The 72,089-nt window shown below is 39.8% G+C and overlaps 3 protein-coding genes and 1 long non-coding RNA gene across 7 annotated transcripts in view; 2 read left to right on the top strand and 2 right to left on the bottom strand.

Moving 5' to 3' along the window:
* Positions 1–5,909, bottom strand: part of LOC116521043 — a 14,209-nt gene extending 8,300 nt beyond the window's left edge. For 2 of the 4 annotated variants that reach the window (XR_004256889.1, XR_004256891.1), the window contains exons 1-6: positions 5,711–5,777; positions 5,538–5,603; positions 5,358–5,430; positions 5,187–5,249; positions 5,018–5,081; positions 4,889–4,910 (exon numbers count right to left, since the gene is read on the bottom strand). This is a non-coding gene — a long non-coding RNA (uncharacterized LOC116521043). Of the gene's footprint in view, positions 1–2,617; positions 2,635–4,888; positions 4,911–5,017; positions 5,082–5,186; positions 5,250–5,357; positions 5,431–5,537; positions 5,604–5,710; positions 5,778–5,889 lie in introns of those variants that run through there. The other 2 variants (XR_004256890.1, XR_004256892.1) reach the window with 2 other exon arrangements.
* A 3,079-nt stretch (positions 5,910–8,988) lies between these two features.
* Positions 8,989–14,129, top strand: LOC116522799. The gene is made up of 2 exons (XM_032237835.1): positions 8,989–9,827; positions 10,078–14,129. Exon 2 carries the CDS (start codon positions 12,014–12,016, stop codon positions 13,751–13,753), a length of 1,740 nt encoding a protein of 579 aa, XP_032093726.1. The 5' UTR covers positions 8,989–9,827; positions 10,078–12,013; the 3' UTR covers positions 13,754–14,129.
* A 31,004-nt stretch (positions 14,130–45,133) lies between these two features.
* On the top strand, positions 45,134–47,821 carry LOC116520737 (splicing factor YJU2-like). Its single transcript, XM_032235065.1, has one exon. The coding sequence runs from the start codon at positions 45,661–45,663 to the stop codon at positions 46,651–46,653; it is 993 nt and encodes a 330-aa protein (XP_032090956.1). The 5' UTR covers positions 45,134–45,660; the 3' UTR covers positions 46,654–47,821.
* Positions 47,822–48,377: 556 nt separating this feature from the next.
* VAT1 (vesicle amine transport 1) lies at positions 48,378–70,120 on the bottom strand. The gene is made up of 6 exons (XM_032235064.1): positions 69,439–70,120; positions 57,143–57,350; positions 54,155–54,325; positions 51,045–51,134; positions 49,967–50,208; positions 48,378–49,302 (listed from the first exon to the last, which is right to left on the bottom strand). Exons 1-6 carry the CDS (start codon positions 69,883–69,885, stop codon positions 49,198–49,200), a joined length of 1,263 nt encoding a protein of 420 aa, XP_032090955.1. The 5' UTR covers positions 69,886–70,120; the 3' UTR covers positions 48,378–49,197.
* Positions 70,121–72,089: the final 1,969 nt, after the last annotated feature.

Here is a 72,089-nt window from a genome sequence, read left to right as displayed (position 1 = left end):
TAGTCAATGGAAGTTTAACAGACTCTTTTCAAATTGGAAAAGGTACAAGACAGGGCTGTCCTTTGTCCCCACTACTGTTTATTATAACTTTGGAAGTATTGTTGAATAAAATACGGGGCTTGGAGGGTCTAAAAGGGATCAAGATTAGGCAGCAAGAATACAGAGTGCGCGCTTTTGCGGATGATCTGGTCATAATATTGGAACAACCGAAGGAATCCAGTATGGTTTTAATGAATACGATTAATCAATATGGTCAAGTGTCTGGTTTTAAAATAAATTTAGGGAAAAAAAATATTAGCTATAAATATGAATACTAAACAAAAGGAAGAACTAGGAGGGATGCTAGGATGTGAGGTAGTCAAAAAAATCAAATATCTTGGAGTTAATATTTTAACTTCAAATGGGAAACTATATAAACATAATTATGAACCACTTTGGCATAGTATACAGATAGAGATGAAAAAATGGGAGAAATTGCACTTATCTTTGCTGGGTAGGATAGTGGCAATGAAAATGAACATCTTACCAAAATTTTTATTTCTCTTCCAAATGTTACCTATACTTAAAAAAGATGCGAATCTTTTAGAATGGCAGAAGGGTATCAACAAATTTGTATGGGCAGGAAAGAAGCCGAGGGTAAAGATGAAAATAATGCAAGATGTACGCGAGAGAAGAGGCTTGAAATTACCTAACCTAAAACTATATTATGATACAGTGGTGCTATCTGTAATTAGTGATTGGACTCATTTAACTAATGATAGAATACTGAATATTGAGGGACACGATCTGGTATACGGTTGGCATGCTTACCTGTTATTCAACAAAAAATTGGACAAGAATTTTAAAAGTCATATTTTAAGAAATGCTTTACTGCGGGTCTGGGAAAAAATACCAATATAAATTAAATGACAAGATACCCATGTGGGCAATTCCTAGACACACAATTGAAAATATGAATATAGCACAAAAACAGGATAGAATTACCTACAGATAGCTTCTCATTTTGGAAAGGGGGGTACTACAACTAAAATCTTTAGAGGTATTAAAAGAGGAGAAGGTAGTTCAAACATGGTTCCAGTATGGGCAATTACAGGCCAGGTGGAAAATAGATTAAAAAATTGGTTTTATCCAAGTTGAGGATAATCTGTTTAAACAAATAAGAGATCAAAGCTTAATGCAAAGCATATAAAGAGGATATATAATGTATTAATACAGTTAGATTCAGAAACAGAATTAGTTAAAGACTGTATGATAAAGTGGGCTCAAAATATTGAAGAACCAATAATATTGGATACATGGGAAAGAATCTGGGTAAGAAATGTGAAATTTACACAAGCTCAAAACCTGAGAGAAAATTTTTATAAGATGTTCTATAGATGGCATTTAGATCCTAAAAAGCTGGCTTCTATGTATCCGAATTTACAGCCCAAATGTTGGAGATCTGGTTCTCTCGATGCTATATATTTTCATATATGGTGGACCTGCCAAAAGGTTAAGGCATTCTGGATAAAAATATGGTGGATTATGCAAAATATTTTTAAAAGAAGGATAAAGTTTACTCCTCAGTTATTTTTACTAGGTATAAGTACTGACTTTACAGTGGTAGAGACTAACTTGATTTTGCACCTAATAACGGCAGCAAGACTGTTGGTGGCGCAATACTGGAAGAAGGAAGACTTGCCTACAACTCAAGAATGGACCTTGAAAGTTACAAATTTAGCCGAGATGGCTAAAATATCGGCATATCTTAAAGATCATTCAAATGAGAGATATAAACGAGACTGGAAAAAATGGATTGACTATATACAAAACAAATATGGGACTAAGAAATTCCAGATAACCTATGCTTAAGTTCAGGAATGATTTAAACTGTTCAAAGTTAGCGTAGCAAGAAGCTAAGATCAATGTAGAGATGTTATTAACCTTTTTTTATTTCTTTTTTCTCAACATATTTTAGACTGTGTTTGTTAAAAATCTATACCGTGTATGGGCTCTGGGAAGTCCGGGGGGGGGGAGGGAGGTGGGGTGTTGGGGAGGAGGGTGGGGGGAGGGAGGGATATATATTAGGTTAGATACGATGTGTTAGATTTCAATGTAATGGGATTTCACATGTATACTGTTTTTCTTTAATTTCTCTGTAAAAATAGGATAAGTTAAGTACATTGACATATAGTGGAAATACACCAAGGGGAGGAGGAGTGGGATAGAAGAAGGATGGGTAGAGAGGGCGGGAGAGAGGATGGGAGGGAAGGTGAGAAGGAAGGGAGGGAGTGGATCGGGAGAGAGGAGTGGTAGAGGGAGAGGGGAAGTAGGGTAGAGGGGGATGATGGAGGGAAGATAGAAAGTTGGAGGGGGTGGAAGAAAGAGGTGTACAGATAGTGGAAGAGGTATATTGGGTTTCTATTTTTTGGGGTATTGTTGACAAGAGGAATTGCTGCGATTATTGTTTAATGTTGTATGGCTCCGGCTATGCACAGTATATATGTGAGTGTATGAAAATGAAAAAATGAAAATAAAAACCTTTTACAAAAGAAAGCAAGACTTTAATTGCTTGCACTTCACTATCTCAAGGATGAACACAGCACAAACACACCCAGCAATAAGGACAGCTATTTACAGAGGAAGGATCTCACTTGACATTCTTCTGCAAACCACCTTATAGCTTTGCTCAAACAACCTGCACAAAGGACAAAAACAGAAAGTAAGACTTTAATTGCTTGCACTTCAATATCTCAAGGATGAACCCAACACAGAGAACACCCAGCAAAAAAGACTGCTACTTACAGAGGATGGATCACTGGCTTTCCGGTCTTCTGCACGCAACCTTATTACTTTACCTTGCTCAAACAATCTGCACAAAGGAGAGACACTGAAAGCAAGACTTTAATTGCTTGCACTTCACTATCTGAAGGTTGAACACAGCACAGACGACACCACACCCAGCAATATAGACAGCTACTTACAGAGGAAGGATCTCACTGGCTTGATGGTTTTCTGCACACCACCTTATCACTTTGCTCAAACAACCTGCATAGAGGAGAGACACAGAAAGCAAGACTTTTATTGCTTGCCCTTCACTATCTCAAGGATGAACATAGAAGAGACCACACCACACTCAGCAATAAAGACAGCTACTTACCGAGGAAGGATCACTGGTTTGCCAGTCTTCTGAACACAACCTTATTACTCTACCTTGCTCCACAAAGGAGAGACACTGAAAGCCAGACTTTAATTGCTTGCACTTCACTATCTCAAGGATGAACACAGCACAGAACACAGAGCAATAAAGACAGCTACTGACAGAGGAAGGATATCACTGGCTTGACATTCTTCTGCAAACCACTTATCACTTTGCTCAAACAACCTGCACAAAGGACAGACATAGAAAGAAAGACTTTAATTGCTTGCACTTCACTATCTCAAGGATGAACACAGCACAAACCATACCCAGCAATAAAGACAGCTACTTACAGATGAAGGATCACTGGCTTGCACTCTTCTGCAAACCACCTGATTACTTTACTTTGCTTAAACAACCTGCACAAAGGAGGGACACAGAAAGCAAGACTTTAATTGCTTGAACTTCATTATTTGAAGGATGAATACAGAATAGATGACACCCAGCAATAAAGACAGCTACTTACAGAGGAAGGATCACTGGCTTTCCGGTCTTCTGCACACAACCATATTACTCTACCATGGTCAAACAATCTGCACAAAGGAGAGACACCGAAAGGAAGACTGTAATTGCTTGTACTTCACTATTTGAAGGATGAACACAGAACAGACCACACCCAGCAATAAAAAAAGCTACTTACAGATGAAGGATCATTGGCTTTCCGGTCTTATGCACACAACCTTATCACTTCGCTCAAAAAACCTGTACAAAGGACAGAAACAGAAAGCAAGACTTTAATTGCTTGCACTTCACTATCTCAAGGATGAACACAGAACAGACCACTCCATACTCAGCAATAAAGACAGCTACTTACAGAGGAAGGATCTCACTGGATTGATGGTCTACTGCACACCACCTTATCACTTTGCTCAAACATCCTGCACAGAGGAGAGACACCGAAAGCAATACTGTAATTGCTTGCATTTCACTATCTCAAGAATGAACACAGCACAAACCATACCCAGCGATAAAGACAACTACTTACAGAGGAAGGATCACTGGCTTTCCGGTCTTCTGCACACAACCTTATCACCTTGCTCAAACAACCTGCACAGAGGAGAGACACCGAAATCAAGACTTTAATTGCTTGCACTTCACTATGTCAAGGGTGAACACAGCACAAACAACACCCAGCAATGAAGAAAGCTACTTACAGAGGAAGGATCTCAATTGCTTGACTGTCTTCTGCATATCACCTTAACACTTTGCTCAAAAAACCTGCACAAAGGACAAAAACAGAAAGCAAGATTTTAATTGCTTGCACTTCACTATTTGAAGGATGAACACAGCATAGACCACACCACACCCAGCAATAGAGACAGCTACTTACAGACGAAAGATCTCACTGGCTTGGCAGTCTTCTGCAAACCACCTTATCACTTTGCTAAAACAACCTGCACAAAATACAGAAATAGAAAGCAAGACTTTAATTGCTTGCACTTCACTATTTCAAGGATGAACATAGAAGAGACCACACCACACTCAGCAATAAAGACAGCTACTTACCGAGGAAGGATCACTGGTTTGTCGGTCTTCTGAACACAACCTTATTACTCTACCTTGCTCCACAAAGGAGAGACACTGAAAGCCAGACTTTAATTGCTTGCACTTCACTATCTCAAGGGTGAACACAGCACAGAACACAGAGCAATAAAGACAGCTACTTAGAGAGGAAGGATCTCACTGGCTTAATGGTCTTCTGCATACCACCTTATCACTTTGCCCAAACAACCTGCACAAAGGACAGAAATAGAAAGCAAGATTTTAATTGCTTGCACTTCACTATCTCAAGGATGAACACAGCACAAACCACACCCAGCAATAAAGACAGCTACTTACAGACGAAGGATCTCACTGGCTTGACAGTCTTCTGCAAACCACCTTATCACTTTGCTAAAACAACCTGCACAAAGGTCAGACAGAGAAAGTAAATCCATAATTGCTTGCACTTCACTATCTCAAGGATGAACACAGCACAGAACACACAGCAATAAAGACAGCTACTTACAGAGGAAGGATCTCACTGGCTCGACGGTCTTCTGCACACCACCTTATCACTTTCCCCAAACACCTGCACAAAGGACAAAAACAGAAAGCAAGACTTTAATTGTTTGCACTTCACTATTTGATGGATGAACACAGCACAGACCACACCACACCCAGAAGTAGAGACAGCTACCTACAAACGAAGGATCTCACTGGCTTGACATTCTTCTGCAAACCACCTCATTAGTTTACTTTGCTAAAACAACCTGCACAAAGGACAGACATAGAAAGAAAGACTTTAATTGCATGCACTTCACTATCTCAAGGATGAACACAGCACAAACCATACCCAGCAATAAAGACAGCTACTTACAGACGAAGGATCACTGGCTTGGGCTCTTCTTCAAACCACCTCATTACTTTACTTTGTTTAAACAACCTGCACAAAGGAGAGACACAGAATGCAAGACTTTAATTGCTTGCACTTCACTATTTGAAGGATGAACACAGCACAAACCATATCCAGCAATAAAGACAACTACTTACAGGGGAAGGATCATTGACTTGCTGGTCTTCTGCACACCACCTTATGACTTTACTTTGCTCAAAAAACCTGCACAAAGGACAAACACAGAAAGGAAGACTTTAATTCCTTGTACTTCACTATCTCAAGGATGAACACAGCACAGACCACACCACACCCAGCAATAAGGACAGCTACTTACAGAGGAAGGATCCCTGGCTTGCTGGTCTTCTGCACACCACCTTATCACTTTGCTCAAACAAGCATAATATGCTCTTATTTTCTTCATCTTGCTCTTTGTGTTTGATTTTATAATCCAAATGCCAGTTAAAACTATAACCCAAAATGTGAATCCTCCAACCAGCCTAAATAGAACAAATTCAAATTTCACTTCCAATTCCAATTCAGAATCTTCGGGTTCTTGTTACCCTAATCCAAATAGGTATCAATATTCCCCAAAAGGAATCTCCCACTTAAAAACCCAAGAAGACATGATGATGTTGAAAATGCTGTTATTTTCTTCATCTTGCTTCTTGTGTTTGTTTATATCATCCAAATGCGAGTTAAAAGTGTAATCCAAATTGTGAATCCTCCAACCAGCCAAATCGAATAAATTCAACTCAAAATTTCAAATTTCACTTCCAATTCCAATTCTGAATTTTTGGGTTCTTGTTACCCTAATCCAAATAGGTGTCGAAGTTCCAAAAAGGAATCCCCCCACCCTTAAAACCCCACGACATCATGCTGATGATGAATATGCTGTTATTTTCTTCATCTTCCTTTTTTTGTTTGATTTTATAATCCAAATGCCAGTTAAAACTATAACCCAAAATTTGAATCCTCCAACAAGCGAAATTGAACAAGTTCAACCCCCAAATTTTCAAATCTCCCTTCCAATTCCAATTCCAATTCTGAATCTTCGGGTTCTTGTTACCCTAATCCAAATAGGTATCAAAGTTCCCAAAAAGGAATCCCCCCAGAAAACCCTAAGACATCATGATGATGTTGAATATGCTGTTATTTTCTTCATCTTGCTTCCTGTATTTGATTTTATAATCCAAATGGCAGTTAAAACTTTAATCCAAATTGTGAGTCCTCCAACTAGCCCAAATTGCACAAATTCAACCCCCAGATTTTCATATTTCCCTTCCAATTCCAATTCAGAATTTTTGGTTTCCTATTACCCTAATCCAAATAGGTGTCAAAGTTCCCAGAAAGGAATCCCTCCCCCTAAAAAATCCAAGACATCATGCTGATGATGAATATGCTGTTATTTTCTTCATCTTGAAGAATGTGTTTGATTTTATAATCCAAATGCCAGTTAAAACTATAATCCAAATTGTGAGCCCTCCAACTAGCCCATATTGCACAAATTCAACCCCCAAATTTTCAAAGTTCACTTCCGATTCCAAATCCAATTCTGAATTTTCTGGTTCTTGTTACCCTAATCCAAATTGTGAATCTTCCAACCAGCCCAAATCAAACAAATTCAACCCCCAGATATTCAAATTTCACTTCCAATTCTAATTCTGAATCTTCGGGTTCTTGTTACCCTAATCCAAATAGGTGTTAAAGTTCTCAAAAAGGAATCTCCCCCCCACATAAAACCCCAAGACATCATGCTGATGATGAATATGATGTTGTTTTCTTCATCTTGCTTCTTGTGTTTTATTATATAATGCAAATGCCAGTTAAAACTACAGTCCAAATTGTGAATCCTCCAACCAGCCCAAATTGCACAAATTCAACCCCCAAATTTTCAAATTCCAATTCCAATTCTGAATCTTTGGGTTCTTGTTACCCTAATCCAAATAGGTGTCAAAATTCCCAAAAAGGAATCCCCCCCTAAAAAAACCAAGAATCATGATGATGATGAATATGCTGCTACTTTCTTCATCTTGCTTTTTGTTTTTGATTTTATAATCCAAATGCCAATTAAAACTAAGGTGACCAGATTTTCAGATTGGTAAAGAGGGACACCTTTGACCGGGGGGGGGGGGTGATAAATTTTTTTATACGGAGCAACAAAAAATTTCATACAACGCAAAAATAGTATTGTAATATATTTTTTTATTTCAACATAAGTACAATTTACAAATATAAATTGTAACTGTTGCCAAACATCAAAATTTTAATCACATGACCATGAGGATGCTGCAATGGTCGCTAAGTGTGAAAATGGTTGCTAAGTGTGAAAAATGGTCATCAGTCACTTTTTCAATGCCATTGTAACTTTGGTCACTATACATCTTTATTGCCACAGTTCTTAAGTGAATAACTGCAGCTGATAAGTTAGTAACATAAGTGAATCTGGTTTCCCCATTTCACTTTGTCAAAAGGTGATTATATGACCCCAGGACACTGAAACCATCATAAATACGAATCTGTTGCCAAACATCAAAATTTTGATCGTGTGACCATGAGGATGCTGCAACGGTTGCTAAGTGTGAAAATGATCGCTAAGTATGAAAAATGGTCATCAGTCACTTTTTTCAATGCCATTGTAACTTTGGTCACTAAGCCCATTATACCACCTTTCTTGCCCCAGTTCTTAAGTGAATAACTGAAGCTGGTATTTTGTATTTTAGATAGAATCTTTTTTTTAATAGCCTAAGACAATTTAAAAAAAGAATCCACAAAGAATAAATTGAAGTAAAACATTTCAAACTATTCTTTCTATGCACAATATATTTCAAAGTATTGTGCATAGAATTTTTAAACATGGTTTCACTTCAATTTATTTTGGATAGAATATTTCTTTTAAATAGTCTAAGACAATTTTAAAAAAGAATCCACACAGAATTTTAAAATATTCTATGCACAATAAATAAAATATTATTTTAAAATACATTAAAAAAATAAAAGAAAAAAACCCAGTTCACATACCAGCAGGCTTGCACTCCAAGTCAACCCAGAATGATGTAGATGTTAATACAAAGAACTGAGCAAATTGAAATGGTGAAATTAGTCAGGGAAATATTTTTCAAAGCCACCATTTTTTCTACACGAGAAGACCTCCAACCTCCGTGCCCCTCCCCTCCGGAAAATCCAGGAAGTAACACTCGCAACCCCTCTAGCCAAGTGTTTCCTGCAGCTCTAAGGTACGTGGACTTTTTTTCTTATAAAATGAGGTAAAAGGGGCGCGGGGGGAGGGTCCGTTTTGTTGCTTTAACGTTTTAATATCTTCAATGAAAGTACTGAGACAGAGAGAGGGATTAGACAGGGTGTCTTTTGTCTTGCCCCGGTTAGGATTTCTTAAGCAAATCCACTGGGCTTTCAACATGAAGCCAGAAAATCGGGACTTTTTCAAAACGGCCCGGGACACCGGACAAATTGTTATAAAGCGTGATTGTCCCGCTGAAATCGGGACGTCTGGCCACCTTAATTAAAACTATAATCCAAATTGTGAGTCCCTCAACTAGCCCAAATTGCACAAATTCAACCCGCAAATTTTCAAATTTGGAAATTTTGGAATTTTCAATTCCAAATCCAATTCTGAATGTTTTGGTTTTTGTTACCCTAATCCAAATTGTGAAACCTCCAACAAGCCCAAATCGAACAAATTCAATCCCCAATTTTCAAATTTCACTTCCAATTTCAATTCTGAATCTTTGGGTTCTTGTTACCCTAATCCAAATAGGTGTCGAAGTTCCAAAAAGGAATCACCTCAGAAGACCCCAAGACATCATGATGATGTTGAATACGCTGTTATTTCCTTCATCTTGCTTCTTGTGTTTGATTTTATAATCCAAATGTCAGTTAAAACTATAATCCATATTGTGAATCCTCCAACTAGCCCAAATTGAACAAATTCAACCCCCAGATATTCAAATTTCACTTCCAATTCCAATTCTGAATTTTTGGGTTCTTGTTACCCTAATCCAAATAGGTGTTGAAGTTCCAAAAAGGAATCCCCTCCCCATAAAAACCCAACATATCATGCTGATGATGAATATGCTGTTATTTTCTTCATCTTGCTTCTTTTGTTTGATTTTATAATCCAAATGCCAGTTAAAACTATAACCCAAAATTTGAATCCTCCAACAAGCAAAATCGAACAAGTTCAACCCCCCAATTTTCAAATTTCACTTCCAATTCCAATTCTGAATCTTCAGGTTCTTGTTACCCTAATCCAAATAGGTGTCGAAGTTCTGAAAAAGGAATCCCCCCAGAAAGCCCCAAAATATCATGTTGATGATGAATATGCTGCTATTTTCTTCATCTTGCTTTTTGTGTTTGATTTTATAATCCAAATACCAGTTAAAACTATAATCCAAATTGTGAATCTTCCCACCAGGACAAATTGCACAAATTCAACCCCCAAATTTTCAAATTTCACTTCCAATTCCAATTCTGAATCTTCAGGTTCTTGTTACCCTAATCCAAATAGGGAATCCTCCAACCAGCCCAAATTGCACAAATTCAACCCCCAAATTTTCAAATTCCAATTCCAATTATGAATCTTCGGGTTCTTGTTACCCTAATCCAAATAGGTGTCAAAGTTCTGAAAAAGGAATCCCCCCAGAAAGCCCCAAAATATCATGTTGATGATGAATATGCTGCTATTTTCTTCATCTTGCTTTTTGTTTTTGATTTTATAATCCAAATACCAGTTAAAACTATAATCCAAATTGTGAGCTCTACAACTAGCCCAAATTGCACAAATTCAACCCCCAGATTTTCAAATTTCACTTCCAATTCCAATTCTGAATCTTCGGGTTCTTGATACCCTAATCCAAATTGTGAATCCTCCAACCAGCCCAAATCGAACAAATTCAACCTCAAATTTTCAAATTTCACTTCCAGTTCCAATTCAGAATCTTTGGGTTCTTGTTACCCTAATCCAAATAGATGTCAATGTTCCGAAAAAGGAATCCCCCCAGAAAGCCCCAAAATATCATGTTGATGATGAGTATGCTGTTATTCTCTTCATCTTGCTTTTTGTGTTTGATTTTATAATCCAAATACCAGTTAAAACTATAATCCAAATTGTGAGCCCTCCAACTAGCCCAAATTGCACAAATTCAACCCCCAAATTTTCAAATTTCACTTCCAATTCCAAATCCAATTTTGAATCTTCTGGTTTTTGTTACCCTAATCCAAATTGTGAATCCTCCAACTAGCCCAAATTGCACAAATTCAACCCCCAAATTTTCAAATTTCACTTCCAATTCCAATTCCAAATCTTTGGGTTCTTGTTACCCTAATCCAAATAGCTGTCAAAGTTCCAAAAAAGGAATCCCCCAGAAAGCCCCAAAATATCATGATGATGTTGAAAATGCTGTTATTTTCTTCATCTTGCTTTTTGTGTTTGATTTTATAATCCAAATGCCAGTTAAAACTATAATCCAAATTGTGAGCCCTCCAACTAGCCCAAATCAAACAAATTCTACCCCCAGATTTTCAAATTTCACTTCCAGTTCCAATTCAGAAACTTCGGGTTCTTGATACCCTAATCCAAATAGGTGTTAAAGTTCCCAAAAAGGAAGCCCCCCACCCTTAAAAACCTATGACATCATGCTGATGATGAGTATGCTGTTATTCTCTTCATCTTGCTTCTTTTTTTGATTTTATAATCCAAATGCCAGTTAAATCTACAATCCAAAATCTGAATCCTCCAACAAGCAGAATCGAACAGGTTCAACCCCCAAATTTTCAAATTTCACTTCCAATTCCAATTCTGAATCTTCGGGTTCTTGTTACCCTAATCCAAATAGGTGTCGAAGTTCCAAAAAAGGAATCCCCCAGAAAGCCCCAAAATATCCTGATGATGTTGAAAATGCTGCTATTTTCTTCATCTTGCTTTTTGTGTTTGATTTTATAATCCAAATGCCAGTTAAAACTATAATCCAAATTGTGAGCCCTCCAACTAGCCCAAATCAAACAAATTCTACCCCCAGATTTTCAAATTTCACTTCCAGTTCCAATTCAGAAACTTCGGGTTCTTGATACTCTAATCCAAATAGGTGTTAAAGTTCTCAAAAAGGAATCCCCCCTTAAAAACCTATGACATCATGCTGATGATGAGTATGCTGTTATTCTCTTCATCTTGCTTCTTTTTTTGATTTTATAATCCAAATGCCAGTTAAATCTATAATCCAAAATCTGAATCCTCCAACAAGCAGAATCGAACAGGTTCAACCCCCAAATTTTCAAATTTCACTTCCAATTCCAATTCTGAATCTTCGGGTTCTTGTTACCCTAATCCAAATAGGTGTCGAAGTTCCAAAAAAGGAATCCCCCAGAAAGCCCCAAAATATCATGATGATGTTGAAAATGCTGCTATTTTCTTCATCTTGCTTTTTGTGTTTGATTTTATAATCCAAATGCCAGTTAAAACTATAATCCAAATTGTGAGCCCTCCAACTAGCCCAAATCAAACAAATTCTACCCCCAGATTTTCAAATTTCACTTCCAATTCCAATTCTGAATCTTCGGGTTCTTGTTACCCTAATCCAAATAAGTGTCGAAGTTCCAAAAAAGGAATCCCCCAGAAAGCCCCAAAATATCATGATGATGTTGAAAATGCTGCTATTTTCTTCATCTTGCTTTTTGTGTTTGATTTTATAATCCAAATGCCAGTTAAAACTATAATCCAAATTGTGAGCCCTCCAACTAGCCGAAATCAAACAAATTCAACCCCCAAATTTTCAAATTTCACTTCCAATTCCAATTCTGAATCTTCGGGTTCTTGTTACCCTAATCCAAATAGGTGTCGAAGTTCCAAAAAAGGAATCCCCCAGAAAGCCCCAAAATATCATGATGATGTTGAAAATGCTGCTATTTTCTTCATCTTGCTTTTTGTGTTTGATTTTATAATCCAAATGCCAGTTAAAACTATAATCCAAATTGTGAGCCCTCCAACTAGCCCAAATCAAACAAATTCTACCCCCAGATTTTCAAATTTCACTTCCAATTCCAATTCTGAATCTTCGGGTTCTTGTTACCCTAATCCAAATAAGTGTCGAAGTTCCAAAAAAGGAATCCCCCAGAAAGCCCCAAAATATCATGATGATGTTGAAAATGCTGCTATTTTCTTCATCTTGCTTTTTGTGTTTGATTTTATAATCCAAATGCCAGTTAAAACTATAATCCAAATTGTGAGCCCTCCAACTAGCCGAAATCAAACAAATTCAACCCCCAAATTTTCAAATTTCACTTCCAATTCCAATTCTGAATCTTCGGGTTCTTGTTACCCTAATCCAAATAGGTGTCGAAGTTCCAAAAAAGGAATCCCCCAGAAAGCCCCAAAATATCATGATGATGTTGAAAATGCTGCTATTTTCTTCATCTTGCTTTTTGTGTTTGATTTTATAATCCAAATGCCAGTTAAAACTATAATCCAAATTGTGAGCCCTCCAACTAGCCCAAATCAAACAAATTCTACCCCCAGATTTTCAAATTTCACTTCCAATTCCAATTCTGAATCTTCGGGTTCTTGTTACCCTAATCCAAATAAGTGTCGAAGTTCCAAAAAAGGAATCCCCCAGAAAGCCCCAAAATATCATGATGATGTTGAAAATGCTGCTATTTTCTTCATCTTGCTTTTTGTGTTTGATTTTATAATCCAAATGCCAGTTAAAACTATAATCCAAATTGTGAGCCCTCCAACTAGCCGAAATCAAACAAATTCAACCCCCAAATTTTCAAATTTCACTTCCAATTCCAATTCTGAATCTTCGGGTTCTTGTTACCCTAATCCAAATAGCTGTCGAAGTTCCAAAAAAGGAATCCCCCAGAAAGCCCCAAAATATCCTGATGATGTTGAAAATGCTGCTATTTTCTTCATCTTGCTTTTTGTGTTTGATTTTATAATCCAAATGCCAGTTAAAACTATAATCCAAATTGTGAGCCCTCCAACTAGCCAAATCAAACAAATTCTACCCCCAGATTTTCAAATTTCACTTCCAGTTCCAATTCAGAAACTTCGGGTTCTTGATACTCTAATCCAAATAGGTGTTAAAGTTCCCAAAAAGGAATCCCCCCCCTTAAAAACCTATGACATCATGCTGATGATGAGTATGCTGTTATTCTCTTCATCTTGCTTTTTGTGTTTGATTTTATAATCCAAATACCAGTTAAAACTATAATCCAAATTGTGAGCCCTCCAACTAGCCCAAATTGCACAAATTCAACCCCCAAATTTTCAAATTTCACTTCCAATTCCAAATCCAATTTTGAATCTTCTGGTTTTTGTTACCTTAATCCAAATTGTGAATCCTCCAACTAGCCCAAATTGCACAAATTCAACCCCCAAATTTTCAAATTTCACTTCCAATTCCAATTCAGAATCTTCGGGTTCTTGTTACCCTAATCCAAATAGGTGTCAAAATTTCCCAAAAGGAATCCCCCCCTTAAAAACCCAAGACATCATGATGATGTTGAAAATGCTGTTATTTTCTTCATCTTGCTTCTTGTGTTTGATTATATCGTCCAAATGTGAATTAAAAGTGTAATCCAAATTGTTAATCCTCCAACCAGCCCAAATCGAACAAATTCAACCCCCAGATTTTCAAATTTCACTTCCAATTCCAATTCTGAATCTTTGGGTTCTTGATACCCTAATCCAAATTGTGAATCCTCCAACGTGCCCAAATTGAACAAATTCAACCCCCAGATATTCAAATTTCACTTCCGGTTCCAATTCAGAATTTTTGGGTTCTTGTTACCCTAATCCAAATAGGTGTCGAAGTTCCAAAAAGGAATCCCCTCCCCTTAAAAACTTAAAAACATGATGATGTTGAAAATGCTGTTATTTTCTTCATCTTGCTTCTTTTGTTTGATTTTATAATCCAAATGCCAGTTAAATCTATAATCCAAAATCTGAATCCTCCCACAAGTGAAATCAAACAGGTTCAACCCCCAAATTTTCAAATTTCACTTCCAATTCCAATTCTGAATCTTCAGGTTCTTGTTACCCTAATCCAAATGGCTGTCGAAGTTCCCAAAAAGGAATCCCCCAGAAAGCCCCAAGACATCATGTTGATGATGAATATGCTGTTACTTTCTTCATCTTGCTTCTTATTTTTGATTTTTTTAATCCAAATGCCAGTTTAAACTATAATTCAAATTGCAAATCCTCCAAACTGCCCGAACTGCACAAATTCAAACCCCAAATTTTCAAATTTCACTTCCAATTCCAACTCCAATACTGAATCTTTGGGTTGTTCTTACCCTAATCCAAATAGGTGTCGAAGTTCCCAAAAAGGAATCCCTCCCCCTAAAAACCGCAAGACATCATGCTGATGATGAATATGCTATCATTTTCTTCATCTTGCTTCATGTGTTTAATTTTATAATCCAAATCTATAATCCAAATTGTGGTTCCTCCATCCAGCCCAAATCGAACAAATTTAATCCCCAATTTTTCAAATTTCACTTCCAATTCCAATTCCAATTCGAATCTTCATGTTCTTTTTTACCCTAATCCAAATAGATGTCAAAATTCCCAAAAAGAAACCCCCTCTAAAAATCCTAGAAACAAATTGCCAAAATATAAAAAGTTAAAAAAGAATAAAAAAGAAAAGAAAAGAATACTAACATGAAAAAATAAAGGCAATCTACATTGGTTATTCAAACACTCAGCAAAAAAAAAAAAAAGGAAAAAGAAGCTGAGGAAAAAATAGAAAAAATTTAAATAGTTCAAAAAGGGTTAGACTCCCAGTGTTCCAAATAGAGAAAACCCAAAAAGCCAAGGTTTTCCACAAAATAAAAAAATAAAAAATGCACATCTGGTCTTTTTTTTTTTAAGGGACAAATCTTCTCAGCACTCTATTTACCAAGTCTGTAAATATCACTCAAACTCATTTCCTTTCTTGTCCTTTGTTTTTTGGCTGTATTTAATATATCTCCTCTAGTGCCAGTAGATGCCACTGCAGTTTTTTCTCATACACACATATTCCCTTCATTTCTGGGTTTCAGATTTTTTTAGAACCTATTCTGTAGGTGTGGACTATTTTGTGGGCATGGCTTGGCAGTCATGTGACTGGGTGGGAGTGACCAACTTGTAAAATGTGGTGAAACTTGAGAGGGGGAGCTGATGTCGCAATGACACAATGTATGATCTTGGGGATCCAAGATCGCAGTTGATACTTTTGCCGCTGGACGGTCCTTTTGGACCTAAACCATCCCAAAGAGATGGTGACAGGGAAGAGTACGCCCTGCTGATCTCAGGGACACCGCAAAGTCCCTAATTGATCCAGAAGAATCTCTTTTTGCCGGCGACAGAAGCACAGCCATTGAAGCTGCTGAAGTTGGGACAGCTCCAGAATGGGAGAAAAACAGAAAGAGAAAGTGTGTCCATCTGGTGAGGAAATATTATTATTATAAAAGAGACTACCCCCCCCAAAAAAAATTAAAGATAAATTAAATTTGAAAACAGAAGAGAATAAGCAGCAAAATTAAGCTACATTAGACAGTGTGTTATCCTTTTTAAAAATTTTCTCTTACGGATGGAACTTTTGCAAATGTTTCCTATTCTTTAAATTGAACAGATTAGTTTTTCTTCTACTACTTTTTATATTCCTTTTTTTATACTTATGGATTAAAATCTTTTTCCTTATTTTTATAATGCTGAATTGGATGAGGGTTTTTTTTGCTCCATTTAAGAATTTTGTTTTTTTTAAGCCTGGAATATAAAGACGATATAAAAGGAATACAAAGAGGGCTGTAATAACAGAGGGAAAGGAAGTAACACTGCCACTTGGAGGCTGGAGGCTTGGAAGGCTTGGAAATATTGTCTATTTTTTTTCTCTTTGATCATTTGACTTTGCATTTCAAGGTTCCTCAGCTTGTTTACAGAGAGTGATAGTGAGAAGAACATGGGTTGTTTATACAGGTGCTTTTCAGGAGCTTTTTTGGCAGCTGGAATGGAGTGAAAACAAAGCCTTGTCTTGAAAGATTATAAATGAATTTGCTTTAAACTTAATAAAAAAAATTGAATGCCAGATGTTTACAAGTTGGAAGAATGGCAGAACATGAAAAAGAAACCTTAACATTGCAAAAGATTATTTTTGAAATTCAAAAATTATTATAAGTAACAGAGAAAATTGAGAAGAGATTGGAGAACATAGATTGTAGAACAGTAAAATTTGATGGAAAAATTGAGGATATTCATCAAATGAAGAAAGTGGAGGTCAGAGTTCTAAAAACTGAAGGAAAAAATAAACAAAGAGACAAGAAAAGTGTTGATACTGACAGTGAACTGAGTGTGGTTGGAAATGGAAAGAGTGGAATATGGAAAGGGGAGATAGAGCTGGAGCTCTACCCCAGATTTCAAAGTATATAATAAGAAAAGAGAGATGAATTGATGGAACTAAGGAGATAAATTTTGTCAGAAGCACTAGTGATAACCAAAGATAAGCTAATCGAAGAAGCAGATGGAAGGTTTCGAGCTTATACATGATATGCAATAAGCAATAAATTGTGAAGAGAAGTCCATACAAAACTTACTAAGGAAATAACCAGAATACTAATGCCACAAATGGCAAGAGACATGACTGCATTATTATTGGAAAGACACAGGTTGATGTAATGAAAACTTATAATAAAAAAATAAGTCAAATTATATATAGGTTTGATAAGAAGAAATGATATAAATTGCAAATGGTGACTACGAAAGGAGGCTTAGAAATTCTGTTATTAAATGTAACCAACTTTTATTTAGAACATGTTATAAAGATGTCATGTTACTGGATGATATTGGGAAGAGCTAATGCAATGCCATTATGTGGTTTTGCTTTAAATCTGGAATATTTTATATAAAAGGACGTAAAAACATATAGTCAAATGAAAGTTGAGGTATGATGATAGTAATATATATAAATATACTTGATTTAAAATATATGATTTGATATGAATTGTAGGTGATGACTTTGGAAAGGATGCACGGAGGTTTTTGTAACCAATCGACACACTTTCTACAATTTGTAATGAACGATGGTTTTGTGGGGTTTTTGTGTGTGTTTTGTCTGTTTGTGTTTATTCAAAAATAACTAAAAAAATTCTTTAAAATGTGGTCAAACTCATTTAACAATGTTCTTGCTTAGCAACCAAAATTTTGGGATCAATTGTGATCATAAGTTCTCTTTCTTTTTCTTTCTTTCCTTTCTTTCTCCCTTCTTTCTTTCTTTCTTTCTTTCTTTCTTTCTTTCTTTCTTCCTTGGTTCCCTCCCTATCCCTCTTTCTTTCTTTCCTATCTTTTCCTTCCTTTCTTCCTTTCTTTCTTGTGTCTCTCTCTCTCCCGCTTTCTTTTCTTCCTTCCTTCCTTTCTTCCTCCTTTCTTTCTTATGTCTCTCCCCCCACTTTATTTATTTATTTCTTTACCTTCCTTCCTTCCTTCTTTTGTCTCTCCCTCCCTCTTTCTTTATTTCCTTCCTCTTCCTTCCTTCTTTCTTATCTCTCTCTCCCCCTTCTGCTTTGCTATCGCTTCAGCTGCCATGAAACGGGGAGGGAGGGCATGGTATTTGGGAGGGGTTACTCATTGTGCTGGTGGAAGGTTCTGGAGTTCACCGACTGATCAGACTACGCATGCGACGGTGTTTCCCGCCAGGTCTAACGGCACCGACATTCCATCTTCGTGATGCCTTTTGAAGTTATCTTGCACCTGACACTTGGAAGACTTATGATTGGACTGGGAGTGTGATGCCAAGGGGTGGGGAATGGGCTATTCTATATATCAATCGCTTTCACGCCTAATTAATCAGACTTCGCTATGCTTTGCCTTTTAACCGTTCTTAATTAGTAAAAGTACACTTGATTTTCCACACATGGAGTCTTGTGGTCTTTCTTTCCTAATTAATTAATGGAGAGGAGCTGACAGTTAGCCTCATTAACACCCTACCAGGAGGTTACAGCCTTCCGTGGGGGGTGAAAGCTCAAAAAGACGAAACAGAGAAAATGTCTTCGCATGCCAGCGATGGAGAAATGGAAAAAGAAACCACTGATATCTTATTTCCTGAAGAGTTGGCTCGGCTGGAAATAATGAGCCCTGCAAGTCCCCCCCGTTGGTCCTTGTCGGTGGGACAAAGAGAAGAGAGTGTGACCTGGGATGCGGCCGTGACCAGAAGAAAGCACCAGGAAAGGCCGTTTGAAGCGGGGCCGGAACGAAGACCCCAGGAAGGAGGTCAACCTGATTTCTTGGAACAGAGGTACTCTGGGCAAAGATTCGGGGAGGGAGAAGAGGCCGAGAGGGGGTGGGTGCATGAAAACCCATGGGCAGCTTCACCCCCTCCCCCAGCCAGGGGTGCTGCCAGACCAGGGGCCCCACCCCCCAGAAGACGCAGAATGGCTAAAGTCCCCCCCTTAACTGTAAAATATGATGGAAATCCTAAGAAGCTGGGGTCTTTCATCATGCAAGTTTTTAACTACATGGAAATCTATGGGCCCGATTTTGAATCAGACACCTTGAAAGTAGGCATGGTTTTGCTGGCTCTGGACGACGAGGCCTCTGACTGGGGAACAGGCTTACACCAGGCTAATTCCCCCCTCCTGAGGAATTTTAATGCGTTTATGGAAGCGTTCAAGAGACGATTTGATGACCCCCTGACTGAGAAACGGGGCAAACTGAAATTTATGACCCTCACGCAAGGGGACAGGCCGGTAACTCAGTACATTCAAGAGTTTCAACACTTGAGTAATTACATGAGGGGATGGAGTGAAGAAGCCCTTTTGGACAATTTTGCTTTGGGCTTGGATGAAGATATTTATCAACAATGTTAATCGCCACCTTCCCAAACGCTTAATAGTTTGGTTTGAAAACGCAGCTGATATTGAACTGGATTTAATGAGACTCCGATGTGCAAAGGAGGAGAGGGAGAAGCAAAGGGAGAGAGCTGCGAAATCTTCCCCCCCAAGCCGCAAAACCCCCTTCGGAGTGAGAGGCGAAGGGAGGGAAGGCCCCTCTGGAAAACCTGTTTACCTGTTTTTGTTGTGGAAAGAAAGGCCATCACGCGCCAGAATGCCGCGCCAAACTACCCACGACCGCCCAAACCCCTTCCAAACGGGAGGGGAAATCCAGCAAGACCCCAGACAAGAAGAAAAGGGAAGCCGCTTTCGCTGTGGATTCCACCCCCCCCCCTGCAATTCAGCCAGGCCTTGGAGGGAGAAGCTGACGTCTCCACCAGCTCCTCTGATGACTCTGATGACGACGCCTCGCCTCACTGGGTGAGTTCAAACAAAGGCCCTATGCTAATCCCAATAGAATTGCGAGTTCCCCCCAATGGGGGGCCAGAAAGCCTTCCCGCCCTCCTTGACTCAGGCTGTTCCCGCTCAATGATCAATCCTGCTATGGTGGAGAAACTGGGCCTCAAATTAAGGACTTTAAAAACCCCTATTGTCTTTTGCCAGATAGATTGGTCCATCGCAGGGGGGGGGCACCCATTTCTTTACTGAGCCCCTAGAGATGAAAATGGGATCCCACACCGAACTAATCTCTTTTATTGTGGCTCCTGGGATGGACAGGCCACTCATTTTGGGCCTCCCTTGGCTTCGAAAATGGAACCCTCGCATAAATTGGAGGGAGGGTTGGTTACGCATTCGCATGAAAGCACCTCCGGAAGGGGAGGGCGTTCCTTCAGAGCCTGTTAGCTGCAGTCCTGATTTGGCCACCAGAGGGCAGGAGAGGATTGAAGGAGAGGAAAAAATTCCGAAAGTGTATTGGGACCTGAGAGGAGTTTTTAGTGAGACATCTTCCAACAAACTTCCGCCCCACAGGCCTACTGATTGCTCAATCGACATTTTACCCGGGGTGAAGCTACCAAAGCCCCAAATATATTCCATGTCACCTAGGGAAATGGAAGAGATGAGAAAGTTCATCGATAAAAATTTGGAGCGGGGATTCATTGAGCCTGCCCGCCCTAAAGTTGCTGCTCCTGTGCTGTTCCATGAAAAGAAAGATGGCTCTCTGAGGCTGTGTGTTAATTTTAAAAACCTTAATGCCATCTCGGCCCAAAATTTATACCTGCTACCATTGATGAAGGACATGTTGGCCCAATTGGGGAAGGGCCGCATTTTCACTAAACTGGACCTCAGGGAAGCATACTATAGAGTCCGTATAAAGGAAGGAGATGAATGGAAAACTGCTTTCAACTGTCCTCTTGGTTGCTTCCAGTTCCGGGTCATGCCATTTGGCCTGCAGGGGGCGCCTGCAGTTTTCATACAATTAATTAATGAGATCTTGCATGACCACCTTTACAAAGGTGTTATCGTATATTTGGACGATATCCTTATCTATTCTCACACTTATGACGAACACGTCGCTCTGGTGCGCACTGTTTTGAAAAAACTCAGGGCCGCTGAACTTTATGCCAAATTGTCCAAGTGTGAGTTTCACCAGGCTAAAATTGACTACCTCGGTTATCGCATCTCTCCCGCCGGCATTGAGATGGACCCTGGGAAAGTGAAGGCGGTCACTGAGTGGGAAGCGCCCCGAACGCGCAGACAGTTGCAAAAAATTTTGAGTTTTGCTAACTTCTACCGTCAGTTCATTCCTTCTTTTGCCAAGATTGCGCTTCCTATCACCAATTTGCTGAAGTCCAAGGGTGGGCCTAAACCTAAGCCTAGCAAACCACTGGATTGAACCATGGAATGCCAAGCTGCTTTCGAAAAACTAAAACGCCTTTTTGCTGCGGAGCCAGTCCTGAAGCATCCCAACATGGACAAGCCTTTCGTCGTCCAGGCTGATGCCAGTGATGTCGCCGTTGGGGCCATCTTGCTACAAGCCAACAACCAGGGTAACTTACAACCATGCGCTTACACCTCACGGAAGCTCACGGACACTGAGAGACGTTGGGCCGTTTGGGAGAAGGAGGCGTTTGCGGTGCGATGGGCCCTGACCACATGGTGCCATTTTCTGGAAGGCGCTAGGCACCCTTTTGAAGTGTGGACTGACCACAAGAATTTGGAGGCGTTGAGGACCCCGCGCCGTCTGTCCCCTAAACAGATGCGGTGGGCCCAACATTTCAACCGTTTCATTTTCACGCTCAAATACATCCCTGGGGGGGGGGGAAATTTCATGGCGGATGCTTTGTCCAGGCTCCCTCAATACAACTGCTCTAAACTGAGCATTGTTCAACCTGTTGTTCCCACTTCCAGCCTGGCGGCTCTGGTGGTCACTCGCCAGCAAGCACGCTCGAAGGTGGAGGTTCCTCAGGATTTTCTCTCTGACCTCAAACGCGCCCTTCCCCAGGACAATTGGTTCCAGAAGCATCAGGATGAGTGCACAATGAGGGATGATCTACCGTGGATCGGAGCCAAGCTTTATGTCCCCGCCTCTCTTCGTCTCGTCGTCCTCCAACGAGCTCACGATTCCAAATTGGCGGGTCACTTTGGTTTCGTAAAAACTTTATATCTGGTAAAGAGGCAATTCTGGTGGCCCTCTTTGAAAAAGGACATTGAACTATATGTTGCCAGTTGTCCGGTTTGTGCGGCCGCTAAACGGCCACCTGGAAAACCGCAAGGGCTGCTCCAATCTGTGGCATGGCCTGTTGCCCCTTGGAAGGAAATTTCGATGGACTTCATTGTTGAGCTTCCTGAGAGCCAGGGTCACACCGTCATTTGGGTCGTTGCGGACTTATTTTCTAAACAAGTTCATTTTATACCTTGCCACAAGATTCCTTCTGCTAAGGCTCTCGCTAAACTCTTCATTTCCCACGTTTACCGGTTGCATGGAGTTCCTGATCGTATTATTTCTGATAGAGGTGTCCAATTCACCTCAACCTTCTTGAAGGAATTTCTTAAGTGCATTGGCTCCGCCCAGGGCCTTAGCTCCGCCCACCATCCTCAGAGTAACGGGGCCTGTGAAAGGACTAATTCTGTTCTAGAACAGTATTTACGTTGTTTCATCAATTATCAGCAGGATGATTGGGTGGACTTGTTGCCGCACACTGAAGTGGCCTACAACAATTCTGTTCATACCAGCACTGGTTTTACCCCTTTCCGGGTTGTTTTTGGTCAGGACTTTGTTCCTATTCCTGAGTTGCCTCGTGACCAACCGCAAGTTTCTTCCATCGCTGACTGAAGCGAGCGTCTCAGCCGTGTTTGGCCTTTGACTCTTGCTACGTTGGATGCTGCTCATCGCGCTCATAAGAAACAAGCTGATAAGAAGCGTACGCAGCCTTATCAGTACAAGGAGGGTGACCTGGTCTACTTGTCCACAAAGTTCCTTCAGACCACACAAAAATCAAAAAAATTGGGACCTAAGTATGTTGGTCCTTTCCCCATCATCAAAATCATCAATCCTGTTTCCGTTCGCTTGCAGCTGCCTAAGCATCTCAACCGTGTTCATCCCGTGTTCCACGTTAACCTCATTAAGCCTGTTTAGGTTTCAACTTTACGTCCGCCTGATGATCCTCCACCTGCTCCTTTGTTGATTGATGGTGAACAACATTTTGAAGTCCATGAAATTCTGGACTCCCGCAGATGGCATAATCGCATCCAGTACTTAGTGGCTTGGAAACATTTCCCCCCCTCCCATACGGAATGGGTTGACAAGTCCCATGTTCGTGCTCCCCGGCTGCTTCGGAAGTTTTATGCTGCTTATCCTGACATTAATTTTCTCTTTCCCCCCCATTTCTCTTCTGTGTTTTGTTGTTCGTCTGTTTGTTTGTGTTTTTTTCGTTTTCCAGGCCTGATCGCCTTTTTCCGGGGGACGGCCGGATGTCAGCTTCTGCTTTGCTATCGCTTCAGCTGCCATGAAACGGGGAGGGAGGGCATGGTATTTGGGAGGGGTTACTCATTGTGCTGGTGGAAGGTTCTGGGGTTCACCGCCTGATCGGACTATGCATGCGTGGGTGTTTCCCACCAGGTCTAACGGCACCGACATTCCATCTTCGTGATGCCTTTTGAAGTTATCTTGCACCTGACACTTGGAAGACTTATGATTGGACTGGGAGTATGATGCCAAGGGGTGGGGAATGGGCTATTCTATATATCAATTGCTTTCGTGCCTAATTAATCAGACTTCGCTATGCTTTGCCTTTTAACCGTTCTTAATTAGTAAAAGTACACTTGATTTTCCACACATGGAGTCTTGTGGTCTTTCTTTCCTAATTAATTAATGGAGAGGAGCTGACACTCCCCCCACTTTTTTATTTATTTCTTTTCCTTCCTTCCTTCCTTCCTTCCTTCTTTCTTGTGTCTCTCCCTCCCTCTTTCTTTATTTCCTTCCTCTTCCTTCCTTCTTTCTTATCTCTCTCTCCCCCTTCCTTCCTTCCTCCCTTCCTTCTTTCTTGTGTGTCTCTCTCCCTCTTTCTTTCTTTCCTTCCTTCATTTCTCTGTTTCTCTTTCTATCTTTCTCTCTCTCTTTTCTCTCTCTCTCTCCCTTCCTTCCTTCCTTTCCCTCTTCCTTTTTCTCTTTCTTTCTTGCTCTCCTCTCTTTCACACACACATACCTTACAGTTGGTGAAAATGTCCGTTTTGCCAGCTGGAAGCCTCATTTTCCCTGCTGCCTGCAGCTCTCGGAGGAAGGAGACAGAGAAGTGAGCCCCGGGCCTCTCTGCCTCCTTCCTCAAGAGCTGGCTTTGGGAACGGCCAGCCTCTCCCTCACTGCACCCTTCACTTGCCTTCCATCCAGAGGCTCTGCTGGTGGGGCATCTCCCATTTCCCCTCCCACGAGATTAGGTGCAGCGGAACAAACAGTGAAGATGCATCCAGGTCTACTATTACATGACCACCAGCAGCAACAGCGAGGTAGCAGCAGCAGCAGCGGTGGTCTCTATTCCCTGTGCTTTGCAGCCTGGCAAACTGAAGTGGCACTTCACTTGCTGCAGCTCGGACACAGGGGAGGTGGGAGTAGTGCTGTCCAGGTTTGGGGAAAGGCAGTTGGGGCCGGGCTGCCACAACCAATCCTCCGCTGACCCCTAAAGAAGAAGTGGTGGCAGATTGGCAGAGCAGCGTGCAGAATCCATCTCCCCAGGACTTTTTCTTTGGCTGGCAGGAGTGGGAGAGAGAAGTCACTTTGGTCACTCTCTTCCAGAAGCCCTACTGGGACTGAAAAGGCACCCTTTTGGCCAGGAAGAGATCAGCTGCGGACGTGGAACCATAGGGTCTTTTTAAGTGCATAAGCTGAGCAGAAGGAACAGCCCTTTCCCAAAGATGTCTCACCCACTCCAGACCAATTTGTGTAAGACAGGCAGGCAGGTAGACACGTGACTCTGCCTGGGAAAATGTAGAATGTGCCAAATCAGCTCTGCCTGAAGGCAAAAAGGCTTGGAACTCCCCCCCCATGTGCCCGCCAGCCAAAATTTCCCAGGAGACTTCTGCTGAGGGGTAAGTGGGAGCGCATACGAGCCTTCTCACCTTCAGACAGAGCTAATTCTGCACCGTCTACGTTTTCCTGGGCAAAGTCACGCACCCGCCAGCCTGCCTGTCCTGTCTTACACAAGTTGGCCAGCTGAAGCTTCTCGTTTTCCCTGAGCAGCTGACAGCTGCAAGAGGCACAAGCGGGCCATGGCTCAAGGCCCGATTCATGCCACAGAGATGAAATGCCAGTCTTCAGGTTGCAAAAGTGAGAGGCGCTTGCCCACTTTTGCTCGGCTTCACACGGGGGCACCTGATGAGCCAAACAATTAAACATGAATGGCTGGGCTCCTCCTCCCTTTCCCTGCTGCATTCGCTGTGGGAGTGAGAGAGTTGCTGTGGGTGGACTTGAGCCTTGCTCTCGAGGAAGGAGGCAGAGCTGAGGCCCAGGGCAGCCTTGACCCCCACCTCCGCCCCCCACCTCCAGACCCACACAAACTCCCCACCAGCCCATCAACCTGGGGATGCTCCCAGTTCTGCTGGGTGGCCATTCCTTCGTGCCGCATTGCCAGCTGCAGTTGTGCTTTTGGCGGCCCCACTTTCTCCTGGTGCCCCTGCTCCAGGACAGTCCACCACCCTGGCCAGTTGCTGCCACATGACCTTTATAAATGGAAATTAACAAACTTCTTTTAAAACTTCTGAAATTCTCATTGAAATGGAAAGTTTAAAGAAGATGGTTAATTTCTGTTTATAAATTGGCGGCCGGCCAGGAAAGCATCCCTGGGAGTTGAGTGAGCTGAGTGTGGCTTCAGAGGCTGAAATGGAAGCTGTGCCCCCACCAGGCGCCCCTCCCCTCCTTGCCTGACTTTTGGAGCTTTTCACCTGCCCACCTTGGCCATTCAAGGTTCGCAGAATATGCCTGAGGGCGCTCCATCTCACTGTGATCCGAGGGATGTTGTTGCCTTGGTAGGATATCTTCCCCTCAAGGCTGCACCTGCAGTGTGGGAAGGAGAGCAGCAGAGGCAAAGTGGCCTTTTTAGGCTCATCTGAAGAAGTCTGTCCCCCTCCCCCCTTTCTTCTCTTTGAGAAGAGGTTTGCAAAGTCCTGGTTTTGCCAGGCGCTTGTCAAAGAGAAGGAAGCACAGGCTTCTTCCACCAGCTGAGTCCGACAAAGGAAGTGGGTGGGTGGGGCAAGCATGGTGTGAACAGGCAGAATGAGAGAGAGAGAGCAGCAATCAGACAGGCTGGGGAGTGAGTGAGTGGAGAGGGCAGGCCAGAGGAGGGATAGTTCTGGTACGGGGCCTCTGGAGGCCCCGATACGCATAGCCTTGCTGGATTTCTGGAACCAGTATGCATGTACCGGTCCGGACCGTCTGAAACCCACCTCTGATTCCTTTGATAAAAATCAGCAGTTGTGAAATCAAATCTCAGTGTGTCAAAATTCAAAATATAACCATATAAAGATTTTTTTAAAATCGCTCTGTCCAATCTGCTTTCTAATATCTTCCAATCAATTCACAAATTAATTTAATATTTCCTTTAATTTGGGGCCATTACACTTTTGCCGCTACTTTTGGAAGTGGAGAGACAGACAACAAAAGTCTGTCCATCCCTCTCTGCTTTTGTCAGTCTCTTGTTCTTTTATTCTTTTAAAGTTTTCCAGTCAGGGAATCCCAAATAGAAAGGAAATGTTGTACTTCAAGACAAAATTACAAACTCATTCAGACGATTCACCTTGCTTTCTTCCCATTCTCCGTGTGACCGCCTCCAGCTTCTTGACAGCACACAATGGCTGTCTTCCTGGCTGTCAGGTTGGAGGCTATTACTGGTGCTTTGGGGAATTTGTGAAATCCCCATTTGTGCCAGCACGAACCCCTGTTCCTCAGCATCCCTACAGAATGGATCCAATTCACCAGGGGATCCCCTGAATAGTCCAGATATCGATGTTTCTCTGGAGCCCCGAAGAAACCCATCATGACACTAACTACACTGGCCATGCCTCCAACAACTGTTCCTTGAGTGTTTATTGCACTATCCCCTGCTTTATCACTCTCTCAGTTTGTCCATCTATCTCCCTCAGCTCTCTTTCATACCCAGAGATATTCAAAGATCCAATGTCCGAGGGTCTTTTCTAGACCAGCATTTTACATGTGTGCACACATGCAAGCATGTATATATCTTCCACTCCCTGTTTCATTGCATTTTACCCAGGTTTAATAAATAGGCTTGGAAAAAGAATAACTCCTGAAACTTCATGAATAGTTATGATATGCAGAAATACTTCTTTGTATGTTAATTTGATCGCTGGTGAACAATTCAAGAGCGGATAGACAGTCTAAGCACCTGTGGTAGGGCAACAAGGCTTCCAAGGGAAGTAACAAGCTAGGTCCTCATCCACCATAAGCTGCGTAGGACCCTCTTTTGTTGCATTATTCATGTGGGAGCCAGCAAGGCAAACCAGGCAGGCTAGGGGACAAGGAGACCTAATGGGGCTCATTTATTTATAGTCCCTGAGAATGGCTGTGCTAAGGCTGAAAAGTTTTTGTCAAAGGAAACATTTGTGAGCTTGGAGGGAGAGGGAAGGGTGCCTCACAGTTTGTTCTATCAAAATAAAAGCATTCATTTTCAGAAAGAACAATGCACTCTAAAATCTTATAGATGTAAATACATTGATGTTCCAGCTTTGGCTTTTTCCAGATCCTACTGCCTACTAACTAAGGTGATAATGTATGTAGTTAATATATTTTCAATTTGTACAAATATCATGTACAGATGCTGTCCAAGTTAAGCAAGACCAGATTAGGTAAACCAGATCCTTTTTGGGCAGAAAATTATCAACTTTAGATGTGGTTTATGGAAATACTTGCTTCTGCATGTAACATTAAATATAATGGGAAGAAAATGTTGCCTACTTTTTGCAAAGGTCAGGCTTTGTGGGGGTAAGTAAAATTATGTGTATGTGGATATTCCAGTGACTTAACCCCAGAACAGGCAGTTGACAGATTGACAATCCAATTGCTACACAAGTCCCCAATGATAGTGGAGAAACCATCAAGCATGGTATGCTGGCATATATGTCACGGAAAGAATAATTTATAGCGGAAGAAAAACAATGAGGGTTCTTTTATTGCTAGATGTTAGTGACCAGTTCCATCACCGGGGATTGGGGTAAACAGTAATCTTCTCTTTGGTATGCCTTATTTCTGACAGCTAGAGGCCTGTACCAGCACTGTGCAGCATATCAAAAGATACACTTCAGAAGGAAGAAGGGCTGTAGTGTGTTTTGGCAGGAAAAGGTGAGTTCCTAGGAATTTTAAGGAGTTTATGCAATCAAGTCCCCAGATTACTCCTAAATTTCCTCAACCATTCTAAAATTTAAAATAAATAAATAAATAAATAATTGTCCTCCTCAAAGTAAAAGTCTCTGGGGACCGCCAAAGAGATGTTGGCTGATTACATACAACTTCTGATGCAAATATTCCACACCTCAGTACTTTGACATTTGGCTTATTATGTTTTGCATACCTTTGAAATCAGGAAAACAATTATTATTTATGTACTTATTGTACATTTTCAAAATGGAAGCTTATTACTGGTGGATTGCTGGCAGTTTCAGAAAATGCAGACCTTCAAATTGTTGCAAGATTTTGGGGGGGAAATAGAGATCAGAGGATGACATTGATATAGTGAATATTTGGTGCTGAAAAGAGAGAAAATTATATTGATTTGAACATTTGCTATTTGAGGGGATGGGGGGACTAAATGAAATGAAATAAACTGTACAAAATTGCTTGATTTTTAAATCAAGATTCTGAATTTTAAAATGTAGGATATTTTGAGCTGAGGATTTGAAAAACATTCTGAGGACTTAATATCACTTGGAATGATGGGGGAAAGCAGAAAGAAGCAAGCAGGTTTTCTTCTATTGAAGTGATGAGTTTAGGGCTTTCTATTGACTCCCCTTTATCCTTGTTTTTCCCCCATATTCAATAAGTATTGAAAGTCAAATAATTTGTCAGTCAGTGAGAAAATCTATTTTTTAGAAATAACAGCACATTCAACTGAATTGAATTTTTACTGTGGTTAACAGTCTGGGAGATGTCTCAATCCTGAGTTGTGATGGGGAACTGAAATTTTTAAATTTGAAATTATAAGCCATCCAATTTTTTACCGAAATAATACTGAATTTATTTTTAAGAATTTCTGGAACTTGTTCTGCCTATTAGGATCAGCAGTGGAATTGTTGTAAGCAGCTATAGCCACCATGTGGCAACAAAACTTCACTTCAAAAGAATACTATCTTAACTACTGGAGATACAGTCATTGGGAATACATCTAAGAATATCAGAGGAATATCATTTCCAAAGCTACTGAGCAATCTGGTAAAGATATTCAGTAATTAATGTAAAGCAGAAAATATATAATATTTTAAGAAGCAAAAATACTTCAGTAGCTCTAAAAAATATTGTATATTTTTATATCCTGCAAGCTGAAAAAAGTTTTATCCTGAAGATTCTGCATTAAATTTAATGGACAAACCCCTGAAACTGTATGGGAAAAAATGGTGGAAATGCATTCTGAACATGAGCTATATATTCTAGGGAAATTTAAATTATATGGATTCTATTGTTCCTAAACACTTGCCTTGTAGACTATGGAAACAAAGTGACTTATCCAAATCACTTCCATGGCTGAAGGTGAACTTCAGTCTCCCTGGTCCCAATCCAGCGCCATATTCATTGCAGTACCTTGTCAAAAAAACTAGGGATCTTGCAGACCAGTGAATGTGTCAAAATTTCAGAGGCAAGATCTTTGCATTCCAGTGTATTCCCTGTAGTACTGATGCATAAAAAAGGTGCACTCTCTTTATGCAGGGAACTCTCTTTGGACACAATTTCCAGGATCATAGGTTGATGTGGTTTTATTGTTATCTGTTGTAGTGCTTGTTTATTTTCTGGGAGATACTACTTGACATTAAAGCCCTTCCAGTTATCTGTCTAGAAGAGAGAAGCATTATTTTAATACCAATGGAATGCCTTGAATTCTAACTACGGCCATGTGTTCTATCTCTGTTTCCCCTGCCCTCCCTCTTTTTTTATTTATTTATCTAGCAGGTGTTTTCTAGAAATCCCATTCAAAATTTCAAAAGACTTTGAATATATTCCTTATATCTGAGGAAGTCCTGGCCTGGATTGTAGTTTGTCAAAGAAAACTTGGTTTATGTAGTTATGTATTGTAAGTCACATTCTATAAACTTGGCAGAAATGGAGCTAGCTTTACAAAGCTTCTATCCTTAGCTTTGCTGTTAGTACCTGGATTTACTTCATTGAACTTATAGATGATGAAACTGTGTTTGGTGGACTGTGAGCTTAGATCTTTGTGCATGTCTAGATGAAGAGTGAATGTGGATCATTCCCCAGTGGAAAGGATGCCCTATGCCATCTCTATAAATAATATAGGAACTTACTTTAAAGTTTAACTCCCAAGACCTGTTCAGTCAAAGAATTTCCCTGTATAGAAGTACAAACCTTCAATTCTGAGTTACTGAGGTGTCCCAGGAGCAAGAAAGTGGAAAGCATTTCTGAGGTAATCAGAAGATCTGCAGACAAGGCTGGGGAGACAGAGCTGGAAAAGGAGAAGAGAACTTCTGGAGACCCATTACTAGTTAGAAATTCTATGGAGAGCCACTGCTGACAGACTCTGACATTTACCTTGATAGGTCATGAAACCTCCTGCATTTATGAAATTCTGCAGTGAGAATTGAATAAGATTCTGCAGCAGCACTGGATAAATGTAGTGGACTTCAGCAATGATGGGATCACACTTTTTACCTAAAGGTAGCACCTGATTAGATAAGAACAGGAGTGTCCGCTCACTTGGCAATCTCTAGCTTTCTCAGCAATTGGGGGACACTTTAAAGAACATCAGCAAGAGATATCTCAGAGCTCACGGTGCCCACCCCCACATTGAATAGAGATTCTCTAATTCCCCTTTGCTTAGTAAAAGGACAGCAAAAAGCCTTCAACTGCACAAGTAACTAAGACCTTCACTGTGCATCCATACAGGTACATCTTCGAAATCATCAGTTATTCTGAATTGGCCAATGAGAGACCTGAATATGGCTACCTTGGAGTTAAATAAGCACTTATTTTAGAATATCCACTCCATCTGTATATGACTTGTCCATGAATTCTTTTAGTTGATGTTTCTTAATTTAGTAATCTAGTAGTTCTTGATTTACAACTACAATTGGGATCAGAATTTTGATAGATAAGTGAAGCAACTTGTTAAGCAACTTTTCACATGACCGGACCCGATTTTACAATAATTTTTATAATCATTTAAATAAATCACATGGTTATTAAGTGAATTACATAGCCATTAGGGGAATCCAGCTTTCCCAATTGACATTGCTTGTTGGAAGCCAATTGGAAGGTCACAAATTGTGATTCCACAAATCCTGCAACCATTGTAATTGCAAGCCAGTCGCCAAGGACCCAAATTGCAATCACGTGACTATGGGCGTGGTGCAATGCTTGTAACTTCAAAGATGGACCATAAGTCACTTTTGCTGAGGTCATTGAAACTCCAAACCATCATTAAACCAGCGTTTGTGAATCAAGGATTGCTTGTAAATTACCACCATTCTTCTTCCCAAAGGTTTGTAATCCTCACTCAGGACATTAATATCAAGAAGGCTGTTTGAGGCTTTCCCTCTTGACTTTTTTTAAAAAGCTAATGATGCTTCCATATGAAGTATTTAAGCATTAAATCTGATATTCCATATCAAATGCTATAGATCAGAGGAGAGAGAGGCTTGGGGCTGCATTTCCCACAAAACCTCCATGGAGGGAGGCAAAAGCAGGTAGATATCTCAAGACTCAGTGTTCAGCTTTATTACTATGGAAGTATCTACAACAGATCCTGCTGTCTCAGGTATATCCAGGGATACTAATAATGCCCTGGTTTCCACTCATTCTTAAAACTCTCCCTTTTAGTTTGGTGGGAAGAGACTGAGCTTCAGCAGTCTTGCTTTCTTTGATTTCTCCAGGACGCCTTTGCACGCACGTGGACCCAGAGGCAATCATACAAAGGAAGAATAACCAATGGGGTTAAAATGAAAATGATACTTTGCTCTCCAGCTATCTAACCTGATTGCCTGCAGAAACAACAACAACCACCACTAGACCAGCAGCAACCAGTTTTCTGTTGCTGCTAAACTAGAGGTGGGTTGCTACCAATTTGCACCAGTTTGGGCGAACTGGTAGTGGAAATTGCAACTCGGTCAGTGAACTGGTAGGGATGGCAGGTTTGCCACACACCTGAGCCAGTTCCCTGGTCACCATGGCATGTTTTTTTGACATTTTTAATGTTCTGCGTATGCACAGACCTATTTAAAGGCAACCATGTGCACATGGTTGCCTATAAATAGGGGGCAAATTGTGCATGCACTAAACTGGCAGTAACACCGGCAGAAACCCACCCCTAAACTGTTAAGAAAGGTAGGATAGTTGCTGTTCAATGGTATATGTTGACTGGAAGTTTTTGTGTGTTTGGTAAGATGTGTTTTGTTGCCTGGAAATATTGTTGTGTAATATGCATAGCCTCTTCCACACTGCACTGCTCCAGTATCAGTCCAGAACTGTGTGCTAGTGTCTTACCTGGTTTCATCAGCTGAGCCAATTAATTTCTAAGTCCGTTACATTGTATTTTTGAAGAATGAAATTGCAACAAAAATAAACTTTTTTTTTTTGCAATAATGCAAAAATCATTTGCAACAATCAAGCATCCTTCACAAAGATTCTTAAATGGGAAGCTTGGCTTCGTAGCTTCCCATGCAACTTCTCAGATTTATCTATATCTTGGCAAATGTAAATCAATCTAATTCCCCTAATCTATTTCCCTTTTCAAGTGCAATTCATATTTGCCTCTTTTCAGATCCTTACAATTGTTAGTTATATATAGTAGTTGCCTTACTTGTTATACAGATACCTGTTACAAGTTAAACTTTGAATTAGAGGAGCAGGTCAGGCTAGGTTTTGATCTTGCAATACAAGGCTCAACAGACTTTCAGGTGTCTGCATAGGAGGCTTAGCAGTCATGAGACCTGTTGAAGGATGAGCTTGCAGATCTGGTGCAGTCAGATAATAAGCCACCTGTCACAGGAACCATAATAGTAGGCTGAGTTGGGTGTCTCAGGGATTGGACAGGAAAGATCCTCACCCTTTGCATACACAGAAAGATCAAGTGGGTAGAACAGAGAAGTTAACTGAGGTTGCTTGAAAGAGAAAAGTATGCTTGGGTCAGGACTCTTTAAAAAGGGATCAAAGTTCTCTTAGTTGAACATCTTTCCATCTTCGGATCTAACTTTTTTAAACTACTGGCTGACCTCTGGACTGGTACAAGATTCTCCTCAACCCTGATTCCTTGCTCTTGAGTTCGTTTGTGCAGAACTTCAGCTTCTGAATTAAGATTGTTCCTAGGCTCTCATATTCTTTCACTCAATAAGATTTACAGCCGCTATAAGTACCTTTATTGAGGTTTGATCTTTTGTACTTGTAATTGCATAGGAAACTGAAGAGAAAGTAAAAACAATAATGTCCAGAATCATCATTAGTTAGCCAAGATGACACCAACATGAGAAATAAAGATTGTGACATATTGATATGACCTCCCTTTTGTATTTGCATTATAATATTGCACACAGGTCTATAAAGAGTGGCCTTTGCCTTGTGATACGATCAGTGTGGGTTCCTACCGGTTCATACCAGTTCAGCCAAACCAGTAGTGGTTTGGCAGCCTGGGTCACTGGAACCAGCAGCGACCCAGGCCTGCCACACCCCAAAACAGGTTCTCCCGGCAGGGCTGTAGGCGCTGCCATCTTGTTTTTGGCTTCTGCGCATGTGCTGAAGAATTTTTATAGTATTGTGCATGCACGTGCAGCTGCCAGAACCCATCCCTGGATATGATAATGCACATTTCTCCACATGAACACTCTTTGGCAGAGATGTTCAGGGACATTGACAAAGCTTACCTCTTTGTATACTAGCATACTACATTGCAACCTCATAACATAACCACAAGAGGGAAAACTTGCATTAGATCATGAGATACATAGTCATTAGGATTAACAATGAATATTTATGGCTACTTATGATGGTTGGAGGAGGAGGATGCTAGAACATTAAGTTGGTGCTGAGACTTATATTTCTCCAGAATGGCCTATCTTCAAAATTGTCCTTCAAATTTTCCAATTCCTGCTATATTTGAGACCTTCTGTCTGCTGATCATCCTCTTCTTCTCTCTCTTTTTCCCCACTTCTCCTTGTCCCAGCATTATAGACTTTGTCAGAAAGCTAGGTCTTCATATCATCCCTCTCTTTGTGAGGGAGATGGACAGTTTCTAAATTTATTTGATAAATAAATAAATTCCAAAATATGATCATTTGAGCTGATAACTTGTGCCTAGTGAATAATCTGATTTGCTTTATGAACTTTTTGTTTGTTTTCTTGACTGTCCATGATATTCTCATAAAGTTTCAAAAATGTAAATACGCTTTAATCTATTCTGCTCTTTCAAAGTCTATTTTTTCCTTCCATGAAGCTACCGTGCAGGGGAAACATTTCCCTGCCTGATTCTGATCTTTGTACAGATACTTCTCAGAATCAGAATATCTATTCCAATGCCTTGGAAAATTACCAGACCGTACCAACTCTGCAGGATGCTTCTGGATTGCTAGTTCCTTTACTGTTGATAGTTGATCCTAAAAAGCAGAAGCCATCCATCAGTTCAGTATCTTCATTGTTAATTGTATGGCTTGTTACTATAACTTTGGCAGTTATTTTTATCCTCCTTATATTTTTGTTTAGTCCCATTTTGTTCACTGTGTCTCTTGACCCTAATTACTAGAAGTTGCAAATCATTTGCATTTTTGTCTATCAGAATTGTGTCATCAATGTAGCACAAGTTAATGTTTTTTTCTCCAGTGTTTGACTTGGAACGTGTCAGCAAGTATTAACAAAAGACCAACAAAGATGCATTCATTGAATCTTAAAGATCACTGTTTTGGCCATATTACTAGATGTGCCCCAAAAGAGTTTCTTCTGCAAACATAACATTGTCACATGCAAAAGACTCCAACTTGCAGATCATATTCTTCGCATGGAGAACAATCAAATCTCCAAGATGGCAATGAAATAGAATCACCACCACCCACTCCAAATGACCAATAGAACACCCTTGAAATACATAGTGAAGAAGATTCGCGGAGCACTTACAGACTCTAAATATCACATGAAAAGATACTGAAGTCCTTGCCCAAGACCAAAAATGCTAGAGATTTCTTGCTACTTGATATGCTACATGGAAGCGGCCCCCAACCTTTTAGGCACCAGAGAGGTTTTTCCAGAGGCTGGAGGGGGCATGCTCTTGTGTACTACCTGTATCCTGCAGGTCGGGCTTCACTTGTTTGTGTGGCCCAGTTACTGGCATGCCACAGACCAGTGCCAGTCCTCAGAGTGGGGGTTGAGGACTCCTGCTATATAGCATGGGAGAATCTAATGCTAATGTTGTTTTAATGAATAAATGGAGAATGTGTAGGTTTGTCTTACTCCTTTGCTGTCATGGTCCCTGTCTGTTTCACTACCATCCATCCAAACTGGGTTTCCTGACTTGTGAATTGATTTTGTTTGAGAACAATGAATTTCCCATTTTCCTCGGGATTTTCTCAGTGTGGCACGGTTAATACAATCAAATATTTTTCTATAATCCAGTGATGCCCATATTGACTTTTGTTTGATATTTTGTGGCTTTCTCAATTATTCAATGTGCATCACTGAATAAAATCTATTGCTCATTAGTCTTTTCAAAAGCCAACTTGAACATTTTCCTGGGCTCTAATCAGCATTAAATTATATTATTATTCTCCTAGCAAATTAAATTAAGGATGAAATGCAATAGTTTGCACATTCTATTAAGCTTTCATTCCTTATACTGACACGTAGATCAACTTCTTTCAGTCCATTAGCCACTATTTCATTCTCTATTTTTGCTGAAATTTTTTTTTATTGATTCTTTTGTTGCTTGTCATATTTCCATAGAGAGTCCATTAATCCCCATAGTTTTCTCACTTGGTAATGATAGGAATGCTGTACCACTTTTTAAAGTTTTGGTATTGACATCTCTGCTAGACATAATTTGAATACATTCCTTTGATCTTTTCTGAATCAGTTGCTATCTGTCCATTGAATTTTTACCAAAGCAGTTTGAGGTTGAAACCTTATGAATTCAGGTATTTTTCAAAAAACTTTCCTAGTTTTATATCTGTTTTCATCTTGGAAGTCTTTATAGATTTCATAATTATGCTTCTTTTCTCTCCTAAGGAGCAGAAAACTAAAAGGGAGATTTTATATGATTTCTTCTCTCTTGTGAACAGTGGAACCACTTTTCATCCAATACAGCTGCCAAGGAGAAATTGATTTTGTTCCAATTCTGCCTGAACTATTTCCAGTTAAAGACAGCTACTTCTAACCCCAGGACAGATTAAATTGAGCTGTTTCCATAACATACCAAACTCATTCATCTACATCCCCAGCCCACTTAAGCTTGTTATATAACCCAACAAAGCTTGTTGAACAAACAGGGCCTACTGTAACCTCAGCGACTTTTCAAAAGAAGCAACTATAATAGAATTAGAATAATCAGAATTGGAAGGGACCTTGGAGGTCTTCTAGTCCAAGGATCCCCAACCTTTCAGACCTCAGGGATAATTAAATTCATAATTTTAAATCCCGTGGACCACTAAAATGATCCGCCTTATGACCGGCTGAGTGAGAGTGGCTAGGTGGTCATGTGAATGGGTGGGCGTGGCCAACTCAATGTCACTCACATTGAGGGACATCTTGCTGGCCTTTACTCACCCCTCACCTGCCAGCCACTCCTCACCTGCCTGCCCGGGCTCCCTAAGGCCCCAACAGGAAGCAGCCAGAAAGAGCTGGCAAAACAGCTGGCTCAGTTCAAATTGGATCTGACCGAGCAGGAGACTCAGGACTATGAGCATAGGTTTTCCAAGCAGAGGGAAGACCTGCAGGAGTGCAAGGCCAGGTACCGGTGCTAGATCAGTGAGCTGAGATAGTCAACTAGTTCCAAGCCATGATGCAGTCCTACTGGAACAAGGCACTCTGGCTGTTTGCCACCAGCTGCACTTCCCTCCAGCATTTGTCCAAAGCCCCACACCAGGAGGCTGAAGCAGACCCCAAGTCAGAATTTCTACCCCACTCTGACCCACACAAATACCCCAAAGGGGGAGACACTCTGCAGCAACACAAGTATTCATTGCATGTATCTGGCCCTGGAGCTGTAGTTTGAGAACTCCTGATTTAGTGCAATATTAAAAAATGCAAATTTTTCTGCGGGCCACCAAACTTTTTTCACAGACCACCAGTGATCCATGGACCACCAGTTGGTGACCAATGTTCTAATCCTCTGGGCAATCATTTCAAACAAGTAGCTGTCCATTCTCTTTTTTAAAGCCTCCAGTGATAGGGTACCCACAACTTCTGAAGGCAAGCCATTCTCCTGGTTGATTGTTCGCACTGTCAGAATGTTTTCCTTAGTTCTACGTTGGATCTCTCTTTGATTAGTTTCCATCTTATTTTTCTTGTCTTGCCTTTGGTTGCTTTGGAAAAAATAGATTGACCCTCTTTTCTTTGTGGTAGCCCCATAAATATTGGAACACTGCTGTCATGTTTTCCCTGGTCCTTCTTTTTACTGGACGAGCCATACCCAATTCCTGTAGCAGTTCATCATATTTTAGACTCAAATCCATAATTATATGTTGCTCTTCTCTGCACTATTTCCAAAGTCTCAACATCTTTTTTATAAAGTAGTGAACAAAACTGGATGCAGTATTCCAGGTGTGGTCTTACTAAGACTTTGTAAAGTGATACTAATACTTACGTGATTTTGATTCTATGCCTGTGTTAATGCATATAGGATTGCATTGGCATTTTTGGCTGCTACCACATACTGCTGGCTCATATTTAAATGATTGTCCACTAGATCTCTCTCACAGTTATTGGTATTGAGCCTATTTCACACAATATGCAGCTGTACTTTTGGTTTTTCTTTCTTAAATGTAAGACCTTACTTTTCTCTACACCTAATTTCATTTTGTTAAAGAGGGTCCAGTATTCAGCTCTATCAAGATCCAGCCGGATTTTATTACCCTTAAGGACTAGTCATTGAGTATGGTTTGTCAGCCAGTTACAAATCCATCCAGTGATACTGTTTATCCCACATTTTTCTACCTTACTAAAGAGGTTGTGGTCTAGTTTGTCAAATGCTTTACTGAAATCCAAGTATACTATGTCCATTGCTTTATGTTGGTCCACTAATTTTATATTTTAAAATAAATATTTTTTGCATAAAAGAAAGGAGAAATTATTGGAATCCTAGTTGCTAGCCACCAGTAGATTCTGGAAAAATAGATGTTATGTGTTTCATCAAAGGAAGGACAAAATATTTCACAGTAGTATTATTTTTCACAATTGATTTGAGAGAAACCATCATATTTGCCCATTGTCAAATACATATACACCTCAGTTCCATGAAAATGTTAGGGGGGACGACGACACAAAAAGGGTTATGTGAGAATTAAGCTGTCATTGAGGATAATTTTTTTTAGCTTTCACGATTTTGTTGTAATCTCCTTGACTTTGAATTTGTTCCAAGAATTTTGTTATTGAATAGAAATAAAGAAATGCATTGAGTAAAAATGATGAATATATATTATACTTTAGACTTAAACTGGGGAAACTGGTTCTTCAGTTGATGAACCTGCTGTCAGCAGTGGCTTGCCAAAATGATGACAGGCCACTAGGAGTTATAATTTGCAATATTTGAGATAGGAAAAACCTGCCAAAATCTTATATGCTAGGGAAGACAATGAACAGAGCTTTAATAGTCACTAGCAACAGACTTGATTTGTATAATGCCAATGGGTCTAAAAGTTTGAGACTGCCCATGTGAAAGGGGTTTTTTATTTCTATTTTGCAATATGTGGCTTTAATATGCATATCTTGTTCTGTAAATGTATCTTAGATTTCTGAAATCTTCTAGATGTGATGATTTTTGCTTACATAATTTCACTGTATCTGGAGAAAAATATTTTTTATTCATCGCATAAACAGAGAGGGAGGGAGATACCCTAATACAGTATTCCTTACGCAACATTTTATGGGAAGAATGAAGTGAGATATTATCATTTCTTCAGTTTCTAAAAATGCTGCCCTTCATGGATCTCAGTGCCTCATTTTCAACCCCTGTCCTTATCCAGAAACAAATGGAAAGTTGCACTATTGCTATCTCTGGGTATAAAATATTTTGACCTTTAATCCTTTATTGATATCCAGCAAGGCTTTGATATAACACTGAGCGTTACTTGGCCAACTAATAAAGTTGCATCAGAATGAAGTAAATGCCACCCACCTTTTTTGTTTTGCAGCAATGGCTTTGGCAATTAAAAGTATAACTCATCCAACATTGACTTTTTCTTTAAACTGGTCTATCTACTCCAGCCTTAATTTTAACAATTAGTGCTTTCTACACATGGGAACAGGATTTTTAATTTCCCAACTTTCAGAGCTATATTTCTTTCTGTAGGTCTAGTATTTTCCCTGCTTTCTACCATCTAAGCAGCACCTACAGGTACTTGCATGCCTCTCTTTTAAAATACATATCTATCTACCTATCTATCTATCTGCAAATGTTTCAGAAAAAAACATTTTTGACGTGACTGCTGCTCCAGAGAAGTACTGTAGCCAAGTACATATAGACATCACATGGGTTTAAAAAAATCACATGAGAGGATTATAACATATGGTTAAATTTGCCTTGCTAACATCATGTAATGTTTTAGTTATTTATATTTATATCATTACATTCCTCATAATATTTGTCAAAGTCTAAGGGAGTTTCCTCCACTTTTTTTCCAGTTAAAATCTACAATTGCCTTTGGATATGGTGCAGAAAATTGTAGACATAAGCAAATATGCAAAAGGGAAAATAGCAGCTTTTCTTCTAAATCAAAATATCATGCCCCAGTGCAGATATTACTTTAAAGGACAAGTAGAAACAGGAAACATTTGTGCATCTTATCTGGTATCATGCTTGAAATCACATTGTGATGTTGGATGCAGTTGACACAAGCAGAATCAGTTTACATTTTGAGACACTAATTCCCAGAGGAGAAGAAAGAAGAAAGTATCATTCATTTCTCTCTCTCGTTATCCTTGCTACTATCTCTGAACTTCCAGGAGTTGCAAACAAACAAGTTTCTGCTTCTGTGCAAAACTTGTCACTTTATTCAGAACCTTTTCCATTTTCTGTTGGCATCGAGTAACAAATGTTGCAGAGATTTTATTTTAATAAAATAAAGGAGGACCTTAACTTCCTACTGCAACATGATTTAGCATTTAGAAAGTTCCAGGTTGGATTGATTTGTTCAGAATGGAAAGGCAAATAAGTTATGTCCTTTTCTCTTCCAAACAGTAGCTGTATTTTTTTTTAAACCTTTTCAGGAAATAGTTATATAAACCAAATCACAAAGTCAGTGGCAGGAAATTTGTAGCCACTCAGATATTGCTAAACTAAATGTCTAGCAGCTACCAACAGCATGATCACTAGGGACGGGTTTAGAAACCAAGTTCCTCAGTTCTTATAGGCCTTTCTTCACATATAGTTGTTCTTATATAGCATTTGTCATTTTAATTTCCTTTTTGTTTAAACTGGGGTGATCAGACAACTTTAAACTATTCCAGGCAGCTATATTAATTTCTTTCTTCATCCTAGGTCTCTCAGAAGCTCTCAGAAAACCCTAATAATGAAATTACTCTCCCATGCGCTGGGAAAGTCACACACTATTGAAAGAATAGGAGAATCACAGGACATTTTTTTTCATTTTTGTTATGCTTTTAATGGAACACCCAAGAAACACATAAGGCATATGGTAACAGTAGGCAGACTAGAAATTTCATGTCTGAATCTGTAAACAGCATCAGCACATTTGCTTTGTTGATACACACGTACACGCAGGCACACACGCAGGCGCAAGCAGAAGAGGACTTCTTTTCAAACACCATAAAGACTTGAAAAAGCATCTTGAACCATAAAGACACAAAAGCTGTTTGTGGACCAACCAAAGCAGAGGGGTTGGACAGGTGCTGTCACCAGGTGTGAAGGGACTGAGCAGCCTGCCCTCACTGCCAACAGCCTTTCATTATCAGTATCTCCCTAGCATGGGGGAATCTATTTGGCAAGAGTGGTGATTCCACAGCTGGCTGTGCAGGGCTAGGATATCCACTGCTGGTCATTCAAGCCTACATCACACTAAACAATCATGCAAATAAAACAGGCCTGCCTTGACAAAAGGAGAGCTTTTTCCTGCCTCTGAAAAACCCACAATTATCTTGGATTTAGCCTTACATTACTAACATCTCTCCCAGTGGTAATTAAATATTCTTTTTGGGATTTGGTGACCCAAGCCTAGCAAAATGCCAAATGCCACTTTGAAAACAAAGGGAAAAGCTAATTGATGATAATGGAGAGAAAATATTTTAAATGTTTTTATTTCAGAGACTTAAAACTAAAAAAGGGGAAACAAATTTTAAAGCATTTGTTTACTTCTGAACTCAATATTCTGAAATGCTTAAATCTGAAGCACAGTTGAACTCAGTCACCCTGATAATCAAAGACAAAGAATGGGTCTACAAAAGGAGTGTAAAGCTTTTTATTTTACATTCTGGGTATTTTACTCTCTGTGACCCAAAGGTGCTTTTCCCCAAAAAGTAACTGATTTTCTGGGTTTCTAGGATGAGAAGTGAAACATTTTCAAAGAAAAAACCCCAAGAAAGTCCAGTTGTGTTTTGGGAAAAAACCACCTTTGGGATAACCATGACCTGGATGACTGAAAATCTCCATAGACATCTCCATAGACTTTCCATCCTCCACCACCACCACATACTATGCTATCTATAATTGATAACATTTTAAAAATTAGAGAGAGATTTCATTCATTCAAGAAATATTTTTAAATCTCTCTAAAGACAGCTCTGATGTTAACTTTGGCACATTGCAAATCATTTCCCTGAGGGAGCTTTGCCTCTTTCATTTTTTTTATTTGAGAAGGTCCCTAAATAATATGAGCTGGTATTAATTGCTAGATCAAGTTGTGGGAGCTGTTGTGTAAAAGGGCTGCTGTTAGTTCCTACCCACTTCAGCCCTAAGAAACAGGCTTTTCAAAATATACTCTTGAGGCCTTTAATAATGTTCAGGCTACGTGTTGCTCACTGAGCAGGAAATATGGCACTTTTTTTTTCAATTAAACTGCTCTATCAGCCCTATACCCATGCAATCTAGGCAGCATCATTTTGGAGTTTTATGCTAAAATCTTGAACAATCTTGAACTCTGCAAGAACATGTATCAATAAAGGTTTCTTGTGATAAATGTTATATTTTGTTTTATGGACAACATTTATCACAATAGAAAATATCCTATTTCTCCTCTCACCCCACCCCACACATTTTTAACTTTGAAGTAAGCACATTGTTTTAACTAGTTAAGAGGAGTGATTTTAATTTTAAAGTGGGGGAGAGTTGATCAAAAGGCTTTATTTTTACAAATGGCCCATAAAATCATTGTCTGAAATACATACATGCGTGCACTTCACACAGACACACAAAATCAAGCTGTAAAATAAGAAAGATGATAAAAAGTTCAAGATTACAGTATTAATTAGCAAGGCAACAAAGAGTACAGTTATAGTGCTTTAAAATTTGATGTTTTCTGTATAAAAGAACTACAACTGAGTAGTAGTAAGACAAATCCACTTTAGCACAAAGATAAAGATCGCTTCTGTTCAGGAAGAACATTTAAAAACTGTCAGATTCCAGCATGAGAGAGCAAGGTTGCAGGAAGGGAACAGGACATCTCTTGCTGCTGCTTTAGGTTAAAAACAGTTTTCCCTTTGTGGTGTCTTTGGAAATACATGAAAAGCTATACTTGGCCCATGTTTTCCCAAAGGCCTACAGGAAAGAGTTGGTTCTCTCTCAATCAATGGGAAGTTCCACAAATTATACTATTAACAGAATTCAGATTCTCCATATTTATCATGTGACAGAGGTTTATTAAGCCATACATCTACTCAATTTAAAAATAGCTTCCAGCCAATAAGGTTCAGAAGTAGTGGTCAGGAGACTTAAACCACACTTTCACAGTATTATGCAAAAATTGTCTGATGGCTCTCATAAGGAAGAATGAACGTATCTAGGAGAATTCATTGTATCTGTTAATAGCATCAAAATTTATGCATTTCTATAACAATTCATCCTATTATGTAAGTGTCCTCATTGATTAAGGAACAGAAGCCATAGGTACATTTCAAACTGTTTCCTTGGGATGGGGCTTTCTTTTTTAACAAGTCAACATTGGCAAAGGCTTCTTGAATTAGACCTTACTCACTGTTTGGAACAAGGCACAATAAATTGGGAATAACAATGCAGCATATAAGTTCTTTTAAAGGCAAGGCTATTCCTTGCAGTTTTACAACGATGAGGTTAGAAATGTTTTGGAATGCCATCCCAAGTAAGGCACCAGGCAGCAGCAAGAAGGCAGACATGAGGGAAAAAACCCCAACAATTAAACCCATGAAGTTTTACAATAGATTCTCTCCCTATCCCACCCTTTCCCCCATTATTTCGTAAAAGCTTGGGAGACCACAGCTGATCGTGCAATACTTTCCCCCCCTGTTGTGCTTAAAATAACAGAAAATTGGGAACTCATTTTCTCTATTGATCATACAGTTGGGATCTGTAAACTCCTGTTGGCCTATAATCTTAAGACCAGAAGCTAAAAAATTGTACCTTGGTAGGTCCTGGGAAATGGTAAAAATATCAAGAGGTCTGAGGATATATTTATAAAATAGGTGGCAGAAGAAAGGCCACATCAGATAATCAGAGCCACAGCCTCATGCTCTAGGTTAGTCTCCAATATCTATTGAATCTCCTTTGCATATCAGATCTCTCTGCATTTCTCCCTCTTGATGCCCTTTAGATATGGAGCCTGGAAATTCCCTCGGCTGGAAATGCTGAAACTTGAAGTTCAATATCTCTGAAGGCCTTCAAAATGGAAAAGCTGCATTTGATTTAAGTCCTTCCATAAGGTATGATATTCTAAGAATCTGCCTTATACTACATTAAACCATTGGAAGTTTTTGGTCCAACATTTTCGCCAACTGTCCTAACTTTATCTAGCATGGCTTGGATTTGGAATTACCTTCACAAAAATCACATGCTTGAGCATTGGCTCCTTCAAGCAACTGGTCTTTTGGTTCCTCCCAGTTCCAGGATTCCACGAATTAATTGGTATTCTGTACTGTATTATCTTTCAGTAAGAACATGGCAGATTAAATAATGTTTAAAAATGCTTGGTAGCCTTTGTTTGAGCCTCTAGAAATAATGTACTCACCAATCTCAAAACATTAATATATACAAAATAATGAAAGGAACAATGCACAGCAAGAAAAACCACTTCCAGAACTTCCATCTTTTGCTTAGAACTATCTAATGGATGTTTGGCATTTCCAAGCCAAATTTTCCGTCATTGAACTAGATGCCTCCTTTCTTATGTTACTCACCATAATGGTTAACAGGGTTGTATAAGGAAGACAGTTGTCTTAAATAGCCTTCTCAAGTTGAAGTTTTGCAAATATATTGTCTTATAGTTTCCATAATCACAAGAGGGCAATGATTTCAGCAATTGGATGTTTGAGAAAGAAGAGAAAATGTTTACATTACATTGAAGGTGTGAGATTCCATTTCAGTTTTTTTTTTAAAGAAAATGAGTCTCTCTCCCCACTACTCCCAATTAAGTATCAGGAATGAAATGCAGTACTAAAGATTGAAAAGCTGTGGTATTGTGCCAGAATTGGAAAATGTCCTATTCATAAAACAGACATGCTTAATAAACATAGTTCTGCAAAAGATTGTAAGCTGTGGATCCCCCTAAATAACTTGAACAATCAAGGGCTAATGGGCCAAAAGGATGTCAAAGATGGTTTCAATTCTCACAAATATATCAATAAAGGAGAGTATTTGTAGCTCAGGATTGAAATGAGAATTTCTTGGTAACATCATCAGTACTAACTTACCTAGATAGGGTAATGAAACATCTGCAAGAAAACAAGCAAGTTCAGAGAGCACCAAGGACCCCTCACAAATATATATTTTCTGTGAGGATTGAGGGTTGGTCTCAACATTTTCATAGATGGCTTTTGGATGTGTGAAAGAAAAAGAATTGCCAGAAAGAAAAATGCTTAGCTGATACAATCTACTGAAAATATTTTTTCCTAGTACAATAAAAGAACAGAACATTAGATTTAGGATTTTTGTGCCCCGGAACTAGTGATGCCAGCTCTTCGTTTCCCCAACGGAGTATTTTAGGACAGGACAAACGACGCGATATATAAACAGTCGCTGATTAAAAGACGCAAAAATGGAGCGACGGCTAGGGCAGGGACGACTGCTGACTGACCGCCAAGCAGACCAATAGGATGCCCCTTCTGCTCCGTTCCGACGTGTGATGGCCAATAATAGCGAAGGAGGCGGAACGAGTTGGGAATCCGGGAAGTGGCGGTGTTTGGGGAGAGTTTGGCGGAGACAGGGAACAACCGCGAAGGGCCAAAATGTCGGAAAGGAAAGTGTTAAACAAATACTACCCTCCAGATTTCGATCCATCTAAAATCCCTAAGCTTAAACTTCCAAAGGACAGGCAATATGTGGTCCGGCTTATGGCTCCCTTTAACATGCGATGCAAGACGTGCGGCGAGTACATTTACAAGGGCAAAAAATTTAACGCCCGGAAAGAGACGGTGCAGAATGAATCTTACTTGGGACTTCCCATCTTTCGGTTCTACATCAAATGCACACGCTGCCTGGCGGAAATCACCTTCAAGACCGATCCCGAAAACACGGATTATGCCATGGAGCACGGAGCCACCCGAAACTTCCAGGCCGAGAAACTGCTGGAGGAAGAAGAAAAACGCTTGCAGAAGGAAAGAGAAGACGAGGAGCTGAATAATCCCATGAAGGTTTTGGAGAACAGAACCAAGGATTCCAAACTAGAGATGGAAGTTTTGGAAAACCTGCAGGAGCTGAAAGACCTCAACCAACGCCAGGCCAACGTGGACTTTGAATCCATGTTGCATCAGTACAAAGAGTTTGAGGAACAGCAGAAACAGCGGGAGCTGGAGGAAGACGAGCAGGAAATGAAATCCATGCTGGAGCAAGCCCAAAGCCGGAGACTGCTGGAAGATTCCGATTCAGGAGAAGACCTCCCTCCAGCTCGGCCAAAGCCACTGGCAAAAGGGAAGCCCACTGACATCCTGAAACAGGATTCAGAGCCACAAGCTAAAAAGCCAAAGCTGGAAAGCTGGGAACGGAGTGTGGGAAAACTCTCAGTGAAGACACAACTGTCGGGATTGGTGACCGCCAAGAAGAAGCCCATTTCCAGGCCGGCCAATGGACCGGGAGGACAAGAGGCAGCATCAGAACCAGGGAGCGGATATCAGCACAGTCTGGGTGCTTCTACAGCGACCATGCACAGCTCAAACACGGGGGTCTTCTCCCTCGGCCTCCTGGGGGCTTACTCCGACAGCGATGACAGTAAAAGTGATTGAATTATTGAATGGAAAAAAAGATCTGTAAGGTTGCAAGAAGACCTTCTCCACCCCCCACCCCCCACACTTCTGAGGAGAGAAACTTTTTTATTTCGTGGAAATACCAGCTGAAATCTGGGATGTCCCACTGGATAAGACCGCCACCCATCACTTTTCCCGCCAGGCATGAAGAGCAAAGAACATTATTTTGTTTTTTCCCCCAAGGTGAAGTTGGTTGAGAGAGTGGTGTCCTTTCTCAAGTATTTTTTGGTGGCCCGGCTGGGGTGGACAGAGGGAAACGGGGCCAGGTGAGTGGCGGGCCAGCGTGCATGCGCGCACGGGCAGCTCAACTCACTTGAGTGGCGGGTTTATGCACAAACACACTCGCACGCAGTTCAACTGCAAATTGAGCTGTGCGGGCATGCCTGTGCGTCCAACCTGCCACTCCCACGGCCCAGTTCCAAATAGGCCATGGCCCAGTAATGGGCTGCATCCCAGGGTGTTGGGGACCCCTGGCTTAATGACCTCTTGAAGGACTGCAGGACCAAACCATCTGATGTTCTCAGCTGAATAAAAACAACATCAAATCTTCTCACCCCCATCTCTTCCTGGTGTCTAACTCAATATTCCTCAACACCAGCAACTTTTAAGATGTGCTGACTTCAACTCCCAGAATTCGTCTTAAAATTGCCGAGATGGAGAATTGCTACTTTAACGGACCTGAAATGGAAGAGACCATAATTTACCCTGGCATCTTAGTCAGAAGAAGACGATCCTGTCCAGACTAGTGGACACCCAGGGTGAATCCCCACAATGTTACTATTTCCCAAATCCGCCTTTTCCACATGGCAGTCCGTAAAAAGAAATAAATTTCAACTTTGCTAGAAATGTTAAAAAAAAAAAAAAAAAAGATTTAGGATTTTTCTGCCATAACTGTGAGAATCAAAAGAAAAATCCAAGGAAGCAACTTGGGATCTTTGTCTTTTCTTGGATATTTTGTTTACTGGAATATGAAGATGGATAACAGCCTCACCCATAGTAGATTGGCAACACTCCTGGAAATAGGAGGAACTTTAAAACTGGATAATTCAAAGTGCTGAGATATACTCTGAGAATCAAATTCCTAAAATAGCAAAAATATTACTGACATACATACACAAAAACCCTCTGAAGATTTTCAAGGAAGAGCTTTCAGAAATAGTGGTGAATGAAATAGAATTAGACTTAATCTATTCAACAAAAAAGATATTCAGCAAAAATAGTTCCAGATACATTCACAAATGACCAACTGATTTTTTTTCAAGACAGAATCTTACAAATTTAAAATCTGTTACTATTTCTTGCTCAATCTGTTTCTTGTACAGAATTGGTCCTGTTTCCCTTACTCTACAGCATAAAAATATTAAGATAATATTTAATCTGCAGTGAATCTTAAGACACAGATGCACATCTAGATATTTTGGGTCTCGAAGTTAAACAAGAATTGTAAGAGGAAATAAGGTTATTAAAGTATTTCTCCAATCTTTGACTGAGAACATCTCTGCTGTTTTTACAGTTAATTCTTAGAGCAGCCTCATATCAAGCCACAAGTCAGAGATGGCAAACATGATATAACTATTTTGAGATTACAGTTTAGTCAGTTGTTTAGTACTGTTAAACATATGTCTGTCTACATAAACCATTAAATAAAAACCGTCAGTGTTTCTCTCCAAAAGAAGCATACTTGGGAGTCTTGCCTTCATTGGGAATTCCTTGATTTTCCATACTTGCATTCTCTGTAGTAGATTTTGACAAAAAAAATATGATATATGAGCTTTACCTATATAGCACAGAGGATTTTCATATAGCAGGAAGCAGTGGTAGCTTTGTTGCACCAAGGTAAATGAATACCCCAGAGACAAAATTCCCTTCCTCACATCTCCCTCCAGCTGCAAAGATATTTAGTGTTTTTTGTTTGTTAAATGTGCCCTTCCAAAGTAGCAGATTCAAATATTTGTTTCTATGGAAACTGTCAACTGCCAATAGCTTCTAAAACTGGGTGTTTTACACTCTCTAAACTTACTAATCATTAAGTATTTAAAGGTGAGTTAAGATGGCTAAGGAGAGAAGATGTCATAGAGACAAACAATTGCTAGGCATTTTTGAACAGTGTGCTCAAAAATTTAAGATCAAGAAATCAAAGACATTGCCAATTGATAGGTTTGGCCTTGTATGCTTTTTACTTCAGATAATTCTCTATGTGGTCCCATTAAGAGCAAAATATCAAGATTGCAAAAGAAGTGCTGGATTTCTTTTTTAAACTTAACGAACCAATTTCATTGGGATATGGCAATCTTTTAAGTTCCACTCTGTAAAGATTTTATGAAACCTAGAAGCTTGCCTCAACTTTAAAGGGTCAACTAACCACAAGATTTTTTTTTCTTCAATCACTTATTCCATTAACAGCAGTGAGAGACCTGTCCATTCCTACTTCCCTCAAGGGTCAGGTGTGGGGGAGGGGAGGCAGTTAAAAAAAAGTCCCCCAAAATCAACCTGAGGTCAAATAGTTCACCCATGGCCCTTGCTTTAATTCTCTGTTTTCTTGTTTTCATCCTTCGGTGGAGCTTCAGGGACCAAGACAACTTTCCCAACATTCTTCTTCTCTTGCATCTGCTTCATGGCATCAACCACCTGCATCAGAAGAAGGACCAGACTATTTCATTCCTTCTGCCTCAAGAAATATGACCAAGGAGAATGCATCCAAGGACATATGTCAGACTTACATTCTAAACTAGCTATACTCATTATTCTCTTTTTAATACATACTCACTGTTCACTAAAGTCACACATGACATGGAGTTTGTTTTGATAGCATCTGCCTTGAAAGAGAAGCAAGTACATGTGAGAGAGGGAGTGTTGATTAAATGACTCAGCCACTTACTTATTTGGTTACTCACTTTTTAAAATACTTTCTGTCATTAGAAGGCTAAATCTAAAATCAGTCGAAGGCTTTACACAAACTTTAACACAATTTGCCTTTTATACTTTCTTTTCGTGGTCTTTGCCCTTGAAAAGTCTGCCAGATATTTTTTTTTTAATGAATCTGCCTTCCCTCAAGCATTTAAAAAGCCAACCAAATGAATGTGATCTATATTCTGGACATTCCTGACACTATTATAAGAGTATGGCAGATGGCCAACAGACATTTAACATTCTGAAATGTTTTGGGGATAATTGCTAGGGTTGAAGTCTGTAATGATGTCAGTTCTTTGGAGGGGAATAAATTAAGCTAAAGGCAGCATTTTTTTTTATTGTGGAACACAAAATAACTCATTGGGTGACCAAGCATTCTCACCTGTTCAAAGGGCCAAACAGAATCCACCTTTGGTTTGATTTTGCCCTGATTGTAGAGAGCAGTTAGCTTGGTCACCACAGCAGCTAATACCTCCACTTCCTCCTCAAGGTAGCCCAGGTGGTAGCCACAAACTGCTTTGTTGAGATGAATCAGCTGCAAGGCATTGATGCTAAACTGATTCCACCAGGTCTTTGCCATAGCCATTAGGTTCTTCCTCTGCCCTGTTAGCAAGTTGGCTACACCTACAAAATTGAGAAATACCCTGTTTGAGATCCATTAATATAATAACTCTGGCAGCTATGCCTCGAAAACCAAAATGGCTTTTTCTTTAAATGCAAAATACTGTGGCATAGGAGCAATTCTCATTCCAAAACTGCATTCTTCTATCATGAATGTATGGCCCTTATAATTTAGTTAATAAAGTAGTTGTAAGAAGATGAGGACATTCTAGGTTACACCGATATATGTCAGTCCAACTCAATCTACCCCTACCTTCTATATAAGCAGAGGAAAGTCTATTTCTATCTCAACAGCAGAATAATACCTTGCAAGGATGGGATTTGGGGAAAGATTTTCCTTTCCCAAAGTGCACACAAATACACACACACACTTTTTTTAAATGGTTAAGGAACTGGGTTAGAAACAAGGACACTGTGAGGTCTAGCCCCACCTTAGGCACGAAAGCCAGCAGGGTGGCCTTTGGATATTTGCTTTATAGTCCATTTCACCTCACAGGGTTGTTGTTGTGGAGCAAGCAAAAGGAGGAAGCTATGTTGAATATGTTTAGCATCTTGAGTGATTTATAAAAATAATAAAGGCAGAATAAAAAAGAATCTTAAAAGAACAAATTTCACTAAAGCATCCAGCTAACCACTATTAGAGCTTTGACTTGATCCAGAAAACCAGACCTCTTGTATCATTACTTTTTGTTTGAATTTCAGAGAATGATTCTTGATATTGCAAGTGATCTCATTTAGTTATTCTCAAATTCCAGATCTAATTTTTGAGATTTAGGAGATTCCCCGACTCAACTTCTGATGAATTCCACCATCCTTTGATGGAATATTTTCTGACTCACCATAACTGACCAGCTTGCCCATTGGTTTCAGGAGGTGAAACCCTTTTGTGGTATCTGAACCTCCTAAGGGGTCCAAAACAACATCTACACCTAAAAAAGAAAAGGGGGGAAAGAAAACAGAAATTATTAAATGGAAAATTTCAATTGAAAGGAAATAAATTTCCCCACATGACATTTTCAGTTTAACCAGGTTTCAATAATTTTAATTTCATTTACTTTAATTTTATTGTTAAGTTTTGTTTAAAAAAATTAATCAGTCTCAAATACAAACTAATAATTTATTGAAATATATTATTCAGTCAACCATAAATCTGTAAGCAGAATGCCCATAACATACAATACAATAGCAGAGTTGGAAAAGACCTTGGAGGTCTTCTAGTCCTATCCCCTCCCTAGGCAGGGAACCCTATACCATTTCAGACAAATAGCTATCCAACATCTTCTTAAAGACTTCCAGTGTTGGGGCATTCACAACTTCTAGAGGCAAGTTTTTCGGTTCACTGACAAAAGGGCCAACGACAAAACCGCACTCGACTAAACCGCGGTGACAAAACCGCGTGTTCTAAAGCGCTCCGACGAATGAGCGCTGAATCGCGCCGACAACAGCGCGGCAACAAAAGCGTGCTGTAAAACTAAACCTAACCCTAATCCTAAATGTAATGCTAACCCTAACCCTAACCCTAACCCTAAACGTAACGCTAAACCTAACCCTAACCCTAACCCTAAACCTAACCCTAAACCTAACCCTAAACGTAACCCTAACCCTAAACCTAACCCTAACCCTAAGCCTAACCCTAACCCTAATCCTAAACCTAACCCTAAACCTAACCCTAACCCTAAACCTAACCCTTACCTTAACTTAAATCGCCCCTCTGTCGACTGAAATCGCCCTTCTGTCTCCGCGCTGTTGTCGGCGCGCTGTTGTCGTTCGCCCTTTTGTCGGGTCACGAGTTTTTCCACTGATTAATTGTTCTAACTGTCAGGAAATTTCTCCTCAGTTCTAAGTTGCTTCTCCCCTTGATTAGTTTCCACCCATTGCTTCTTGTTCTGCCCTCAGGTGCTTTGGAGAATAGTTTGACTCCCTCTTCTTTGTGGCAACCCCTGAGATATTGGAACACTGCTATCATGTCTCCTCTAGTCCTTCTTTTCATTAAACTAGACATACCCAGTTCCTGCAAGTGTTCTTCATGTTTTAGCCTCCAGTCCCCTAATCATCTTTGTTGCTCTTCTCTGCACTCTTTCTAGAGTCTCCACATCTTTTTTACATTGTGGCGACCAAAACTGAATGCTGTATTAAGTGTGGCCTTACCAAGGTATTAACACTTCATGTGATCTTGATTCTAAGAGCCGAGGTGGCGCAGTGGTTAGGGTGCAGTACTGCAGGCCACTTCAGCTGACTGTGATCTGCAGTTCAGCGGTTCAAATCTCACCGGCTCATGGTCGACTCAGCCTTCCATCCTTCCAAGGTGGGTGAAATGAGGACCCAGACTGTGGGGGCAAGTTGCTGACTCAATTTGCTAAAAAATTTGTAAACTGCTTAGAGAGGGCTGAAAGCCCTATTAAGCGGTATAGAAGTCTAATAAATAAATAAATAAATAAATAAATAAATAAATAAATAAATAAATAAATAAATAAATAAATAAATAAATAAATAAATAAATAAATAAATAAATAAATAACCCTCTGTTTATGCAGCTTAGAACTGTGTTGGCTTTTTTGGCAGTTGCTGCACACTGCTAGCTCATATTTAAATGGTTGTCCACTAGGACTCCAAGATCCCTCATATACTGTACCTGTGCATTTCGTTTTTCTTACCTAAATGTAGAACCTTACTCTTTTCACCATTGAATTTCATTTTATTAGATAGTGCCCAATGTTCAAGTTTCTCAAGATCCTTCTGTATCTTAAGCCTATCTTCTGGAGTGTTGGCTATTCCTGCCAGCTTGATGTCATCTGCAAATTTGATGAGCTCCCCATTTATTCCCTCATCCAAATCATTGATGAAGACGTTGAAGAATACTGGGCCTAAAACAGAGCCTTGGGGTACTCCACTGCATACTTCCCTCCATGTAGATGCAGTTCCATTGAGGACTACACGTTGAGTGCGGTTGGTCAGCCAGTTTCGAATCTATCTGGTGGTGATGGATGTATTGACATTTTTTCATACTCTATTTTTACTATACATCTATGAATAAATCTAGAGGTGCTGCCTATGATTTCAATTTTTCACTTTTTCTTTCATTATAATAATTTCAAGAAAAAAGGGAAAAAATAATGCTGATTTAAAAGCGTATAGGAATTAAATGAAGGGAACATCAATGTAAGCATTAAAATATGGATAAAACTAAATAAAAATGGAATAACTAATTCTTATGGCTAATATATTGTAATGCACCATTAAGAGCTTAACAGTAATGTAATAAATTTTATATGCCATTTCTAGCTAAAACATATCCCTACTGAAATATAAAAATGTAAAAATATGTAACAAAACTGAAATCATGACAGGAAAAAGAAAAGCTATATGTAAACATACAATAGAAAAATGCTAAAAATAATGTGTACTACATATCAGACTACATATCAGATTGAAATATAAACTCTATAACCCAGATTTGCCACAACTCCATGAATAGAATTGTAATCCAAAAGGTTTTTCAAATAAGACTGAATTGTACCTAAGATTAGATATAAACTCATTCTAGAAATCAAAGCATATTCTCACAGTTTAGTTAATTATTCTTATACAGAGGGAACAAATCTAGTAACTCTTGGATCTTAAAGTTTGCTCCCAGTTTGATATATTTTTGTTAGTCCTGATAAAGGTATGGCCTGAGCAGATTTCGGAATGAATCCACTAATCTCCATTCTTGAAAAATTAATTTAGATTGATAGCTCTACAAAGCACCACCAACTCAAGTTATTTATTTAACCTGATTTAAAAGGTGGCCCTGATTAAGCTGGGCTGCAATTATAATAAAAGTACATAAAATAACATTGGGGCTACCAACTTTGGAGAGCAACATTTCCCTAAAGGAGAGAAAGACAGTCTTTTTTAAGAACTTGAAGTGACTTGCTCCATCCCATCCCTTTATTCAGCCTATACTAACCTTTGGGACAAATTTTCCGGACTTCAGCCACATAATCAGCTGCCCGGTAATCAATAGGGTGAGTCACCCCATTCTCTTTGAGGGCCTCATGCTTGGAAGCAGATGCTGTGCCAAAAATGGTGATGTTTTCCATGGTTTTGCAGAGTTGGACGGCTGCAGTTCCCACACCACCTAGAGAGAGGGGAAAATGCGTCAAGTGAGTAATGAAGAAGGCCCGCAAGCCCCTCCCCCAAAATGTGGAAGTTTTCCATTCATTAAGAGTCAACATGGGTTATCCTCACTAAACTTAGATGTTTCCATGTAACTTAATCAAAGTTAAATTAATGGAAGATGTTCTCAGTAGTACCATAAAATGGGCAAAGCATGAAGACAGTGTTAACACAAGAAAGGGTATTTGATACTGTTTAATAGTCCTGACTATCTCCCCACCATAATCCCTGAGAGCTGGATAGATTGCAAGTGAGTAGAACTCTTTTGAGTAAGAACAGGCATCCAGCTGCTATTGGATCAATTCCATTTCATTTCTGACCTTTGGCCAGCAAGGTCAGTTTCTGGTGCATATTACATGTTACAAATAACATACCACATGTTACATTCTTATATAACATAAACTGAACAGATGGCTGTATTTGCACAACAAACTAAAGCAAAAAGAGGCAACTTTGGGGGCTGGTAACATACCTAGAACTTTAAAATGCCTGAGGTCCACTAATAAATAGCTGCTTATGATAGGCTTAGCCAATCATAATACATTAAGCTTAAACACTGTGGCTAGTGTTTTTCTTTGCAATATATCAGATTCCATTAAAAATAATAAGGGAAGCTTTATTTAAAAAATAGTGCAAATCAGGGGGCCTAATGTATACCAAGAAAAGGTACCAAACAGCTTATCTCTATGTCATGATTTGCTTAGTTACCGGTAACCCAATAGCCAGGTTCTCACAATATACTGAATTGTTAACTATGGTAACCACAATGGCTATGGGCTAACCACAAACTATACAACTATGTATTAGTTTTGTATCATGCAATATTATAAATCCAATGATTGTGCCTTATAATTGTTTTCTCCCATAATATTATATAGAAACAGGCCATTATGGTATGTTCAACAAGCCAAATTTAAAAGAAACTAAGCCTCAGAATGAGGTAGCAATGTTTCTGTGACCAAGGGCCATATGCCACATTCTTTGACAGTACACATATAAGAGTGATGCTAGGTATATAGAGTTTTTTAAACTATTAAATGGCTTTTGTAAAATGGATATCAGTATTTATATATGTTTCCATCTCAAAATGGGATGACTTTGCCATCTGTTTTTACCCATTAAAATCACAAAGAGAGAATGTTTAGGGGGAAATTGCTATGGGGATTCAAGATTGCCCATCCAACTTAACACCATTATGAACCCAATGTATGACTAGGGAAAAATAGTTTTCCAATCCCACTTCCCCATGAAATTTATGATGGCTGGCTTTATACAAGTACTCCTCAACTTAAACCACAACTGGGACCAGAATTTCCACTGTTAAGAATGCCCAGTGTTATGATCTTTTCTGCCATGATTGCTAAGTGAATTCCTGCAGTTGTTAAGTGGATTGTGTGGTCATTCAACTTCCCACATTGACCGGGCTTATCAGAAGCCAGCTGGGGAGGTCACAAATGAAGGTAACATAATCCAGAGGATGCTGCAACTGTCATAAATACATTCTGTATGCCAAGCATCCACATTTTGATCACATGACCATGGCGATGCTGCAAGAGTCATAAGTGCAAGACATGATTGTAAGTCACAATTTTTTCAATGCCATTATAACTTCAGTCACTAAATGAATAGTTTTAAGTCAAGGACTATCTGTAGATTATGTACACTCTTGATTTTTAAACAATGTTTAGTGAATAAGCCATAAGTAGCTGATTCACAGAGCATTCTAAGTCATAAACCATAATTTAAAAACTGAATTCTCATGAATCAAAAATAAAGTTACTTTGGTACCACAAATGTATAAATCCAATTTATATGAACTTATGCCAGATATATTTTCATAATGTGACTTGTTTCATTTGTATCTAAGATACGTTAATACCATTTTCCCCCAAAAGTAGGACAGGATCTTATTTTATTTTGACCCCCGAAATAAGCGCTTGGCTTTATTTTCTGGGAGGTCCTATTATTTTTGAGGTGCAGGAGGCAAGCGAGCATCCTCACCTCATGGCTGCTGTTGTGATGGGGAGGGCTTATTTTCAAGGGAGGGCTTATTTTAGTGCCTGCACTCAAAAGCTTGATTGGGCTTATTATCTGGGGAGGTCTTATTTTGAGGGAAACAGGGTACCTTTTATCTAAAAATCTCTCAAAAAGATGCACAAAAAATAAAATACTTGCCAATAAATGTCCCAACAGTATAATCAATTGAAAATAACAGAGGTAAAATTTTTCACCACGCAAGCACTCTGAAAGGTGGGATATATGGTACAGGTAATCCTCAATTTATGAGCACAATGGAGCTCAAAATTTATATTGCTAAGCAAGGCAGTTGTTAAATAAATTTTGCCCCATCTTATGACCTTTCTTGGCCCAGTTGTTAAATAAATCACTATAACTGTTAAGTTAGTAACACAGTTGTTAAGTGACTCTGGCTTTGATTTTGCTTGTCAGAAAATTACAAAAGATGATCACATGATCCCACGACACCACAACCATCTTAAATTAGTCAAGCATCTGAAATTTGATCACATAACCATGGAGATGCTACAACAGTCATAAGTGGGAAAAATGGTCACAAGTCACTTTTTTCAGTGCTGTTGTAACTTCAAAGGTTCACTAATCAATCTGTTGTAAGTCGAGGGCTACCTATAAACCTAACACATGAGTGTAAATACATTAGTATTGTAGAGCAGGAGAAGACTTCAAAGTCCATGTTGGAAGTGACTTTTGCCTCAAGCACATTAGCAATACACTGCAAGAACAGTAGGACAGGTTTTGTTACCTGCTGCCATGTGGACAAGGACACTCTGGCCAGGGCGCAGATTGCCAAAATCAAAGAGAACCATGTAGGCAGTGATGTAATTGACCAGAAAGGCAGCTGCTTCCTCAAAGCTCATGCCTTCCGGCATGGGAAAACTCTGATTGGCTTGGACTGTCACAATTTCTTGCCAGAGACCTGACCGGGCCATAATCATCACCTTATCACCAACCTAGCAAAAAAAAAAAAGATAATTGTGAAAACTAGGACACTCAACACAAATTCAGGATTATGAAAGGCTAAATTTGAATAGATCTCAAGCTACCCACTGCAGAGTTCCAGGCAACTTTTATAAATGCAAAGCTTGTCCCATGTCTTTTATACCCTTACGGTGAGACCTCCATGAACAGGATGCCATCCCATTTACAAGTCAGTGCAAGAATCTGCTTCATGTTAGGCATATGCTTGAACACTAGATGGCAAATTTTAGAATAATCCTTGGCTAGCTCTATACTAAATATTAAGAAAAAGCATATATAAGGATCATGTGAGTAACTTTGACCTGAGGTTTCTCACTGGAATCTTTTTCAAAAAGGCTTTAATTCAAGAAATCCACCTTTTCTCTTGAAAACTCTTTGAATATTTGGTTGACTCCTTGAACATTTCCTCAAGAGAAGCAACTGACGCTCTTGGGTGATGTATAATATAAAGAGGCATCCTAAAATTAGCTGATCATTCTTCCATTAAAAGGTCCTGCTGTATTTTAAACTAGAACCATGTGATCAGCTAATAGTATATATTTGAAAACAAGTCTGCAAGTTTTAACTAGATAGATTTAAAATAGTGCTTCTCAACATTGACAACTTAAAAGATATGTGGACACAACTCCCAGAGTTTCCCAGCTTAAAACCAATCAAGCATCTAGCTTGAATGCTAGCATGGACAAGTTCTTTGCTTCTTGCTCATGCTACCTAACAATGGCAGGGTGCAAGGGTTTCTGGAGGTGACCGTGCAAACAATACATCTTTCTGGCAACATTTCCAGATTTCCGCCAGCTCACCATTGGAAAAAAACACCACCGTTTCCTCTGCAGAGAGGAAATCCTGTGTTTATTTGGCTCTGGTATCTGGAAAAAGTGTGATGCTGAGGCCCTTCACCTTCTCATGAACTGCTGTCTTCAAATAGCAAATTTCACCCTTGACCAAATAAATAAAAGTTGGACTCCAGAGCTACATATATTCTGTTTAGTATATAGCTATGTAAATTTATGAAAGTTATAGTGTTTGGAGTTTGTCAGAATTTATTGATGTAAGGCTGCATTTCATAAACCCACTGTCAACGCTCGAGAGGTTTACTGCAATGCACTCTGCATTGGACTGCTGTTTGAGCATTTGGAAGAAACAAGCTCAGTATCAGTGCACCCATGTGACATCTCTACTTCAAGAGCTGTGTTAGTTACCAGGAGCAGCTCCATGTGCTGGTTCTGCTAGTTTTTCAATGAAGGTGAAGATTTGAGAAGTTGGTTTTCAAGGTATCAGAGTATTATAACTCCCTCAATTTCTCTCTACATCAGTCAGGAGTTGTAATTCAACATTTGAAGAGCTGCAGACTTCCCACCCTTAGTTAGAATATTATCTTGTTTCCAACTGGGTGTGGAAAAAAGTGGTTGGGCCTGCTTCAGTCATATATGTCAATGTCCCTCCAGATAATTAGAATTACAATTTCCAGAATTTCCAACTGGAAGGCAGCAATAAGAACTATTACTACAAATATAGTTTTTTCTCAACCTACTGTACAGAGCACTGCCAAAATAGAAAGAAAACACAGTTCAAATGATAGCATTATTGCTGAAATGATGAGCATTATTTAAAAGCCTATTTTTTAAGAACTTTTGTGAATTTGATTTATTAAACACAGCAAAGGCAAGGCATTAGGAAAAACAGCACTCAATCTTCATTCAGTTGTATTTCCTTCTGGTTAATGGGGCACTTTTCTACAGATATTTATTGCTGAAGTATGCAGAACAATACCAATATTTCTTTTCCTGTTCGTTGATTTCTTTTTAAAGAATTTAAAAAGATTTTCTGCATTCATTTGTTCAAAACATTATTTACATGATGTTTTTCCCAGGAAGAATACAACTTGTGAAAAGTATTTCCTACTACATAAACATACCTAGTATCTCCTTTATTATTTTTAATTTTAATGTAATTATTTGGGAAGCAATATTTGAATTATCTCCTGTAAATCTATGGCTTTTTTCTCTTAACAATTTGCTACTTTACTTACAAACTTGTAAGCCTATAACTTTAAAAGACTTACAAGCAGGGGCGAAATCAACTTACCTTCACTACTGGTTCGCAAATGTGAGTGCGTATGCACTCACTTTGCTCACTCGTGCCACTCCCGTACATTCGCAGGACATTCCGCACATGTGCAGAGTGTCAAAAATGGGACGTGATGACGTCCAGGTGGGTGGGTGGGGCCTCCTGCCACCACTACCGGTTCACTTGGATAGAACCGGCTGCATTTCACCACCGCTTACAAGCCATAAAAGCAGATTCAAAAAATGGATTTAGTATGTCTTGAAAGAATTTATCTCTCTATGAATTCTCAGATACACTACATTTCTTTCAAAACATTTCCAAATTAACTTTAATATAATAAAACAATATCAATTTCTGGGACTGGTCTTGATAGCTAGATTTATGCAGAAAGGAAGAATCAGTAGTTCTATAAAAACATATTGCTGAAAAAAATATCAAAATTCAGGGCCAAGGACTAATTAAGATAAGAGAGAAATGGAAAATCAAGGGATGGGGAATGAAACAGTGATTGGAAATTTGAACAAGCTATTTCTATAATGCAATATTTTATTGCAAGGCCTACTTGCAATGTGATTAGTGACTGCAAGCACAGAGAAGACAATAAAACATACACCAGAATGAATCTGTCTATTCTACTTCCACTGAAGACCAGATTAAGACAATGCCCTACCCTTTAAAAAGTAAGCGGCAGAAATAATTACTAAATGCCAAGGAACTTTGTCTGAGATCTGCTACCTGTTTTCCCAGCATGATGCCAATTTGCCAGACTAATCTTACTGCATTTTTCGACAAAGTGACAAAATTAGTGGACCAGAGGAATGCCGTTGATATAATTTACTTGGACTTCAGCAAGGCATTTGATAAAGTAGACCATAAGGTACTACTAGATAATGTAGAAGAATGTGGGTTGGACAGCATCACCACCAGATGGATTTGTACCTGGCTTACCAACCGCACTCAACATGTAGTCCTCAATGGAACTGCATCTACATGGAGGGAAATATGCAGTGGAGTACCCCAAGGCTCTGTTTTAGGCCTAGTACTTTTCAACGTCTTCATCAATGATTTGGATGAGGGAATAAATGGGGAACTCATCCAATTTGCAGATGACACCAAGAAGGCAGGAAGAGCCAACACTCCAGAAGAGAGGCTTAAGATACAGAAGGATCTTGACAAACTTGAACATTGGGCACTATCTAACAAAATGAAATTCAATGGTAAAAAGAGTAAGGTTCTACATTTAGGCAAGAAAAACAAAATGCACAGGTAGTATAGGTGGTACCCTGCTCAATAGTAGTAACTCTGAGAGGGATCTTGGAATCCTAGTGGACAACCATTTAAATATGAGCCAGCAGTGTGCAGCAGCTGCCAAAAAAGCCAACACAGTTCTAGGCTGTATAAACAGAGGGATAGAATCAAGATCACGTGAAGTGTTAATACTACTTTATAATGCCTTGGAAGGCCACACAGCATTCAGTTTTGGTCGCCACAATGTAAAAAAGATGTGGAGACTCTAGAAAGAGTGCAGAGAAAAGAAACAAAGATGATTAGGGGACTGGAGGCTAAAGCATATGAGGAACAGTTGCAGGAACTGGGCATGTCTAGTTTAATGAAAAGAAGGAGTAGGGTCGACATGATAGCAGTGTTCCAATATCTCAGGGGCTGCCACAAAGAAGAGGGAGTCAAACTATTCTCCAAAGCACCTGAGGGCAGAACAAGAAGCAATGGGTGGAAACTAATCAATGAGAGAAGCAACTTAGAACTGAGGAGAAATTTATTAATATTCCAGGCATTCTAACAAAGACTTGCCTTCCTGTGAGAATACAACACATGTATTACAACTGGATTGAATTTCAGTTGCTATTGCATATATCTAGATGAGGATTTCATTGTGCAATTGCCCTTGCCTCAATCACATTTTATAGGTGGTCTAGACAACATGGCCTTATGCTTATTACTTTTTTACATGTGACCATCATTTTTTTCACCTTTCTCCTAACTACAGAAAAACAATTTAGGATCTCTAACATTGCCATGTAAAATTCATTTCAAGAAGCCAGAGACTGTTAGTGCTAGGAGACCTTCATCCTAAAGCATAATTTTAGATACATTCTTACAATATGCTAAACAAGTTTATGGCTTGCCTTGACATTTCAGCTAAATGTGAAAGATACTTATTAAAGTGTAGAGCCTTCTGAAATCTTAATTTCTTTTAGCCATGATACTGCCTGCATGTCACAGCTACAGCAAATAACCGAGTAATTACTTCTCCTTCTGGTCTCTAGGAATAAAGCAGAAATAGTGATAAATATTTACTAGTGTTTACTTATCCGGATTCTTTGTCACTTTTTCTTTGGGGTAAGTATTGTCTATTTGGAAAATAAGATGCTCATAAAAGAATTAGCCTTTCCTTGTGGATAGTGGCTCCCATATGAATCAGACCATAAACAAGTGTATTTTTGCTCCATAAACAGAAAAGTTAATTGAAAATAAGATCTGTCGAGGCTACTGCAAATGTCACCTGGAAAGGGATGATTTGCACATACACTGATGGCCATGTTTTGCTGTGGCATTTGGGCTATATAACCTGCCTGCAAACATCAAGCTAGAAAAGAGCCAACTAATATAGGGATGTGTGCAAATACAATTGGTGTGATTAGCTTATGGTTCGGTGCATTGTGCAAGTCCATAAAACTTGGCTAATTGGGAAAACAATGATTAACCATTGTTAGCATTAGCTTCTTCTGCATCTGCAGGCTGTGGCAAAGTACATTAATCATTGTTAACACTAAATGTAGTTTAGCATTTCTTTCCACAGCTCATAACAACAAATACATTTATTTAATTCTCAAAAGGCTTTGCTACATTAAAATTACACATACTGATACAAAGATGCTTTTAGGGAATCCTCAGGCTCCTATGTTATTTTTTCTCTTAACCTCCTTCACTATCACAGCAAGCAGCAGATCGGTTTGGGAGGAACTTCAGAAATAATTATTTCTGTGGTATATGAAAAAAACAAAAGGTTAAAAGTTATGGTATTTATCTAGTTACTTATCAAGCACACCTAAATTATATTAAAGTAATCAAAATAATTTTACAATCCCCAAGGCTCACAACTTTTGAGCACCCCTAATGTTTGGACATTGAAAGTTGAAAATGTTGACATGCCCTAAATCTGAAATCAATTATAGTGTTGTGTATTATCTAGTTTTTCCAAGGGAAAAAATATTTGTTCTGAACCTCAAACGTACTGTACATGTTTTGGCTTACCATATAAAGATGTTCTGTCTCTGCTCTATTACAGTTCTCTATCATATTTTAAGATATATTCTTTTACACACATCTTTTAAAAACTAAAATACAAGTTTAGTATTTATGCAATATTATGGACAGATTATCTCGGATGTAGGTTAACAGAACAGAATAACAAAGTTGGAAGGGACCTTCAAGGTCTTCTAGTCCAACCACCTGCTCAAGCGGGAGACAAGTGGCCTCTTTTTAAAAGCCTTGAATGACAAAGCACTCTCTATATCTGAAGACAAGCTGTTGCACTGGTTAATTGTTAGGAAATTTATCCTTAGTTCTAATTTGCAACTCTCCTTGATTAGTTTCCATTCCATCCATTGTTTCTTGTCTTGCCTTCTCGTGCTTTAGAAAATAGGTGATCCTTGAATGTTAGAACTAGGTTTTCTGTATCTCTTTGCTATCATTTACCACTCATCTAGAGTTTGGCAGCCTGTGGCAGCTCTGCACTGGGGGATTGTTCTCCCATTCGTTCAACTTCAGTATGAAGGTAGACCACCAAACATTTTAAAACAATATCTCTATATACCATTGCTTTTGTCTTATCCCACTTCAACGTAGGGATGGGCCTAAATTCATCTTCAACTATCTGTGACTTTGTATTTTTTTCTGCCACAAGGCTATCAGATTATATCATCACCATAAAATGCTGTGGACATGCCAAGGTTGTTTTTCCTGCAGACTAGTGATGCCCCACAGCCAGTTGATTCCATCAATCATTTGTTCCACATGAGAACCAGACGGTCTAAGCTAAAATAGTACATGTTAACATGCTGTGATATATTATTGGCCACCCATTTATCACTGTCTGTGATAAAATGGGCTACCAATAAATTTAATAAATAATTGAACATGGTTGTGAGGAGTAGCCCTTACCCCTTTATAAACTCTGCTAACAATTCAGTAAATTATTATTATATTTGCTTTCAATATAAATGCCCACATGGCAGTTTGAAAGCATGCAAATGCAAGTAGATTAATAGATACCACTTTGCTGGGAAGATAACAGGGTTCTATGCATCTTTTGTGTACAGCAGTGATGGCGAACCTATGGCACACGTGCCAGGGGTGGCATGCAGCGCCCTCTCTGTGGGCCCATGAGCCGTCACCCCAGTTCAGATCTGCTGCACATGCGCGCATGCCTCCCATCAGCCAACTGGTCTTTGAGTCTCTGCTGTGCCTGTGCATGGGGAGTGCGGGAGGTACTCATATATGAATGGGGGAGGGGCACTTGCATAGGGGCTACATGCCATTATATTTTCAGGGGTGCGCACATTTGTGTGTGCTTTGGGCACTAAGTCCGGAAAAGGTTAGCCATCACTGGTGAATAGCCATGCTCTCCACATGATCACGAAATTGTCTTTGGACAATGCTGGCTCCCCCTGCCAAGAAACAGAGATGAGCAATGTGCTCTACAGTTGGACATGACTTATAGGAAACCCTTTACCTTTTTGCTTTCACCAAGTATAGTTATGCTGACCACGTTTCTACATTCAGACCACCATATCTCACCAATCTAAATTAGAAGTTTGTAATTTCATTTTCACAATCTTGCCAGGGATGAAGGAAAGTAGGAACTCAAAGACTGTTTTCCATTCATATTTATTTCCAGAGTCAAATAGTGATTTAGACTAGGTTAAATCTAAACTAACCCCCCCCCCCGTGTTATTTACCCTATGCCTAATAAGAACAGTGTATGGTAAAAATTAGGCACCTAAGAGAGGGAATGTATAAAATACACCTCCCCCATATCTATTAAGTCTGAAAAGTGTGTTCTTCATGGACAATCCATCCCAATATACAAGTCTGTTTTCTAGCTTGTCTGGGATGATAAGGGCAACATTAGAGTTATGTAGCATTTTAGGGAAGAAGTGCTTCAAAGTATACATATCCTGTTAGCAGTTGCTTAAACTTGCCATGGTTTCCTTCTTTGATTCTGCCGCAATAGAAGATTAATAAAGTGGTTGTATGATTCCAGAAAAAAATATGATTGCTTTCAAAAAATTGATGTATTATGTGACTCTTTCCTACATATTCCAATAATCTCTCTGTGTTTGATTTATAGAACTCCATAGCCTAACAGACAGGCATGGTTTGGAGGGTACAAACCTGAAATCCCACAAAGCAAAAAGGCAGCAGGATAAAGACTGATCCTGTAACTAATACTTTTTTATTGAAAAGCTTCTAGTTACCTTAATTTCATGATGTCTACATACGTACAAATACATATATGTCTAGGAAATAAATTAGATTGCCAAAGATTTCAGAATGTATAGTAACTAAGTAACAAACAAGACACAGCTTCTAAACATCCTAGGATTGTACTGCTAAAATTTTGGGGCAATGCAACTGAATTTTCTTTTTTAAATTTGTACTTCTTTTTTTTTAATGAAGACAGAAATGGCAAGCCAATCACGCTCATTTCGACTCTTAATCCTTTCCCATAACCCCCTCCCCCTGAAGATTACACACTATATGAAATTTGGACGCAAAAATAATTAAGGAATTTTCTTTTATTTTCTTTTGAAGAGTTGTAATGGGAGCATGAGGCCCCTGAAAGATAAAATACTCCCTTCTCCACTCTTAACTGCATCCCTAATTTAGAAAAACACATACACACTAAAATTGCCAAATTTTAGCAGCAAAATGGATTAATATTAGCAATATATTTTAGACCATTTTGGAGAGCATGGAGGTGGTGAAGGACAGAAATGACAGGGATTTTCCTGCTGTTGTTCTAGCCAACTTCAAGCCATGAAAAAAAATCTGAATTTTTTTTCAGTGCAATATCATTCCATTACTAGAAGCATCACTATGGCCTTTCAACAGGTTGTTAGGCTGAGTTGTGCCCTTCACACCATTACAAGTTGCCACCCCAAACAATATTCACTAATATTTTAATGTTCTGATCCAATTTAGCCAGAGGTGGGTTCCTACTAGATTGGCCCGGTTCAGCTGAACCAGTAGCAGTATGCCGGCCTGGGTCACAGAACCAGCAGTGACCCAGGCTGGACACGCCTCTGAAACAGTTCCCTGGTTGCCACCGTTACCACCGCCATCTTGTTTTTTAGTTCTGTGCAAGCACAGAACAATTTCCATTGAGCTGCATGTGTGCGCACAGCACACATCCAACTGGCCAGAACCCACCCCTGAATTTAGTTTGATTGGAATATTCCATGGGATTATTCCCTTCTCTTGTAAATGAAACAAAATTTTAAAACCTTGCCATTTTTAAAAAAATACAGAGATCAAACACTTTAGAAATTCCCCAAACTGGCATTTCCAGATTTATTCAATTATAAATCTTAGTCCCAATCAGGATTATCATTAGTAGATAATTTGAAAGGTATCTAGGTGTGTCATATTGGTACGTCCAGCCTTTGTTCTGTGCCAGTCTTGTTCAACCAAATCGGCTGAAATGCCACATCTTCTTCTTACAAATCTCCCTTAATATCCTGCTCAATAGAGAACAATAGCATGAGGCAGGACCTTTGAGGACTGCGTAGAATCCCTGCCAATTAAATAGTTGTGAGATAGATTGAAGCTTTTCAAGTTCTGAACAGAAACCAGCAAAATGATTTTCCTATTTCAAGGGTAAGATTGATATCAGGTCTTAGTTAACTGCAAAGAAAATAGCTGCTCATGAAATGTCTTCCTGTAGGTGGCAAAAAAACACTGCCCCTTATGAAATCCAGTCCTCCTTAAACAGTTGGTTGATCATTCTGTACATAATCTATGTAAAGAAATTGTTAAATTTTATTAACACTGGTTTGCAAAGAAAAGCAGTCTTAATTCTTCAAAAGATCTAATTTTTAATTGGCTATTTAACTCTGCCTGGGAACAAGTCTACATCAATAAATGCATGCATTGGCAGGTTCTTAACCTGTAAATCAAACTGTTTAGAAAGTCAAGCTTCAAAAGTTAATGAAAGGAAATAGATTTGTGTTTAAAGAGACATTCAGGGATATGTTTGATAGGAGGAAGGTAATACAGTTGTGAAATTTCTTAGGCATGATCTACATTTGTCCAATATGAAAATATAGCAATTAGACAAGAACTAGGAACACCAGTTTACAATTGACCTTGTACCTATCAGAGTAATGTATCTGTCCAGGTATTATCGTATTTTTGAAGTATAAGACGCACCGGAGTATAAGATGTACCAAGGTTTTGAAGAGGCAAATTAAAAAAAAGTAGGTAGATAGATAGAGGGAGAGAGAGGGAGAAAAAGAGAGAGAAATACAATAGGTAGGTAGGAGGAGAGAGAGAGAAATAGAGAGAAAGAAATACATTAGGGAGGGAGGGAGAGAGTGTATGTAGGTAGATTGGTAGGTAGTGGGATATATATAGAGAGAGAAATAGAAAGAGATAGAGAGAGATAAATACAGTACGCAGGTAGGGGAGAGAGAGAGAGATTAGGTAGGTAGCTAGAAGGATAGAGAGAAATAGAGAGAGAGAAATACAATAGGTAGATAGGGAGAGAGAATAGGTAGGTAGGTAGGTAGGTAGGTAGGTAGGTAAGTAAAGGTAGAGAGAGAGAGAAATACACTAGATAGGTAGGTGTTTCTGCTGGCACTTGATCAATGCAATTCTCATCAATCAATTAAAGAGCTTTCCAAAAGAAAAAAAATACATTTTTGCATTCTGCAAACCTGTTTTTCCCCCAAAAAGGCATGAATAGCCTTGGGGGGGGGCTTGCAGAGTGCTCCTGGGGGAGGGGCAAAAATGAACAAAAATGGCTTGTTTTTCATCAAACCAAATTTCATGAATAGCCTTATGGAGGCTTATAGAGTGCTGCTGGGGGCTGGGAGAGGACAAAAATGGCCCATTTCTTATTCATTTCTGCTCTCCCCAGCCCACAGGAGCTCTCTGAAAGTCTCCATAAGGCAATGCACAGCCATTTTGGTGAAGGGGCGGAGCTTTGGGAGGCAAAAATGCTGTATTTGGTGCATAAGACGCACCCAGATTTTCAGCCTCTTCTTTTGAGGAAAAAAAGGTGCATCTTACATTCCGAAAAATACGGTACTTTTTGGCATATCCAGACTCATCAAAGGGTTGTTACAAGACAAAAATGACTAAGAAGAAAGGCCCATTGCCTCTCCCATTCCCCACTGCCACGCCATCTTATTTAATTAATCAGTGGCTTTTAAAAAAAAAACACTTAGAATCTTTGCAATTGCCCTTGGGTTAAAGCAGAAACAGGGGCCAAGTCCAGTTTTCTTTACTCCACCCACCCCCATTTAAAGCAGATTAGATATGCTTCAAGCTTGTTTTACAACACATGATTTATGAACTCAGATAAGAAGTACAGTGAAAGCACATTGTGCTTCAGCTTAATAACTGGGGATGCTCCCAAAAGAAAAGGAGCGGGGAGCAGATGTAGATGATGTAGACACAGTTGTAATCCTTGAATTCCTCCCAGAGGGAACAAGGGGAACCTCCCAGAGTTGAATACCCTATGCAATTTCTAATGAGTGAGAGAGTGAGTGAATATGGGTGTCAATATTTCCTTGTGTTTCAGGTTGAACAGAGGCACTGAAAAACAATCCAGAGATTAAACTCTTGGGAAGAAAAAGCATCACTATACCATATAGCTTGTGAGAAAACTGAGAAAAGATATTGATGCTAGAAATACAAAATTCTACAAATAGGTAATGTGAAAACCTGCATCCTGATCCCAATGGCAGGCCATTTCCTGTTCTATAACCAGGCTGAGAAGGGCTCTCTTGAGTCAAGGGTTGACAGCTCTGCCCACTGCATCCCACCCTTTTGGGCAAGGCTGAGAGCTCCAGGCTTTGGAGTGGGTTGGGCAAAAGTTCACTGTTGCAGCAGGGCTTCAGCTGGATTTGTATTTCAAAAAGCTTCTGAATCCCTTTTTAGGATAAGCCCCATCCACCTTCATTCAGTGGCTAAGATGAGTAATGATATAGTTCTTCTTCACCCAATATCCCTGTGCCCCCACGTATCTTCAAAGGATTAAGCTAGAGGCCAAGGGAAGCCAGGGACAAAAACCGCATCCCTTTAAGGAAGCAAAATGTCCTGGTGGTCATCAAAGATTGGTCAGTTTCCAAAAATGTCTCCCATAGTAACCATCACCCACTTCCCAGCCTTTAGCAAGAGAGATCCTAGAATTCTATCTTCTGAATCTATTCCCTCACTTCTGGATGGCCCTAGTTTAGCAAGGAGGCCAAGACAGATTATGTTGGCTGGCTGAGAAGTCTGACATCTCATTGTCTTAGCAAGGAAGCCCACACCCACTTTTCTGCCAGTTACAAGGGCAAAGATACTTCTATCCTTCGACCCACCTCTTAATCCACAGGGTGGGGCCCTTAGTCAGTTTTACACATTTTCTTTCTTCTACAACTCACATTTAGATTTTGTGTGTCTCTCACACACACACACACACCCTTTAGACCCACAAGTCTCGGTCTTCCCAGCACTGCAGGCCGTTTCCCGACCGCCTCGAGGTACCCCACCCATTTTCTTGCACCTAAATATCGGGATAGTGACTACTCCCACCATCCATCTTTCTGCCTCTCAGTCATTTCCGATTAGGATGGGCAGCCGTTATTCGCAGCCGCGGCGCAAAAAATTGCTGCCAACCACTCCCCGCGTCTGAATCTTGCAGACACGCTGGCCAGGGCGTGGTGGCCTACGTCTGTTGTGCGCCGAGAACACTTTACCCACCTTTGGGCTGGAGACGCCCTCGCCCACGGCCAGGACGATTCCCGCCGCCTCCATGCCAGGGCTAACGGGCGGCGAAGGAAGCCTCTCGTAGAGCCCTTGGCGAGCCAGCAGGTCAGCAAAATTGAGCCCGCAGGCCCGGACCTGCACGCAAACTTGGCCAGCGCCCGGACTGGGTTCCGCTTGAGGCAGCTGCCGAATCTGCACCTTCACCTTCTCGTAACCACCAAAGCCCGTGAGCACCAGTGCTCTATACGGGCGACCAGAAGCAGTGGTACTGGTAGAAACGGCGGGAGCCTCCTCTGATGTCCCTTCAGCAGCCTTTCCCTCCCAGCCAGTCGCTGTTGCCTCCACCACTGCTCCTTCGTTCTGCTGCTGCTCTGCGGGAGGAGCAACGGTGCTGGTTTGAGGGGCTCCCGCATCTTCTCCGACAGTTTCTTCTCCGGACATGGCGGCTTCTTGGGCACTAGCAGCTAGTGGTGCGCATACACTAGGAGGAGGAAGAGGAAGAGGAAGAGGAAGAGGAGAAGGCGCGGCCGACCAGATGCACTAAGCAGCTGTAGGTCGCCTGCAAAACCTGGAGCTGGAAGTTAACGCTAGCTGGATCTAATTTAGTATGCTGAGTTGGAAAACGCGGAATGGAAAACAGAATCGATGGCTCCACCTAGAAAGACTTGCCCGCCTGACTTTTCGTCAGCGGATCCAATACGCCCACCATCTCCTTGTTCAGAAAGCGAGGCGGAGACTAGTAGGGCTGGGAGTGCCCGGCAGAAACAAAGTGAAGTGCGTGCTTGTTTTTTCCATAGTTCCCCTGAGCATAATAGGATCATTCCCAAGTAAAATCGCACGTAGCATCGCAGATGTATAACCAGATTTAATGCGCGTGTTTTTAGACCGAGATTCTTCTAAGCAAATACGCATAAAATGGCAGCCCTCCTTTATGCACTTCTGAGCTCTGAGTTTATTCCCCAAGGAAGCATTCATAGAATAATAAGTCTATATTCTTGCACTCTCCATTTTCCAGCATCTTTTCTGTTATGGTAGTAATTTATCACTATTCAACATCCTTTTCTTCTTGCTGTTTTCCCCAATTTCATTACTATCATCATCTTTTTTTCTTTCAGAACAGATCAGGAGCACAGCAAGCTGCATTGATTCTGGGATTGATAATTGTAAATTTGCATTGTTGGCAGTGGTGAAATGCACATTTTTTACCCTCGGTTCTGTGGGCATGGCTTGGTGGGCATGGCAGGGAAAGGATACTGCAAAATCCCCATTCCCTCCCCACTCCTGGGGGAAGGATATTGCAAAACCTCCATTCCTACCACACTCTGGGGCCAGCCAGATGTACTTGCCGGTGCTCCGAACTACTCAAAATTTCCACTACCGGTTCTCCAGAACCAGTCAAAACCTGCTGAATTTCACTCCTGATTGTTCGTGTCCAAGGAATCAGATACAAGTTTTACCAGCCCAAGTTGAATTTGGGAACTATGTGTAAAGCATGACTTTATAGTGGCTGAATTCACACATCATGATCAGTTCAGCAAGCTATAGAGATGTGATTCGTGCATTAACACTGTCATAAGCAATGGTTTACCTATAATGTTAAACTGCAGTTAATTTTGATATGCAAAGCTACATGAGGCCATACTTATCTGTGTCCACACATAGTGCACAAACCAATTGGCCACTGAGTGTGGCCATTATTCCATCTACAACTACCAGATCAACTGTTTTCAGTCCTTCCTGAAAATACTGACAATTGCCACTGGGGCTTTCTGCACATAGAGTAATTCTGTACAATTTTCCTTCCTTAAAATTCGAATGTTTTTCCCAGAGAGGTCCCTAGAGGATTGATATTTTCATTAAATGTAGATATTAGAGCCAGGTGAGATTTAGGAAAATCTGATGGACTAAAACACTAAAGTGATTTAGTGACAAATTGTCAAATTGCAGATCAAAATCATTGGAGAGATTAAAAGAATTAAACCTCCAACCCAATTAGATTATATACCAAGATATTCAAGGAGATTTCAGAACAGCTGAAATATTCTATCATTTTTGGAGAATAGGTAAATGCCAGAAAAATAAAGACAGGGAAACATTGTGAATTTTGGAGCTTTCATACCAGTGCTTGCCAATTTAAATTATAATATAAATCAGGTCCTTATGATGCTTCTGATTCTATTTTGTAAGATACAAAATCCTCACAGAAACTGCAAGATTAAACAACTACTTTAAACTTATTACGTTCACACAATCAAGCTCTCCTACTATTAAGCAATTAATTGGTGAGCATCTACAGCTGACAATAAAAACTCAGCCTAGGTTTATCACCAACACAGAAGGCCTCTCTTGGCTGCATTCCAGTTTTGACAAAGGTGTAGTGGTTGACTTGAAACATTACTGATCTTGTTATCCACCCCTGAACTCTGGACTAGACGGTCGCTAGGGTAGGGTTGGATTCTCTCTCAGCACACTGAGAAGGAGTATCAGGAAAGGCCCTTCTCCAGAGTGCTGAGAAGAGAATCCAAGCATGGGACATACCAAAGCTGGCTTGTCCTAAGGGTGGTCTGTAGTCTGGTCGCGAGTCTCCAGGTCTGAGTGTACCTTTTGAAGCACCCGTCTACCGAAGGCCGCTTCACCCAAGGTGA

The sequence above is a fragment of the Thamnophis elegans genome, chromosome Z (genome assembly GCF_009769535.1).
Source record: "Thamnophis elegans isolate rThaEle1 chromosome Z, rThaEle1.pri, whole genome shotgun sequence".
In the NCBI taxonomy this organism is placed as follows: Eukaryota; Metazoa; Chordata; class Lepidosauria; order Squamata; family Colubridae; genus Thamnophis; species Thamnophis elegans.
This window is presented reverse-complemented; position numbering and strand designations above follow the sequence as displayed.

Coding starts and splice junctions, on each gene's coding strand:
- LOC116522799 (XM_032237835.1), top strand. CDS start 12,014: ATGCCAGTTAAAACTATAATCCAAATTGTGAGCCCTCCAACTAGCCCA.
- LOC116520737 (XM_032235065.1), top strand. CDS start 45,661: ATGTCGGAAAGGAAAGTGTTAAACAAATACTACCCTCCAGATTTCGAT.
- VAT1 (XM_032235064.1), bottom strand. CDS start 69,885: ATGTCCGGAGAAGAAACTGTCGGAGAAGATGCGGGAGCCCCTCAAACC. Junction 57,351..69,438: donor AGGGCGTCTCCAGCCCAAAG/GTGGGTAAAGTG, acceptor TTTTTTTGCTAG/GTTGGTGATAAGGTGATGAT. Junction 50,209..51,044: donor GGGCAAGCTGGTCAGTTATG/GTGAGTCAGAAA, acceptor TCAATTTTGTAG/GTGTAGCCAACTTGCTAACA.